Source organism: Adiantum capillus-veneris, chromosome 1 (assembly GCF_014529385.1).
Source record: "Adiantum capillus-veneris isolate H3 chromosome 1, ASM1452938v2, whole genome shotgun sequence".
NCBI classification, from domain to species: Eukaryota; Viridiplantae; Streptophyta; class Polypodiopsida; order Polypodiales; family Pteridaceae; genus Adiantum; species Adiantum capillus-veneris.
Genome location: NC_140931.1, coordinates 39,020,698 through 39,092,786, shown reverse-complemented (window position 1 = coordinate 39,092,786; position 72,089 = coordinate 39,020,698). Strand labels below are relative to the sequence as shown.

Below are 72,089 nucleotides of genomic sequence, written 5' to 3'. Positions count from 1 at the left end.
TAAGGTAACCTACTTAGGGCTCTCGTCCCCAGCAAGGGCGCCAAATGTTAAGGCGGTTACGCCGCTAGTGGAAGCTAAATAGCGAGAACTCAACCAACAACAGAATTTGTCAGACGAGGACGAAGCTTGACCCGCAGGCGCATGGAAACAACTAGGTGGGTGTCAAATCACCTACTCGACCTTCTAATGACAATCACTACTAAGGAAATCAAATCTAAGTTTTAAAATACGCAAGTGACTGAAATCCGTACTACGAACAAATGCTATACGAAACAGGATCTAGAATCATTGAATCGATCTCAAACTCAAGGGGAAGTCTATACACTAGGTAAGAACAACACCCTAAAGACTTGAACAGCAAAATCAACCTATAATCACTCCGCGCGGTAAACGCGTATGAAGACAGGCCGAAAAATACAGGTGACCGAAACTTGACCCCGATGGTACTAATGCGTAGCTCTACTCGTTGTGGTTCTATAGATATGCTGCACGCTCTATTCCGACACACGAGTTGGAAGAAAACTCACACCGAAGCTCGTAGGAACTTACCACACATAGAAGCCGATAGCGCGCACTCTTGGTATCAGTGCGTAGCTCTCGCCGTTGCTAACACAATGGCGGTGTCGCTTCTCCAATGGCGGCTCCGTAGCTCGAGTAGCAAGTAGATAAGACTCTCTCTCTCACTCTCTCTCAGACACAGTCACAACGCTCAAAAACTCACTTTTGATTAATAATCTGAATCCCTTAGGTTACAAAAACTTTGGCTTATATACCTCAGCCTTGGAGGTGAGAACATCTCTAACTAATTATATCAGCAAGTGAAATTACTTCGGAATTACAAGCTGAAAACTCAATTGAGTCCCGTTACTTAATGAATGGCTCAAATCAAAATTAATGTCGGAAAGACATTTATTACAATCAATGGTTACAAAATGATGAGTGTGAGCAAAAATGTGGGTGTGATCCTCTGCTGGCTCAACACTGCCCCCCTCCGCGTTCATGTCGTCCCTGACATGACCTTTATGCTTGGTCAATAAAGTCCTGTCGTCTTGAGCATCTGCAAATTTGATTCGTATCGCAGGTTGCCGATGGTCAAGGTTGGGCCGAATATTTTGCTTTCGTGGGTGAAAAGCCGGTGTAGAAAGCTTCTTCGAATGTTTGCATGTGGAAGCTACGCAAAAATATAATCCTCTGGTATAGGAGGTGCAACACTTTTGGAGAAGGCTACAATGAAAGATCATACATCATATCAGTCACTGTGTCGGCCGTCGATAGTAGACTCGAGGTCGTGGCTTTATCTGGCGCGAACACTTCAATGCAAGCTAAGAGAGTCCTGCAAATTTTCTTGAGCATCTGACACGAAAGGTCAGGAGAGTCAGTAAAGAGCTTGATGGTGCCCATTAGGGTTTTCACCATGTAGGCTTTACCTATTCTCTCTCCTGCCTTTGGTCCTGGCATCCTTGGGTAATTAAGCCAATTTGGCTTCTTTTCTGCAATCCTGCCATGCTCTTTCCAGCTTCTGACTCTTGGCACCGGGCAGAAGGTTGCATCCTCCCGAATCTCCTTTGGTGCCTCTACCAAGTAGATGAGGTAGGCTGGGTATTTGTTCAGCCAACCTTTCCTCCATCTAGGCTACGAATCTACAATCTTCTTTGATTGTTCCTCTTTTGTGATGTCTCCTTCGTAAAGAGCGTCATACTGCTTCTCCTCTATTCTCTTTTTTGTTTTTATCACTTCAAACTTCATCAAAGGGAAAGGCAAGCTGGGTTGCATCCACTCTTCATGGAGCACTTTTGTGTCTAATCCCTGAAGTCTAATGGAGATTAGGAGTCTCCTCTCCCATTCCATTTCCGCCTTGGCACTCTCCTCTGTTGACTTTTCTATTTGGTCATGGAGCCTTTGTTCTTCTTCTTCAAAGATTCCTGAAGTTGAGGCCACCTCTTGAACTGGGGCTGGATCTTCAATTGTGGTTGCCTCTCCCATTTCTGGTAGCTCTATGGCTGCTCCACTTGATCCTTCTTGTGGTGTCTCTGTCTCTCTTCTTTGTTGCTCTTGTAGATCTTGGAGCTGTTTGCGGAGGGTCTCATTCTCTGTTCTTAGTGTTTGATTTTCTAAAGTGAGCCTCTCCTTTGTTGCCAATGATCCCTCGGCAATGTGCAACCTTTGCACTTGCTCTAATCTTAGCTCTCTTTGTAAGCTTCGGACCTGGTCTTCCAGAGCTGGTACAAGAGCTCCCTCTTGTTCGGTTCCTGCTCTGCTAGCTCTAGGAGTTGTCCTGAGTCTAGTGATTGTTCTTTCTTGGAGCTCGACTCTTTCCCTCAGCTCAATGAGCTCATCTTTAGCCGCTCCCAAGTCGTCTTCCATCCGCTCCCTTGCTTCCTGTGCACTTGTTACTTCTCTTGAAGCCTCGGCTAGCTGGAGTATCAAGCCGTCTCTCTCGTTTTCCGCATTGTAGAGTGATGCTTTATGACTTTCAGATTCAGTCATAGCATCCTCTAATTTCCTCTGCAACTCAGCTTCCCTTTGTTTGGCTGTCCCAATCTCCACTTCCTTTGCCTTGGATCTTTCTTTGATCTTGTTGAGCAGTTCATGCACCATGTGCATGTCTTTTTCATCTTCATCTGTCAACTCTAAATCTTTTTCGGCCACCACCTCCACTGGCTTCGGCTCTTCTAGTACGTTCTGCTCGTCCAGTTTTTCATCACTTTCTTTTGTACTCTTTGTATTTTCCTCTGTCCCTCTCTGATCATCTCGTTTTTGTAGGGTGATCCCATAAACCGCCTCAAGGGCCTCTTCTTCAGTGTACCCTATCGCTACAAGATCCTCATAATCGTTTTTCTTTTGCTGAATTGGATCTATCTCCTTTTCCTTGGTCCCGGCCTCCGGCTTTTCCATACCAGCCGTGTCCATCTCTACTGTGGTCTCTTCCACAATTATTTCCGTCTTCTTCGGGCTGGGTACATCAGTAAAGGAGGGCTGATTGTCCTCAGTCATCTTGGCTTTCCCTTTGTTTGCTTTCCCGTCTTTCTCTTGAGGTTCAGTAGACTCATCTACTTTCTTCTTCCTCTTCATTGTATGGCTCGACAGGTTGTTGCTCCAGTATAGCCTCTGACTCCTCATAAGCTCTAATATATTGATCCTATTGATCAACATGTGGCCTGGCTGAGCTAGTTCCGACTTTAGTGGGGTCTGGCACCCACTTTTCTTCAAAGTCCCCCTTTAGAGCTCTTTCCGCTCTAAACTGCTCCACCAGTCTTTCCATTCTTGCCGCTTTCTGACTTTTGGTTTTCTTGGGAGCAACCTTCTTCTTTGCTTTCTTCATAATCGGCTCATCCACATTGTCTTCAGGTTCTGAAACTATTTCTAGTTTCCTGCGTGCTCTTGTGGACGCCCTCTTGGATACTTCAGGCTGCTCTTCCTCCTCATCGGCTTCTCTAAGCCACTCATTCTGGGAGGGAACCTTTGGCCATTGATCTCTGGCTCCAATAGCTTCATAAGCTATTCTTGTCAGAACTTCATCTCCTCCTATATACTTTGGCTTCTCGTTGTGCATGGCAATTACTTGCTCGTGGGTGTGTTGAGCGTAATTCACCTCTTTTGGCATATTGCTCTTCAATGCCCATGTGATGGTAGTTGCAATGGCATGGGGCGGTGTCGTATACTTTTGCGGTCTTTTACTGCAAATATGGAGAAATTGGTTGTACAGTCGGCAAAGGGTTGCTGCTCTTTGGTCTTCCATATCTCCATAAGTTGCATTCTGTTTCTTGGACCCATAAACCTCTATAGCCTCCCTTCTTTCTCTGACAGAGCTCCCTTTGTTGTTCAGCTTCAATGCATCTGCAATGAGCTGTGGAGTGATATGTACCTCTCCTTTCTCTCCATCTATTGCTGTCAATGTGGCTTTCCCATCCTTCTGAATGGAGGTTGCCAACTCATACACTCTTCTTGTATCCACACCTGATGGTCTTGAGGTGAAGAATCTGTGCAAGTCTGCCCTTTCCAGGTACCTGCTGATGTTCTCTGACCTGCTATAATCCACCAATTCTTGTGGGATCATCGGTATATCCACCGCTTGCCCTTGAGGATCTCTGAAAGTCCCCTGGTAGATCTTTATTCCCTCTTGTTCCAGTACTGCTTCCTCCACCCAAGTTTTGGTTGGCTTGAGGGTTTCTGCTGGAATGTCAAAGGGTTCCGCTTCTGCAAGAGCATCTTTGATTGTCGGTCTTTTTCTCTTCGTTGCCGATAACTTGGCGGAATCCATAGATCCTGTAACTCCAATTTCAAAAGTTAGCGTCTTTTTAGTACTGAAAGCCGAAATGAAGCTTTTAACTATTCAAATGACTTGAAAATTGAAACATGAGCTATTTAGGGCCTAAGGATGCAGGGTAGGTGAAAAAATATGCAAACTGGGCTCAGAATCATGCTGGAGACATCATACGCGTATGATGTATTTTGTGTAAAAATGACTTCATATTGGTTGTGCTTGTAGCTGATAGTGTATACATAAGTATCATATGCTTGGATTTGAGTTCGGATCCCATTTGGTCAAGTTTTGGCCAGTTTAGTCCAGTTCAGGCTCTTGGAAAAATTTTGAAAGGGAATTGGATTTTATGATCCAAATTGGATAAAACTTGGTGGTTCACCTTCAAATGGCATGTAGATCACTTCTGTTTGGTGGTTGAAGCCCTGAGGTGCCAAAATCACATAGTGAGACATCATACGCGTATGATGTCTTTTAGTGTATTTTTGGACCAAATTTCTCTATAAGCTTGGATATGGCTTTAGATAGGCTTATTCAGTGGATTTATGAATTTTGGATAGATTTTGGGCTAAAAATGGCTCTGGAGACATCATACGCGTATGATGTCTTTTTCATCAATTTTTCATGGGATTGATTCTGTGGACTCCCCATGTACTAGTGAAGGACTGTCTCTACTCAAATCTTGGTTTAGACTTGAGTATGTTGAATTTGGGCTAAAATAGGGTTTGGGTGAAGGATTTGCCCTCAATTGGGCTAATGGGGTGATCCACTTGACCAAATGGTTCCAAACTTCATATGTAGCATGTATTAGATATATATAATGGATGTATGATGACAAATGAGCAGTTTTGGCTCTGTAAGTGCAAATAGACATCATACGCGTATGATGTCTTTTGTGTCAAAATGGTGCTTTTTGGTTCCAGATATCTTGTAGATGTGTTAATCAACAATCCTACAAAGTTTCAATGAGTTTGGAGTTATTTTGACAAAATTAGGACCAAAAATCAATTTTATGGCCTACTTTGCGTCTTTTTGGTTTTCCTTGGGTTTTCTAACTCCAATTCTCATGATGCTTGGTTCATAGGATGTGATTAACATGTGGAATGAGGCTATGCACTCAAATGTTGAAATGGATGTGAAAATCATGCTGTGAGACATCATACGCGTATGATATCTTTTCTTGAAATGTTGGTCTTTTTGTGCAAAGAATGCTTTGTGCTAGTGCCCTAAGCCCTGCTAACTAGTTTTCAACTTAAAAAGTCATTAGTTTAGCTAAAAAGCCCCCTTATAGGCATTTCAGTCTCCGAAGTCGTCTTTTTGCCTTGGAGTTGAATTTCTTCAACTTTTCTTCTCGAGAGTTGCATTTCCAGCTCATTGGATATGTTGTGAAGCCACCTATTTGGTTGAACTTGACTTTGGCTCCCCGTTCTCCATCTTTCTCCATTTGGTTGCCCGAAAGCGTCTTTTTCACCATCGGTAAGTGAATCAGCTTTCTTTTGGGTTTTGCTTGCAAACATAAGTCATCCATGTATATTTGAAGCTGCTTGTGAAGTTTCATGTCATTTCGTCGTCAATTTTAGCCGTTATGCCAAAATGACGCTTTGAGTGTCCGCAGCCGAATCGGTTGTTCCGACCTACTTTTGGTGATCCAAACCCGGAGATACTCCATGGTTGCTTGTTTGTGGGTTTCTCTAACGATTCTCCTCTTTTGCGTCCTAGTTCGCTCTTAAACTAGGTGGTGCCCCTTGTGTAGTTGGGATTTGGCTGTGGGTTTGTTGTTTTGGTTTGTGTTGTGTTGTGCCCCAGCCCCATTGAGCAGCACGGGAGCCTTGAAGGGTGTCTAGAGGTTGCTCTTCTTGTTGCCCGCCCCGGACCGCCTCAATAGGTTTTCGGCCATGCCAATGGTATGATATGATATTCAAGTCAAGACCACTGGCGCACCCAAGTACGTGATTTTGCCTTCCTTCTTGGTGCCCATCAAGGTTGTCAAGACATACTACACGTGGTCCTCTGGTTGTCTTGTTGTCGACTTCAGAACTTAAGTGAATGTGGTGGCCATGGCATGATTTTTTGTAGTGTACCTTGGTGGACTTTTTGCCAAGAAATGAAAGTAATGGTGGTACAAACATGCTGGCTCTTCCACTTGTTTGTGAATGAGGTCTGTGAATGTAGCTGCGGATGTCTCTTTGGTAAATGTGCCTACAGTTTTCATGTCCCTTGCTTGCATGGGCATCCCTTCTGTGGGCAGTCTGAGTGCCTTTGCAACTATCTCTTTTGTGATCACTACTTCGACCTTGTTTCCTTGGGTGTCGGATATCTGTGCGGTTTCATCTTCTATGATTGTGGATAGAAGCTCATAAGCCTTCTGAAAATCCACTCCGCAAGGCTCTTGTTTGTAGAAATGCTTGAGCCCCATCCTACGGTTAGCTTCTTTGGTTTCTGGTTTGGCAACTACATCATAGACTTCTTTGGGCAAGAGTTGCAACTCCAGGTGATGTCCCTCTTCACTTTTGAACCTGCCAGTGAAAATTGTAGTGTGGTGCTCTTCCAGCTATTCTCTAGAGAGATAGGATGCTTTTGCTGCTTTGATTGACTCGGGGTCTAGTTGATACGCGGGTAGTTCTTGTAGTTTCTCTTTTTGGTTTAGCTTCTTTTTAGCCCTCTCCGTTGCTTGCATGGCTCCTGTTCAGTGAATAGGATGCAAAGCTAGCAGATTTGTCAGAATTTTCTCTCAAATGTCCCTTTAGACTAAAATGCTGACAATTTGGTCCACTTTGCTTCAAATCAATTTTTGAACAAGCAAAGATGCATAAAAACATCCAAGGAACAAAACTGTATGGTCATGAAGAAAGATTTGTCTGATGAAGTGTCAGTATCACTACCTTCCTCAATAATCGGTGCTAACAGATCTAACCTTGCCTGAGTTACACTCTCTTCGGTGGACACTAAGCTACCTTGGTCACCTTCCATCTTCTGGTCTCTAACAATGTATCTTCCTGATCTTAAATTCATCAAACTTATCAATGAAATTTAGCAAAATTCCAACCACTCACCTGGAAATGGGTCAGATTCTGCACAACTTCTTGCTTTGTTGCTGAATATTCCTGTACACAAGAGTTTTAATTTCGGCAATTGAATCAAATCATTTATCTGCTAGAGGTTATCTTAGTAATGATTGGTATAACTCGAGAGTTAATCTCAACCACGACTGTATTTTATACACTGTTGATGTTCCTGATTAGGTTGCTAATCTGAAACAATACTTTTCTCTGATATTGGCTAATTTACGCGAAAAAGTCTGAATTCAGTCTTTGCTTTGTCAAATGGGCAACCAAGGTCCAAATTCACTTCTAGAAGAAGTTCTGGAACCCTTAAGCCAAATGGAACCTCACTGTCTAGGCCAGGTCATATTTTCTCTGTAGTATGGCCCAATAGACATCCTACGTGTAGGATGTCTCCTGCTGTATTTTGCACTGTAGTTTCCCCTTGTTGTGTTGAGCTTACAACTGCTTTTACCTTTTGATTTGGACTTCTATAAAGTGGTCAATGAGTCAGAAATCTGTTCCAACTGCCTGTTGATTGTATTGATCAGTCTAATCAACTCCAAATTGGACCAAAATTGTCTAGAAGGCTTGCCTTAGGCTATATAACACCTTACACTGCTCAAAGTCAAATTTTGGCTTTATTTTCTTGCATTAGACATCCTACGCGTAGGATGTGTTTTTCATCAGAATGGCTTTAAACTCAAGACTTAAGCTCTCCTTGAGCTGCTGATCACCTTGGTATACTCAGATTTCAGTTTGGAGTCCCAAATCACTCAGAAGACATCCTACGCATAGGATGTGCTTTTGGCTTGTTTGACCCCAGATTGGTTCCACAGCTTCCCTTTGATGTCAGTATCCCAGTGGTATGCTTAGATTTTGATTTGGATGTCAAAGGTCCCAAAATTCATCTGTTAAAGTGCTAAAGTCCACTTTGAACCCAATTTTCTTACCTCAATGAGGCGAAACCCCTTTCAGTCACTCAATATATCATGCAAGACACACTCATGCAACCCTCTTATGGTTTTGGTTTCAAGTTAATGTTTTGGCACTAATTGGGTAGGATGTCTAGCAATTTCAATCTTTCTGGACTTATCCTGTAAAGAGATGGCCAAATTTCCACTTTCCAGTTAAAATTAGGGTAAACCCTACCTTCAGAACACACTGGTCAACTCAAAATCCCAAAATTCCTCCCAGATTGGCCGGTAGACATACTACGCGTAGGATGTCTCCTAGCTTAAAATTAAACAAATTTCTGACAGGAATGCTCCTGATGCTCTGTAGACCTATCAGAAACACTCACATTAACTTTTGGACTTCAATTAGGCTTTCAACCACACTTTTGCGTCTTTTACAAACTTGTAATGATTCTACCAAGAAAGTGTACTTACTCTACTCCTACCTATCATGAAAAAATGGTGATAATGGTGTTTTGGTTGCTTTTTGGCCTCTCCGGACTCTCAAGCTCTCCTCTCACCGCTTCTACCACTCCCACTCCTACTCTAGAACTCGACTACTACCTAAAACTACCTAAGTCTACCTCCTCTACCTAAGTCGAAGGATCTAAGCCAAACACACGCTTCCTAGACTCCCTTTAAGACCTAGAGAGTCCTCCACCCTATGATCCTATCTAAATGTAAAGCAAGACTCTTGGCAAGCCAAAAATCCCAATCCTCAAGGATTAGTCTCGGTCACCTACCTAAGTTTTTCGTCCTCGGCAGCGGCGCCAATGTTGGACGGGTACGACGCGACGGACGTCAGCACAGCGAGAACTCACCTAACAAGTAATGTCAGCTAAGGACGAAGCTCGACCCATAAGCGCGTGGAAGCAAGCATAAGGTGTCAACCTACACTCGACCGACTCCTAACTAATTCCTATAGAGGTCCCTACCACTTGTCTAAGTCACAGTCTTCAAAAGTGCAAAAGAGGATTTTTCCTACAACGCTTGCTAGATCCGAACACCCATCAAACACTTTCGAAACACCATAGAACTTGAAGGAGACCCTACCAATACCTATAGGCCGCTCTCCCTAAGGTCTATGAACCAAAATCACGACCCAAAACACCCATTGCAGAAACACGTAGGATGTCTCGCCAAAATCTGCAGGTCTTCGTTTCCAAAATATGAAGTGCCTAATGTGTAGCTCTACTCAATGTGAACGTGTGGATATGCTGCAATGCAAAATCAGATAGCATATGCTCACCCAAACAACCGATGAAACTCGTAGAAGGAGCTCCCAAAGCCGGACCGTACGCGCGCAATGTTGGTATCGGCTTGTAGCTCTAGTTGGGGGCAACACGCTGCACTTCTCCGCACTCGATTTGGACCACTGTAGCACACGTAGCGTCAAGACGAAGCTCACACTCTCTCTCACGTACACAGCACGCTCACTCAGTATAGTATGTATATTGGGGTATTATTAATTACCTCTTGAACGCATGTGATATAGGGGTCTTTTGATAAGTGACTGCCCCGGGCCAACACTGATCTGGAGAGAGGGAGAGAGATAGTCAAGAGGTCGAGAGAGAGAGAGATGGACAAGAGGGGAGAGAGGGAGGGAGAGTGTGAGGTTGTGTGTGTGTGTGTGTGGGAATAACGAGAGAGAGAGAGAGAGAGAGAGAGAGAGAGAGAGAGAGAGAGAGAGAGAGAGAGAGAGAGAGAGTTGTCCCATGCATGACGGACCCCTGTGGGTTGAGGAGCGAGAGGATTTTCCGCTTCATGTGATAATAATGAAGGAGGGAGAGGGGGATAATGGAGGAGAGGGGGAGGGTGGTTCCAAGGGAGAGGTGGCCCACTGTGGGGGCATGAGGATGGGTGGGGTGGCAACGTCATATGCAGCTGATTTTTTTTTTCTTTTTTTGCTATATTATTAAGCTCCCCTCTAAGTGGGTTTGTGTGAGTGCACGAGTGCGGTGCTTGTGCGGAAAGTGAGAAGGAGAGAGAGAGGGACAGAGAGCAGGACACAGGATGTGGGTGGAGGTCCCAAATCTCACTGTATGAGTACCTTGTGAGAATGTGAGTGAGAGCTCCTTATTGTTTGTATGTATAAAGAATAAGGAGATAAATGTGGGTAGTCGGACACTGGCCGATAGCCCACATGGGCAAAGCACGGTGAGGCACACCGCCTTTACCTAACATTCTCCCACTAAAGGCTGTGTGCCGATAAGTGGCGAGAAGACTAGCCTACAACTAGTATATACAAGAGGTGAGAGAAGACAACTCTCAACCTATGCCCACGGGGTCACTCCAAACATGCTCTAGTGTAGATGCAACATGCATATCGCTATGGCTAGAGCTATGATGACACTCCTCATGCAGGTATCGAGTGACGACCTGCATGGCTCCACAATGCACAATGCCAGTGAGAGTCATCGCACGACTGACAACTCCCACTGCAAATGCACCAACCGCATAAGCAAGATCAGGTCTCGAAACCAAAAGGTCAGACATGAGAGACCCGAAAGCCGACGAAACATGCACTATGAGTGCCAACCTATCCCTGTCAGCAACCTCAGTGCCACATGCATCCTCATCAGGAACCACCTGACTATGCATCACCATGTCAGCATCATCTGGCAAAGGCATGTCTGCTGAGAATGACTGCAAAACCAAAAAATCAACACCACTGCAATCACACACAGCTGTTTGAAGGACACTGTCACCCTCAAATGTATCAGATGCATCATAGAACAATGCATCGGTAGTCTCTGTCTCAATTGATGTCATCTCAACTGATGACTGGCAATGTTGTGAATCCCCAAAGATACCACTGTCTGCGTGAACATCACCACAAGATGAATGCACAACCTGCTCTCCATGCAGCACCTCCGCAAAAGAGACACTCCTCGTCTCTCGCTCCAAACATGGCTACAAATACACAGAAACTACACCGCCTCATGTGTCAAAAATATGCAAAGGGTATACCAGATCACTCCTAGCACCTCTGGCTATCACCAGTGATCCCCTATGCATCTGAAATGATCGCTCTCCAAGTAGTACACGATGTCCACTACTCGGCAACTGACGCAGTGAAATGAGACTCTGACTGAGTCTTGGTACATAACATACATCTCGTAGCATAAGCAATGCACCGCTAGGCAAGGACATACATACATCTCCAGCACCCTCTATGTCGTATGCTAAACCATCAGCAAACTGCACACAACCAAGTCTCCCACTAGAGAAAGAGCAAAACAAATCACGACGTGGCGTCACATGAAAAACTGCATGCTCGTCTAGTAGAAAACGCATAGACAATGTGCTATCCCAAGACACAAAGTAGTCTGAAGGCAAGCTAGACTCAAAAGTGACATGTCCGTCACATGCATACTCTCTAGCATCTGTCCTCATAGTAGCACCATGCATCTGCCTCTTCCACTGCCTCATACGCCTGAAGCAACGGCGCCTAATATGCCCATCATGGCCGCAGTGCCAACATGTGAGTCGCGATCGTGAACGAGAACAGCCTCTAACATGAAGCATCTCCATGCCAAAACTATGGCAGACAATGCTCGAGATCACACGACTCTCCCACCCGAGAGCAAACCACTGTCTCAAGCAAAGAAGGATACACAACTCCTCATTCTTGCGAGAGTGGATACAAAAACACAAAACTGTGTCCAAACTGACAAAACCTGTCAAAATGAGAGTAAACACTCAATCACAAACTATGGCGAGAATCTGGGAAAAATCCGACAGAGTTTCCCCTGAAAACTGAGCAAAAACTCAAGTACAATCTCTACCATAAACCATAACACTACTCAATGCCAATGAGTAGAAATGCCAAAATGGCTCCACATTTTCACATACAATGGCAATCCGCACTCAACGTACATCAACGGAGTGACCGCGCATAAGCAAGCGCCAAAAGAGTTGCAATCCGGAAACTTGATCAATGCGAAATCAATGCTCTCAAGAGAGCTCACCGGCACTTGAAAGTGCGCGCGAAAATGCATGTATAATGGGCATCAACCATGCGCCATAACCATATGAAAACCATCCGCAAAGACCATGAATCCAAGCACAAAATCACTGCCAAAGTATGCTGTGAAAACAAGTGAAAGAAGCTCCACCTGTGTACTCCAAAAAACTATGTCTCTCAAGAGACCGCTTCGATGGTGTGTAAACGCCTCCGTACTTTGTTGCCCAAGTCTACCAAAACCCTCAAACCACAAGCTTAACACAAGCTGCAATTGCATCTTCAGCTCACAATTTATGCACTCATCTTCAAGCATCTCTCGTGCTTCCAAAAGTGCATCAAAATCGCACACAATGCGACAACAGAAAATCTGGAATTTCTGTATACAGAAAGTATGAGCTGAATATCAGCAGAACGGTGAGGAATTTGCAAAAAGTTTCTTCGGCAAAGTTGTAGACCACGTCGAAACGGATGAACGGAGTGGATAGAACTCTCAGCTCTGCATTCTACAAGGAGAAAAATGAATCTGAAAATAGTGCTCCTGCACACACAGTTTTAGGGCAGCACCTTCACTTACACACAGTCTTCCACACTCCTTTCTGAGCTTCCACAAGAGCATACATCACTCTCAACTAAGCTCACAAGCTCCCATTGCATTCTCACAAAGCTTCCAAGATTTCTTAATCTCTCCACCGTTGAGAGCGAGCAAGCTATCGTCTCGAAGCTCTCAAAGCCGTCGTGCTCTCCGCGATCGCCCATAGCTCTGATACCAATTGTGAGTGCACGAATGCGGTGCGTGTGCGGAGAGTGAGAAGGAGAGAGAGAGGGACAAAGAGCAGGACACAGGATGTGGGTGGAGCTCCCAAATCTCACTGTATGATTACCATGTGAGAATGTGAGTGAGAGCTCCCTATTCTTTGTATGTATAAAGAATAAGGAGATAAATGTGGGCAGGCGGACACTGGCTGGTGGACATGGGCAAAGCACGGTGAGGCACACCGTCTTTACCTATCAGTTTGGTTCTTGCGACCGTCGCTTTGAAAGTCGGCCATCATTAGCCCTCCCCTGGCTAGTGGCATTCATGCCTCTAGCTCTACTTCTGATTCTCTAGGACCGGAATTTGAGGGTTCTCCATCCTCTGGAATATCTAACATGAACTCTAGATCAAATCTTAAGAAGTATCTTTTTAGCCTCCATCCATTGACTCTTGTCTTGTGAATTCGACCATCTGCTTCCATCAATCCGTAGCTGCCATTCGCTTATCGCTTTTTGACAATGAATGGACCTTCCCATCTTGGCTGAAACTTTTTAGCTTTCCTAGTGGAAAATATGTTGTTGTATCTCAACACTAACATGTCTTTCTCCGTACCCTTTTCCTTAAGCCCTTGATTGAATGTGATTCGGAGCTGTTCTGCTTGCGTTGCATAGTGGCTGATCGCATCTTCCCTATCTAGATGAAGCCTTTCTAGATCCAAGGTGTGGTTGCAACGATGGGTAATTGGGCGTTGTAACTGACTAGCCATGATTCGCAAGCTGGCTATCTGCACTTCAATGGGTAGAATGGCCTCCTTTCCATGTACTAAATGAAAAGGGGTGAAACCTAGTGATGTTCGAAATGTCGTGCGGTAGGCCCAAAGAGTGGCCATGAGATGCTTATCTCAATTTTGTGTGTGATTATTCACCTACTTTGTGATGATCTTACAGATCATGATGTTTATCTTTTCCACTAGACCACTGCACTGTGGATAGTATGGAGCGGAGTGTCGTCATTTAATGCCTAACTTTTTCATGAGTTCTCCCTAGCAAGTTAGCTCTGAAACCTAGCCCTCTATCATATATTATCTCTAATGGTGTGCCAAAGAGGCAACAAATGTGCTCAAATATGAACTTCGCCACTTCTTGGGTTGTAATGCATGTGGTGGATATTGCTTTTGCCCATCGAGTCATGTAGTCTACACCAACTAGAATGTACAGTTTACCTGACTCGGCCCTTGGTAAAGGACCAACTACATCTATTCCCCACTTCTCAAATGGGCCATATGAGATGATAGGAGTCTGTGGCTCATAGGTTAGTGTTCGATCACTACATACTTAACAAGCTCTTCATGTTTTATAAATTTACACCAAAGATGCACATCCCTGTGCATACTAGGCCAAGAGAATCCTACCTGTAGAATCTTCCTCCTGGTAATATCTAGAGCAAAGTGGCTACCGCAAACAACAACATGGAAACTTGAGATTACCTCCGTGATTTCACTAGAGATTGGCATAGCAGCTAGTGATATCAGGCATAGCATCGCTACCCTAAAAGAGGGACAACTTTATTTTGATTGCTCCTACGGGAACATCTTGTATTCTTTCCTTGGCTAGAGCATATGCTTCTTGATTTTCTACCCTAGGGACATGAAATAACTACACTGCTTCAAACTTCCTTAACGGATCCTTAGATTGGTGTAAATGTCCAAGAAAAACCTAATTTTTATGAATCCAAGTGCCATTAATTTTCTTTATCAAGAGCATGGCATCGCGAAACACATTTAGCTACGAAACCCCTTGCAAAACACATTGTTGTAAACCAAAAATTAGGGCCACGTACTTTGCTTTGTTGTTGGAGTGGGAGTGTAGAAACTTCCCATCAAAGTGTACGTTCTGTGTTGATCGTTAGTTTCTTCTCTACTTGCATAGTCTAATCAAACTCTTGTAATCTAACAAGCCACTTAGAGATTCTAGGTGAGACATCCATGTGTTGCATCGCATATGGAAAGACATCTTCCATTGTCAGAATTACAAAGGGTCTACGCAAAAGATAAGAGCCGAACTTTATAGTGGAAAACATCAATGCAAACACCATCTGCTCTACCATGGTGAATCCTTTTCTGATGAAGTCACGACACGACTAGAGAAGTAGATAGGACGCATGAAAGAGGTTTGGGGGTCCTTCTGAATTAGTATGGATCCAAGTGTATCACTTCCTACATAGGGGTTAACATGAAATGGCTCATCCCATCCAGGGGGTGCAATGGTGGGAAGTGTAGCCAAGATCTGTTTCACTTCACTAAATTGTTGCTCATTTTCTTCACTCCATAGGAAGACATCTCTATGGGTGACTTTTTGTAAAGGGAGAACCACCTGAGAGAGAAAGTGAATGAACTTTCTCAAATACCTTACCTTCTGAAGGAAAGAGACCAATTGCTTACCTATGGTGGGTGATGAAAAAGATACTAAAGCTAGAACCTTGCTAGGGTCAGCCTCAATTCCTTTTTCTAAAATTACATGGCCAAGAAGAGTGACCTTGCGTTCACCAATGTTACACTTATCTACATTAAGCTGGCCACCTAGGGTTTGCATACTAGTCAGGACATCATAGACCTTGCAAAAATTGAGGGAGCGAGAACTGTAGATACAGAAATCATCTATGAAAACTTGTATTGACTTACCAAAGTATGGTTGGAAGACAAAAGTTACATAGAATTGGAATGTGGCCTGAGCATTGGTGAGGCGAAAAGGCATAACCCTGTAAGCAAAACATCCCCATGGTGTTATGAAACTTGTCTTTTTTTTATCTTCTTCTATAATGCTAACCTGGAAGTTACCTGAGTAGCCATCACATACTATGTAGCACTCATGACTTGCTACCTCGTAGAGAATCTCAACTTGGAATGGGAGGTTAAAATGATCCCTCTTTGTTTCTGCGTTAAGCGATTTGTAGTCTACACAAACCCTCCACTTACCATCCTTCTTTGGTGTGACTAACACTAGAGAGACCCACTCAGAGTCTTTAATGAGGTAAATGAAACCTTCCTGTAGAAAATTCCTTACCTCTTTGAGCAATGCTTCTTGTTGAATTACCCCAAGCCTTCTGAGCTTTTGCACTATAGGCTTTCTTCCTGCCTTGAGTCTTATACGGTGTTTTACCATTGTGATGCCTATGATCTTGTCAGAACCATCAATAAACAGTGTGGTGAAGTTACCTAGCATAGAGATGTATTCTTCTCTCTCTTCACTAGCTAATTCATAGGAGAGCATCCGATGCCCGGGGCGGTCACTTTTTAGAATGTGTATGATATCACGTGAGTTAACCGAAGAGGATTATTAAAAGACCAAAATGTATACATACAAAGGGGGGTGGGGTTTTTTTAAATAGGCTCACAGTGTACCTATAGTATGTATATTGGGGTATTATTAATTACCTCTTGAACGCACGTGATATAGGTGTATTTTGATAGGTGACTTCCCCGGGATCCGATGTAACTTACTTGTATCCACCAAGGTTTGTGTACCTGATGGTACCTCTTCGTTCTCTGGTGGTGTTTCAGATTGTGTCAATCTCTTTGGGTTTCTAAGGATGACTCCCATCACTTTGATGATGCTATCACTCTCTCTAGTTGTTGTCGTCTCTTCTCTCGAGGTGGTCAAAGATTCACTGGTGAACTCATCTTCCGATGCCTCCAAAATCATGTTGCATTGCTTACCATTCTTCATGTCATAGAATATGGACTTTTACTTAGCATCCTTCATCTGGATCATTCCGGTACTCCAGTCTTGCTTTGCCTCCATAGCCATGAGCCATGGCCTTCCAAGAATGATAGGGTAGCCCTCCCCTTTGTGTGGCATGACAAAAATATCTACCTCCACTTTTGTGTTGAATGCATTTACCTTGACTGCATTCACAATGCCTAAGCACTTCACTTTTATGTTATTTGCCATTTTAGCTTGGCAGGGTGCCGGCCTACTTACCTCTAGGCCTAGATGGTGCATCATTTTCTCACTCATGATGCATATCTGTGCGTCACCATCTATGTAGATGTTTGAGATACGTTTCCCCTTGATGTGGGCATCCATGATAGGTAGGATGTCCTCAAGATTCCTCCCAGAGATAGCCCCAGCTATCCTTGGACTTGATTTTCTTGTACTCACCATCTTCGTCCATTGTCTCCTCATCCTTGGTGCAAGATGGAGTAATTGGGGCCAGGTTATCTTGGGACCTTGCATTAATACATCTTCAACTAGGTCATATGCTTTAGCATACTCACCCAGTGAAAAATCCACAATGTCCATCTTCCACCAAGGCTTAGATTCCTGCTTGCCAGACTCGCCTTTTCCTTTCATCTTCTCCTCCCTTTTAGTGGATTCTTTGTGCTTGGAATGATTCACTCCCATGTCATCCACCTCGTCTACTTTTCTTTTCCCTTTGTCCTTCTCTTTGACACACTCTTCTACCTTTTCCTTCCCTTTAGCTTCAAGGCTAATGACACGTACTGCTTGGTTTCCAGCAGGTGGTGGAGGTAGAGGTGGAATGAGAGGTTTCCGTGGTGGTGGTGGTTGTATGGGTGGTTGAAGGATTTGGACCGGTAGAATCAGCTCTAGTTGCTTGGGTAGTGGTGGTCTCGCCCGTGGTGGAGAGATCTGATTCTATCTTCCTCCTCTATTGAAGTTCGGCCTTCTAGGATGAGGACGGTAGTACATGCCATGGCCATCCTCTCCATAGTTGTAACAATGGTAGTCTTAATTTTTTCTTTGCTGCCCTCTTCCTTGCTCTAGATTTCTGGCAGGTGCTTGCCCTTGTTGCATCAGATGTACTAAAAGATTCTCTAGCTGATTGGTGATTTGATTTAGTAGGTCTTGTTGATCGGTTCATGTGGATGATTCCTCTGGATGGCTGCTTAGGTGCAGCTAGGTGTGGTCAGGACCTTCTCGATTCCTCTTCCTCGGTAGTTCTGGTTTGTAGATGCAACTTATTATCTTTAAGGCGGGCTACTTTAACTGATATCTCATATGTAGTAGGAAACCTTCCGTTCACCTTCTCTTTAACACTAGGTTGGTAACCTAACAGGACATAAAAGTGTCCTTTCAGGGTTTTGAAAAAAACCTCCAAAACCATAGTAGATCCACTCATTTTGTAAAATCCTTTCGTGAGGTTATAGTTCAAGGCCTACTACACATGTAAAAAATAAGAAACTTGTAAAATTTATCATCTTCTGGTCACACCAAGCCTCCAAATTTGATGGACCAGTACATTTTCATCAAAACAGTCATTTATTACGTTTTGTTGCATAAAAATAAGATTAAGGATTTTTGTAGGACTTGAGATAAATTCCCTAGTTAACTTCAATGGGTTGGTGATTAGAACTTATGATTGCTTCTCACTCACTATTTTTTGTTTTGCCAAAAGAAATAGGTACAAAAAATTTCAATTTTTACCATTCTGCAAACCTATAATCAAAGTTTCTATAGCCACGCTCAATACAAATAATATATGCATGTTTTCTTGGTTCCCTATTTTCGTTTAGGTTCATAAGTAGCCATGGAGCATGTCAAAAGAATAATACATCTCTTAGCTAGGGGAATCTTGGGGACAAAGATGAAGTGCTAAATATAGCAAACATGAAAAAACTGGGTTCAACATTACGAGTTGTAGAATCCCATAGAAACTATTCAATATTTAGCCAAATTTGATCTTTATGACTAGATATGGTTACTACCTACAAAATTCATGTAGTTGTCACAAAAAACTAACAATATTGAAAAAGCTATACTTGATATACTAGAATGTTTCGTTTTCTTCTATAATTGAAAAAATCAACCATTGTTGTCTACTATGCAAAATAGGGTATTAGGTGTCCCAAAACTCAAAGAATATTAGCTTTATGTTACAATATGCGACATAGAAAATAAAAACTGCATTTGGATATCATGAAAGCCACCAAAAAAATCATAGAAGAGCTGAAATTGGCTAAAAAACAGGATTTGACAATTTTTGTAATTTGGTCATAACTTACAAATTTAACATTTATTTCTCCCTAGAAGCATTAGGACGTGTGGAGGACTACTAAAGATAGTTCTCTAGCATTATAGACATCACAAACATGAATTCTAGAGTGGTATAGTTGCAAAAAGTTGAAAAAAGCCAAAAACAGGACCCGTTTTTTCACACAGTTTAGGTTGTGAAATGTTGTGCAAGGACATGGTTAAAGATGGAATTGATAGTCCAAAAAAATGTCAACTTTTTTTCAGCTCATGAGACAACTTTCTAGATAGATAGTGCCTCAAAATACATTTTGAAACTCTTGACATAATTCAAGGAAAATGGTCACTTAATAGGACATAAAAGTGTCCCATTACCAACCTAGTGTTAAGAATTGGCCACCATAAACCAGCCACAAACCGGTCTTTCTTCAAGAAATCGGGTGCCCTACTTCAATGATGCAACCCATCCTCCACATAGATCCACAAACTTTGATTTGTATGTTGCATACTCACCCATACTTCCTTGCTTCAACTCCATTATCAAACACCATAGCTTCTCGGATGTGGTGCCTTCTCCAAAATGCCTTAGGAATGCTTCTCCTAACAGATCCCAACTTTCCTTGGTGGATTTCACCAAGGCATTGTACCATGATCTTGCTTCCACTTTCATTAGCAGCGAAAAAATGCACAGACACGCAGCATCATCATGCCTCCGAGAGACAACACATACTATTTCAAGGTTATCCAGGAAATCTGAAGCATCTTCCCCCGCCTTACCCATGAAGGTTGGGAAAGAAAAATTTTCCATTGTTAAAAACAAGATATTTCTTAAAACCTTTTATTATTATTATTATTATTATAAACACAAATGACTTAGCAGCTTATAGCGGCCTTCTTACAGAGCTGGGTGGATAGATCAGAATAGGATGAAAATGGAAACATTGAAAGAGTGATGGTAATCCAACATGGGGAGGATAATAGGGCTTGGGGAGCTAAGGATCTCTCCTAGCACCCTAGCACCAAACAGATACACAATCTTTTGTTGGGAGAAGATTTTCCTATTATATATATTTACGTGCATGTATTGCAAAAACCTAAACAAAAAAGTGGTTGGTCCGTTATCCATGATGCACAGAGTGTAGAGCACTTACTTACACCCTTACCATGCAAGTGTGACAAATCGACACATCCACAAAAGGTCATCACCCTTCATAGGCTCCACCTTCCCTTCATTTCTCAGCATGTATGGAGTGATGGCGACGCGCTTGACCACTCCTAGCCTTTTAGCTAGCAATAGCTGCAAGTAGTTACCGTAGTCAGCTTGTTGCATGAACTCCACACCTTTTAACTGTAGCTCGTCTTTGGCCCACTGGGTTTCACTCGTGGTAGACAATTTCTTGAGGATGAGTTGTACGGGGAGAGGATGAAGACCCTCTACTCGCCCTCCAAAGCAACGAGGATAGTAACCAAACCACTCCTCTTTAGGGCATGGGAATCTCCTTGCCACCTCTACTTTGGGATTGGCAAAGTGGACTGCCAACACTCGATAGCCAATCTTCTACCACTTTGCTTGGGATGAACTTCTTCTTGGAAGACTAGGCACGATTTTGCTTCTTGAGCTTGAAGCACTTGTGTAGCTAGGTGTTTCTTCTTCCTTGGGGGTCACGTGATTCAGGATTGACCAAGCCCTTCCTTTCCTTTGGCACGAGCATCCCCTTTTGGCCACTTAGGAGCAGAGGCTATACCTTTACTTGTAGATTCCTTGGGGAAGAGAGGCCTCACCAACCTTTTTCCTTCCTTGATATGGATGACATCTTTGCGGTGGACGTCAATGGAGAGGATTTCCACTTCTTCTTTATCTCCATTGACGGCACTCATTGATAGAGTGCGGTGGGTGACGATAATGAGAGCAGCTTGCAGTCCCCCCTCAGGTGGCTTTTGATTTGCAGCTAGAGCGAGAGATGTGACATGGAGAACTTACCTCCTGGATGTTTAGGACAGTGCATTCCGATAGTAGCACTTCGATGAAGGCACCCACTACAAGATCTTGTGCGCATTTGTGACGCTGTTAGCGATGGAAATACATTGGGTTCTTATACTCACTGGCGTCGCTAAGACTGTCGCTAACAGTGCCTATATGGGAACATTGCTATGAGTGTTGATATGGGAACGTTGCTATAGTGACGCGTATGGCAATGTGTATAGAGACAACCATAGTGACGCTTACAGGCTACCTATAGTGACGTTCATAGCGATGCCCAAGAGTAAACAATTTTGGTGGCAGGGCATTGAGTGCACTGCCACACATCAACCATATTGAATGTTTCAATAATAGAGTAAACCTAAATGAATCCAAGATACGCCCAGATTCACCTTTGAAAGAAAGTGCAAAAAGCTTAGATATAGACCCAAAGTAGTCACCTACAAGACAATATAACCATTAAGTCCATCATCCATAGTATTGTTTGTAGAATAAATATACAAAATTGACAAAAGTAAATCAATGACAATTGTACACATCATAGGCAAAATCACTTGATTGTTAAACACTGCAAATATAATAGTTACAACACCATTGTCATTATTGAGAAAATATACATGGTTTTCCAATAGTTACAAAAAGATGTATACACGTCATCTCATGATACATATGCTATGACAAAAGGATACTCATGCTATCTAGCTACGGCTATACTGACGTCGTCTAATCAAACGTCTCATCGCATCCAAGCGGCATATCTGTCGAATTCTCCAAAATAAAATAAAATGATATCTTTCTGTAAGTATAAACATATAATTTACAAAACAATACAACAAATAGAAAAGAGTACATCCTAATATGAACCATGCCACCGCGAAAACTCAAAATGTCCATCAGGGCATATAAGCCCTTCCTGCTTGCGTACTCATGCTCATACGATGCAGGGTCACGTCCTATCATTGACCACTATCAAAACATACAAAGAATCCATTATGTTAGAATTTAGTCCCGACAGGGGTCTCTAGCGGCGTGTCAATGGGGGTACGGATGCCAGGTGTCGCCACTGGAGTCTGGGCCAATAAGCGAGGAGTGTCGACTAGGTTCACTCCCAGAGGAGTAGGTAGTGGTGTGTAGCTGCTAGGAACGGCCATCAATTGTGCAAAACCTGGCATAGATGGTGATTCCATGGTTGGGGTGGGGGTGGACAAAGAAGGGGAGGGTAAATAATCTTGTCTAACACGAGGTGGTGTCAAGGCATCGGCGGCGGCATCCCCACAACAACCGCCACCACCACCACTAGAGCGTCGGTGCATAGACAAGTGTGAAGACTGTCTCATCAACACTGAAGCTTGAGAGTGCACTGAATGCTGCAAAATAGAGGGAGACGCTAAAGGAGTAGGAACGTGTGATGGTGCTCCAGAGGGATGACGATCCTCGTACCACTACCTCTTCTGGGGTGACAAAGAAGAAAGAAACTCATCATCATCCAAACCTGCATTAAACACATGAATATTTAGTCTTAATATTGAATGAATGGAGAAGAAAACATGGACAAGTAGAGAGAGAGAGAGAGAGAGAGAGAGAGAGAGAGAGAGAGACAGAGAGAGAAAGAGAAGACTCATAAAGGGGGAGGGATTCCTGTGTAGAGATATTTCATTGAAGTTCTTGTGAATTTGTATAAGCACAAAGGTGATCCATCTCTACTCATAGATGTTGCTCATCCCACTGCTAGATCTAGTTGATCGGGTGACAGAGAGTCTAAGAAGTACTTTTTAGAGTCTCTTTCACCCGATCAACTAGATCTAGTGGTGGGACGAGCAGCATCTATACGTAGAGATAATCACTTCCTTCACGATTGCAGCTTAAGTCTCCATCGCACTCAGAGCGCAGTGCTCGTTGTCTCTGCTTGTGAGAACATACCTAGAGCATATGTACCTGGAGTGGATGCAAAGACCATTAAATACAATGATGCATATAGATAGGAATGGACAAAAAGCCTCGTGAATACAATATATATTATAAAATGAAGAAAAATTATTCAAATACAATATTTATGGCGTTAAGAGGTCTCTCTCTCATCCTTGCATAGCTCATCATGACTTCCTATATCTATATAGACCTCTCCGTTTAGATAGATGTCCTCCGTTTCATTTTTAAGATCCTCTATATGCACCCCATAGAGAGTAGCATCTTGATGCTCGTCTGGCACCACCTCAACGGCTTTTGACTGAGCATCTTCTCCGATCTCCTCCATTGATGCCACTGTGATTGGCACATGGTAGCCCTCATACGTCCGTGCACTATGAGGGGCTTCCTCTATGAAGTACCACTAGTTTGATGCAGACTTTGTAGGATGAAATATCACCTACTAGATCCGCATAGCTTACATGAGAGCTTCCAAGCACATAACTTCTAAAATTGGATGTTAACTATTTACATACTTACCTGTACAAAAGAGTCTCTTAGGTCAGTCCATTTCTTAGTTGAATCCACCTCAAGGAAACCAGACTCTCCTCTATGCATAGTAGCGTTGCAACCCTCCATAATTATCTTGAACCATTGCACGTCGAACAAGTTGACAAAAAATCCTCTATAATCGATCCTCAAAATCTCTTGTAGCATGCCGAAGTAAGTGAGTTCCACCACCACAGGATCTGCATCAAAGGACCGTCGTCGACTAGACTATTGTAGCTCTTCCAATCCACAATTTTTGTAGCTCTTTCAATAGTGGACAAAGATACACATCCATGTTCTTCACTTTATACCACCCTGGCACAATCAAGCTTAGCCATAGGTTCCCCTTCTTCATAGTCAACCACGGAGGAATGTTGTAGTTGACGATGATAATGGGCCATACACTGTAAGATGTTGATCTTTTACCAAATGGATTTATGCCATCTATAGCTAGGCCTAAGCGTAAACTGCGAGCTTCCTTGGCAAAATCCGACCATGTTTTTTGTATATGTTTCCAGGGTGCACAATCTGCAGGAATCCGTAACACACCATCCGAAGATTTATTCTCCTCATGTCATGATGCTAGGGAATCCTTGGACTTACGTTCAAAGAAATGCTTGATGTGAGGAAGCAAAGGAAAATGTCGCAAAACCTTTTGTGGAATTTTTGTTCCGTGGAGATCTAATCGATATCTCTCATAATCACATTTCAGACACTTCTTCATGTCTATGTATTACCCTCTGAAAAGAATGCAGTTGTTAGGAACAGGGGAGAATCAAATTGTAATCCATCGCCAAGTTTCACAAGATCTTTCTTGATTCCTCTTTGGAATCTGGCATCACATTATTAGCTGTCAGTATGTGCTCTTTGAGCAATCTACACAGCGAAAAAATGCAGTACAATGTGTAAGTAATCTATGAGATCATTATACATCTATAGTTTTTTATTAAAGTAAACACAGCGTAATAGATCAACAGAAAGTGTTGTGGCGCTAGTGTCACTCCATTCAAAGTTTGCCTGCATGTTGAGAAGAGCTTGGAGCACCTTCAATCTAGACACACGTGCTCCATCATACAATGGTGTATCGACTTCACTTTTCATATCATCATAGATAAGCCTTTCTAAATCTATGATCATCTCAATCATTTCATTGATCTTAGGCTCAAACATTGCCTTGTTGGGAATGTGGTCTGCATGATTATCCCCCGAGCTGTCAGAGGCTACATCTTGTGGCCTCACATATGCTGCTTGACCAAAGCGCCTGCGAACACGTCTATTGGGTTGCAAGATTGCTGCCTATCGGCCAGCATCAAAGTCCGACGGGTTATAATTGGCAACAACTCGATCTATAATAGATGGATCAAACTCGCTAAATTCGCGAACGTGCTGCAAACAAATGTGTCTTGTTCATTGCACAACATGCTTGCATTGATTACAAGGACATAAGATTCTTGTTGAGAGATAGGTGTTTCGGTTGGACTCCCCACATCCTCGTCACTACTCATAATGAGGTTAAAAACATTATAGCCTGGACATGAATTTAATCTTCTATTGACATCCTCCATCTTCTCTCTCTCTCTCTCTCTCTCTCTCTCTCTCTCTCTCTCTCTCTCTCTCTCTCTCTTTGTTCACACTGTAAACTACCTCACATTCTCTAGTCATGTCCAATCCCCGCACACCTTGGTCTAGAGGTACACGGAGATCAGAACAACCGTATTATAATCTCGTCTTTATCGGTCAATAACTATATTTGTGGGCACAAGAAATCTACACACCCACATCTACATGATAGTGCATGTAGTGAACAAAACCCCTTTCCCTCTTCTCTAGCTGTAGCATTTCACAACATCTTAACATCTTTTCACAGTAGATATTTGTTCGAGGGATTACTTATCACATTACATGTTGGCCTCCACTTTGAGTATCATGCTGTTGAAAGCTTTCCAACTTAAGGTCGCATCTGTAGAGAGGAAGAGAGGGATCACCGTTAGTCTAACTCTAATTCTTTTACCGTAATACCAAAGGTAGACTCTAATATAAAAACTCAATCCAGAATCTAATCTTAAATCTAACCTAATTGAACATGTGGTGATTCACGGCTAATTGAATATGGTTAGTATGTGAGTTAATAGTGAGGGCGAGCTTTTTGAAATGGGGCCTCTAAACCCAAACCAATGGGCCTACCCTCACAAAATTTTCGTAAAGAGGTACGCACACTACTTGGGGTACCACCTTCTTTTGGGAGTGGAGAAGGAAACCAATCAAAATAACACTTGCACTCACCCACTCAAGCAACACACTTTGAAAACCCCCTTACTCTATATACACTTTGGACACTTGAACACCATCAACGATTATGCAACCTAATGCAGTGCATCAAAATGAAATATGCAATTTGTGGAATAGCATTCACCTTCTCCCCATAAGAATACACATAGTACATCCAAACTCTTCCTCTCTCAAGCACTCATAAAAAAAAAATCATGCGCACAAGACTTGCCTCTCAAACACACAAGAGAATCACTTACATCAAACTAACACACTTTGCATAGAGAGCTCATCTCCATCTATGCAATGCCGTGAAACAAATAAAATCACCATGAGAGGTAGCCACATGCATATGTAATGAAGCAAAAGAGAGTTGGAGTGAGAAATTTCTTTAGACCAATTGAATAAGTGTGGAGAAACAAACTAATGGTAAATCACTACAAGAGGTTGTGTGCTCTTGTGACGCTGTTAGTGACGGAAATACACTGGGTTTTTATAACCCCCGGCGTCGCTAAAACCGTTGCTATGAGCGTTGCTACGAGAGCGTCGCTATATGCGTCGCTATATAGCGACGCTCATAGCGACGTTTACACAGAAGACTATAGCGATGCTCATAGCGATGCTACAGAGCCATAAATAGCGACGCTTATAGCGACGCCCGAGAGAATTTTTTTTTTGGTGGTAGGGCATTGAATGCCCTGCCACCCATCAACCATATTGTACTTGATTCACTTTTTAAAAAAAGTGCAAGGGTAGATAATAGACCCAAAATAGTCACCCACAAGACGCATTGTTTGCAAAGTTGACAATTGTACACATCATAGGCAAAATGAATTGATTGGCAAATGTAATAATGACAATTGTACAACATCATAGGCATAAAGAATTGATTGGCAAAAGGAACTGCGGTGACAAATGTAATAATATACATGGTTCAAAAAGACGTATAAAATCCGTCTCATGATACATAAGCTATGAGAAACCCTAAACTAATGCTATCTAGCTACGGCTAAACTGACGTCGTCTAGTCAAACGTCTCATCGCGTCCAAGCGGCGTATCTGTCGGCTTCTGCAAAAAAAGACAATAAGACAGCTTTCAGTAAGTATAAACATATAACGACATTTATAAAACAATACAAAAAATAAAAAAGAGTAAACCCTAATACTAACCATGCCGCCGCGAGAACTGAGAATGTCCATCAGGGCGTTTAAGCCCTTCCTGCCTGCGTACTCGCGCTCGTACGGTGTGGGATCACGTCCTGTCATCGACCACTGTCAAAACATACAAAGATTTCATTATGTTAGAATTAAAAAACTCATAAACCCTAAACTATCGAACATAAAGAGCAATGTGAAAACACTTACAAAATCGGCCTCAAATGATGCCCATCCACCGCTCTCCAAGTGGTGCGAGCTCCCTGCCTCTACTCGCGCTCTGGCTGCATCCTTTTGTTGCTTCCACTTGTCGGGATTCTCGTGCGCTGCTTTCTTCGCATTCTTCCAATCTTCTTTGGCCAACCAATCTGGCCTGTTCCACCCATTCTTGATTGCTTTTTGCACTTCGGAACGCTTGTGTTTGCAGTATTCGTGCATTCGAATCTTCATCAGGTCTTCATTGAAGCGCTGATCCCGTGTTGGAATGGGAAACTCATCATGAAGTATGCTGATGACTCTGTTTTTTAAATCACTTGGTACTTCACTCCATTTGTTTAGTATGTAGTGTCTAAACAGCTGAGAGCAAAGACCACGCATGCGCGAGATCACCTTCTTACCGTCATCATCCATGATGATGCCACCGCTGATGTCGACGGAGTAAGGCAAGCCCTCTGGCTGGTGACGCGTGAACCTGGGTGTCCCGGCAGGGGTCTCTAGCGGCGTGTCGATGGGGGTACGGACGTCAGGTGTCTCCACCGGCGTCTGGGCCCCGAAGCGAGGAGTGTCAAGTGGGGTGGCTCCTGGCGGAGTAGGTAGAGGTGTGTAGCTTCTAGGAACAGTCAACCGTGCAAAACCTGGCGTAGATGGCGTTGCTGTGGATGGTGTGGGGGCGGGCAAAGACGGGGAGGGTAAAGAGCCTCGTCGAACACGAGGCGGTGTGGAGGCATCGGTGGCGGAATCCCCACAACAACCGCCACCGCCACCACTAGAGCGCCGGTGTCTAGACGAGTGTGAAGCTCGTCTCGTCGACGCCAAAGCTTCGGAGCGCGCTGAATGCTCTGAAAGAGAGGGAGATGGGAATGGAGTAGGAACGCGCGATGATGCGCCAGAGCGATGACGCTCCACGTACCACTGTCTCTGCTGTGGTGACAAAGACTCCTCTACGCACAGTAGCGTTGCGACCCTCCATGATTATCTTGAACCATTGCACGTCGAACAAGTCGACAAAAAATCCTCTGTAATCGATCCTCAAAATCTCTTGCAGCGTGCCGAAGTAAGTGAGTTTCGCCACCACAGGATCTGCATCAGAGGAACGTCGTCGACTAGACTATTCAAATTTTGCCATGATTCCACAATCTTGAGTAAAACGCTTTTTGTCGATTCGTTCCACCCTAAAATGTCGACCTTTACACCATGCTGCTTTGTATGACTTATACTACAACGAACAAAGATTATGAGTGGCCGTTCAAACGTTTATAAATAAAGTCACTTGCTAGTCGTACATTGCAAACTTACCTTGGTCGCGCAACCCCGAGAGTACTCCCACTCTTCTTCGGTCACTTCGTCACTGCATTGTTGTGCGCTTTTCAATTGGTTGTGCAACCATCTTAAGCTCATGAAGGTTGGTAGGCTCTCCAGAACCGCTCGATAGTGCATCGGTGGTCGTCTTCCCCGTCTCCACTCGATTCGTGCCCTTTGTCGCTCTTGCTTTGCATCCTCATATTGTGAAATCCACTTTTGCATCAGTGGATTGTGAAGCATGCAAAATCGGTTGATTTTAGCCTCTAGATATTTCGTCATCTTCTTCTCAACACCGAGATTGCACATGACAATCCCAGATATGCGCTCATCATCTATGGTTCGCCATAGCGTGTCCCGAGAATTATCAAATCCGTCTAGCCACTCTCCAATGTACACTAGGGACTCTGATACCAACCAACCTTCTGCCATGCTACCCTCCAGACGTGCCTTTTGACGCACATATCCCTTAAGCGTTTTCATGAAACGCTCTAAGAAGAACATCCATCTAGAATGAACTGTGGCAGCTATTTCCACCTCATCAACTATGTGAACAAGAAGATGCACCTGAATGGTTAGCATTATAGTAGGAAAATGTTTCTCAAACATGCACACAAGCTCCGCAGCATTTAGTTTGGCGAATGGTATGGAGTCTACGTTGATCTCCTTTTGTGAGATCCATTGCACCAGCTTTGCAAGTTTGTAAATTGTGTTACGGATGTAGAGAGACAAACATCCCTCAATGGCAACCGGTAAAATAAACTGTAAAGTATGTGCAGCAATGATATTAAAGTCCACTATGAACGTACCTGACACATTTTATGCCAATCGTGTGACTTCAAACCGGTAAGCTTTCCTTCTTTAGTAAAACACGTTCGGAGCGAGTGCATTACGCCAGTGGGGGTCCGCAAAGATCAAATGGTCTCTTTTACTTTGCGTTCTTGGGCTCCTGTGAAAATCCATGGTGCTTTAGGGAGTTTTATCGATCCATCAGACGCTGTTTGCGGCCAATATTTCTCCATACGATCCACATTTCTAAGGTCAGCTCTGGCTCCCAAAGCATCTTTCTTGCCGGTCAGATGGTCCCATAGTAGATTACCCACATTCTTGAATATGTGCATTGGATCGAGCAAGTGATTGATCATGAGTCGGGGCCAGTATGGTAACTTGTACATAGAGATAGTCTCTTCATCCCTGGAGGCAATCCGTCATCGCACATCTCCTTCTGCTCTAACCATGCTTGTGCAGACATCCTTGGTGGCTCTCTTCCCAAAAAGCCGTTGCGTAACACATGATTCTCTGGAAGATACGCTTGATGACCTTCGTAGATTTGCTTCTTCAGTGAGGGTGCCCTACGTGCATTCAGTCTAGGTCCACATGTGACACATGCTCTGTATCCGCTTGTTTGAAGCCCTGCATGTATACACATGATAATAGATCAACTATGGGAAAAAACAAGATTTACAGTGTCTGAGTGAGGAGTGTCAATAGATCACCTGAGCATTCTGTTAGCCCGGGATAGTCATGCATGGTCCACATTAGAATGCCTCTGATCAAAAGATTCCGTCGTCCTGTGTGTCGGCTCATATCCACCACCTCTATGCCAATCCACAATTGTTGTAGCTCTTCCAATAGTGGACGAAGATACACATCCATATTCCCCACTTTATATCGCCCTGGTACAATCAAGCTTAGCCATAGGTGCCCCTTCTTCGTAGTCAACCACGGGGGAATGTTGTAGTTGACGATGACAACGGGCCATACACTGTAAGATGTTGATCTTTGACCAAATGGATTTACGCCATCCATAGCCAGGCCTAAGCGCAAATTTCGAGCTTCCCTGGCAAAATCCGACCATGTTCCATCTATATGTTTCCACGCTACGCAATCTGCAGGAATTCGTAGCACACCATCCGAAGATTTATTCTCCTCATGCCATGATGCTAGGGCGGCCATGGACTTACATTCGAAGAAATGCTTGATGCGAGGAAGCAGAGGGAAATGTCGCAAAACCTTTTGTGGAATTTTTGTCCCATGGAGATCTACTCGATATCTTTCGGAATCACATTTTGGACACTTCTCCATGTCTATGTATTCCCCTCTGAAAAGAATGCAGTCATTAGGACAAGCGTGGATAGAATTGTAATCCATCCCCAAGTTTCGCAAAATCTTTCTTGCTTCATCTCGGGAATCTGGCATCACATTGTCAGCTGGTAGTATGTGCTCTTTCAGCAATCTACACAACATAAAAATATGATACAGTCGTGTAAAAATATATCAGATCATTATACATTTAGAGTTTTATTAAAGTAAACTAATTGTAATAGATCACCTGAAAAGCGCTGTGACGCTAGTGTCACTCCATCCAAACTTTTCCTGCATGTTGAGAAGAACCAGGAGTGCTTTCAATCTAGACATACGTGCTCCATTATACAATGGCGTATCGGCTTCACTTTTCATATCATCATAGATAAGCCTTTCTGAATCCATGATCGTCTCGATCATTTCATCAATCTCGGGCTCAAACATTGCCTCGTTGGGAATGTGCTCTGCATGATCATCCCCTGAGCTGTCAGAGGCTACATCTTGTGGCCTCACATATGCTGCTTGACCAAAGCGCCTGTGAACACGTCTATTGGGTTGCAAGATTGCTGCTTGTTGGCCAGCGTCAGAGTCCGACGAGTTATAATTGGCAACAACTCGATCTGTAATAGATGGATCGAACTCGCCAAATTCGCGAACGTGCTGCAAAGAAACATGTCTTGTCCGTCGCACAGCATGCTTGCATTGATTACAAGGACATAAGACCCTCGTTGAGAGATAGGTGTTTCGGTTGGACGGTCCCACATCCTCGTCGCTACTCATAATGAGGATAAAAAACTTATAACCTGGACAACAAATTTAATATTCTATTGGCATTCTTCGTCTTATCTCTCTCTCTCTCTCTCTCTCTCTCTCTCTCTCTCTCTCTCTCTCTCTCTCTCTCTCTCTCTCTCTCTCTCTCTCTCTCTCTCTCTCTCTCTCTCTCTCTCTCTCTCTCTTTACCTCACATTCTCTAGTCATGTCCAATCCCCGCACACCTCGGTCTAGAGGTGCACGGAGATCAGAACCACCGGGTTATAATCTCGTCTTTATTGGTCAATACCTATATTTGTGGGTACAAGAAATCTACACACCCACGTCTACATGATACTGCATGTAGTGGACAAAACCCCTTTGCCTCTTCTCTAGCTGTAGCACTTCACAGCATCTTAACATCTTTTCACAGTAGATCTTTTCACTGTTCGTCTAACTCTAAACCCTAAACCGTAAGTAATTCTTGCATGGACTCGATCTAACGTAAATAAGCGTAAATCTAAATAAATGTAAATCTAACTAAAAATAAACCTAAATCTAATTTAACGTAAGTCGACATCTAACCTAATCTTTAACGTCTTTTGGGATAGTTTCCTATGACGTTAAAACTCTCTTCTTCTTGTGTGTGTGTGTGTGTGTGTGGGTAAACCTAAATAAACCTAAGTCTAATCTAATATAACATAAATCTAAATCTAACGTAAATTATGTTATATTAAAAACAAAGAACTAAACTAACAGGGATTATAAGAACCTTAAAACTGATTTAACACATAATTTTTCACATAACTCGGCAAGAGTTGGCATTCTCATCACTAAAGATGTGAGAGTTAACTTCCGGCGGTGACGCTGCCTCATCTCCATCCACATCTGATGACAATAATTGGCCCTTTAGACCGTTCTTGCTCTTGTTACTAACTTTGAAGTTGCTGTTGAATGACTAGAGGTTGTCTAGATGGTCATTGTGTCAGGGATGTAGTGACTCTTGCTGCCCTGAAGATCCACCTTCTTCCCTATCTTCTGAAGACATTTCACCAGTACTTTTGGATCGACGGAGCCCACCATGAGTGAAGGCAGCAATACCCTATATTCCATTGAGGGCTTTCTTCACCCGCTTCATGTAGGCATCGCATATGGAGACCTAAATCTAATCTAATATAACGTAAATCTAAATCTAGCGTAAATAAACGTAAATCTAGTTAAAAATAAACCTAAATCTAATTTAATGTAAGTCTACATATAACCTAATCTTTAACGTCTTTTAAGATAGTTTCCTACGACGTTATAACTCTCTTCTTGTTGTGTGTGTGCGCGTGTGTGGATGTGTGTGCCAATAAAAAGAGATAAATGGTATAACCTTTCTATCACCCATGCCAAGTATGATAGATTGATTATGCCATTTCCCTCTTGAATAATAGGTCTTGAGTTCAACTCCTCGTCAGCTAGATCTTTAGGTCTTTTAATTTTAATTAGTTTCCTACGACGTTAAATTAGTTTCTCTCTCTTACTCTCTCAATGTGTGTGCGTTTTTTTGGATCGTATGCATGTTTTCTCTCTCTTTTCCTCTCTCAATGTGTGCGTTTTTTGTTTATGCATATTCTCTCTCTCTTTTCCTCTCTCAATGCGTGCGTTTTTTGTTTATGCATGCTCTCTCTCTCTTTTTCTCTCTCAATGTGTGTGTGCATTCTTTGTTTATGTATGTGTGTGTGTGTTTTTGTTTTTGTTTGTACTCTCTCTCTCTCTCTCTCTCTCTCTCTCTCTCTCTCTCTCAAAAACACTATGTGTGTGTGTGTGTATGTGTGTGTGTGTGAGAGAGAGAGAGGGAGAGAGAAAGAGGGGAAGGGAACATGAGAATGAGGAGAGCGAAGGAGCATACCTGGCTCTCCTTCCTCTCCTCGTGTGTGTGTGTGTGTGTGTGTGTGGAGAAGAAAAAGAGAGAGAGAGAGAGAGAGAGAGAGAGAGAGAGTGAGGGAGAGCATTACCTGCTCCTTGCTTGAGGGCGCCGAAAAACTCAGATCTGAGATCTGAGTTTTTGGGCGCGCTCGGTTATTTTTTTAGCCCAGCCGGCGTCGCTATGAGCGTCGCAAATTTCTTTGTAAATTTGCGACGCTCATAGCGACGCCGGGATTTTTTTTTTTTGAGCATCGCTATGTGAGCGTCGCTAATATGAATAGCCTCTTGTAGTGAATTGAGAATAGAACACTTACTTGATTTCTCGCACACCCTTTAAGGGGAGGACAGACGTTGGCTAACCATCGCGAATTGCGACACTTGAAGTTTTGAAGATGATTTCATGATCATTAACATAACCATGAGAGAGATCATGATGTATTTACAAGTTATTGAGGTGCTACAAATGATTTATTGGGTTGATGGAGTAAGAGATGGTAGAATGGAAAGAGTGGAGAATAGAGTTACACTTCCTCCAAAGAGGAGGGTTAGGAGGGAGGATGTGAAAGAGGGAGGGTTGGGGTTTTCTCTACTATTGATCAAGAAAAAACATGAAGTTGAAAATATAGGTGTGTCCTTGAGTCTCTCCAAGGGGGGCTATTTATAGTTGTGTAGGAGTGGGATTATGCTACACTTAATTAGAGTAAGTGATTAGACCTAATTAAGTGTCCTTTGACCACTCATTGAATATTGGACATAAAAGGGACTATTTATTGACCAAAAATATCATTTTAGACCGTGAAGGCTCCATAGGGGTGCATAATGTAGGTGGGCCCCACCATGAGGCCCTATGGGTGGCTCCTGCGGGGTATCTCAACTTCTCGGTCTTGGCATTTAGAAAGCATATTTAGGTTGGTCCCATCACATGCAAGTGACCTTAAACACTCATTGCTTTTCTAGAAGATGAGTAGGGGAAAAATAAGATCTCACCCTCTTGATTTACTTGATTTACAGTTCCCTTTTGCTGCGAATCTGACAGATTTACACTATTTTGACCATAACTTTTTACCTGTAGCTCGGAATTACATGCTTCAAAAGGCAAAATTGACCTTCTCAACATGTTTGATATGCATTTGGACTATTCTTCACGCCCATGCACCAAGGAATTCGGTTTGGGAGGTCCACACTAGGCTAGGGAACCTTTTGCTTCCAAGTCTTCTTGTATGGGCCCTTTGCTTGTATGCATCCAAGGGGAGTCATACTTTTTCAAAAGGCTATGATGCTTAAACAAATAGAGGAGGGCCCAATATTATTTTCTTGTGAAAAGAATATACAATTGGAGTCTTTTTGAAAGGAGAGAAACTATATGTATATTCTTAAGAGATATTGGGCCACCTATGTAGGGGGCATAGAAGACTTGTAGAGAGGGACCATAATCTTTGGTAAAGACAAGTGGAGAGTTGATTTCCATGGGAATTTATCTATATGGGATGGAAGATGGATGTATTATTTTTCTACTACTAATTCACAAGAGGTAAGAAAGTTTGGGGGTATATAGTTGGTTATTGTATGCTTATTCTATTTACAAAGCAAAAAAGAAAAGGGTGGTAATATAAATATATGACTACGGTGACATTTTTTGGGAAGAGTATAATGTATGTGTCGCCACAAAGGTTAAACGAAGAGGGGGAATTTACTCTAGATAACTTAATAGCGTAGAAAAATATATACACATATGAGGAAGAGGACGTTGAGTAGGCTGACAAATGTTGCAAAAAGGTGGTTACCATTTTATGCCACTCAATAGGTGTCAGATTTTGATGGGAATATACATAATTTTTGGTAACTAGTGTTTGCTCTTTGGGCAAAGCGTGCCTTCATTGAAATTCACTAAAATTAAACCTAAATCTAAAAAAAGCTAGTCCATCGAACATAAATCTAGATCTAATCTTAAACTCAAAATAAACCTAAATCTAACAAAAGCTAGTCCATCGAACATAAATCTAATCTAATCTTAAACTCAAAATAAACCTAAATCTAATCTAATCTTAAATATAACCTAAACCTAAATGTAATCTAACTTAAGTCTAAATTTAATCTAGTTAATTTTAAATCTTGTCTTAATCTTAAATCTAAATCTAATTTAATATTAAACTAAACATAAACCTAAATCTAATCCAATCTTAAATCCTAAACGTAAATGTAATCTAACTTAAATCTAACATAGCTAGCTAATCTTTAATACTTTCCTAATTTTAAATCTAACCTAATCTTAAACTCAGCATAAACATAAATCTAATTGTAATCTAACTTAATCTAATTGAAATCTTAACCTAATCTCTCTCTCTCTTTGTTTTATCCCTCTCTCTCTCTCTCTCTCTCTCTCTCTCTCTCTCTCTTTCTCTCTCTCTCTCTCTCTTTTCCTCTCTCAATGTGTGTGTATGCATTCTTTGTTTATGAATGTGTGTGTATGCATTTTTTGTTTATGCATGTGCTCTCTCTCTCTCTCTCTCTCTCTCTCTCTCTCTCTCTCTCTCTCTCTCTCTCTCTCTCTCTTGGTGAAAGAATGAATAGGTGGAAAGCTATATATGTAATATAATTAAATAGAATAACATGACATTGGGGGTGTGGTCACTGGTGCCATATTTCCGACGTCTAAATTTATATTCGAAAAAATGTTATAAAACTTCAGTCTTCACACACCCACTTTGTTTCATGAGTAGTTGGCAGTTTCAAACACCGTGCATCTCCCCCCCGACCCCCCCCCCCCCCCCCCCCCCTCTCTCTCTCTCTCTCGCATGCTCAAGGTCTACTGTGCTTAGAGCTTCTACTGTGCAAGCTTAGCTGCTTCAAGGACAATTGCAGTAACCGCCCTCTTCTCTTCGAGGTATGTCTCTCCCATTGAACATGTACACTATCTACTACTTGAGCACGCGCGCCCCACCTGGGATCATTTAGCTACATTAAGCTGCATTTGGAGCTACATGAGTGCCACACCTTGCTCATTTGCAACAAGAGGCGAGCAAAACCTAATGCTGCTGCTCCTGGCTGCATGAGAGGACATGGACTCCCGAGGTAATTTGCTAGTCCACAATCTGCATGCAATCTTGGGGAAAATCCCATAGCACATCACCTTGAATGCACTGCTTACAAGACTAGGCCCATGAAGTTCTTGTTTCTTTTTGGCAAGGATGATAAGTGAGGGCACACCACGTCTCATGAGTTCATTGGATGATGTGCAGGTATATCACTTGAGACTGCATCATGGCACCTTCCTCAAAGCATCCGATTCAAGCAAGCAGCAGTCTAGTTAGGAACATCGAACCACCTCTGCATACGAAGTTTTGTCGTCTTGCCGAGGAATTTCATAGGGAGTGTGGATTGCCATTGGAGGGAGTTTATCCACGTAGCTTGACAGGAAACAATAACATCTCTGAGGAGGACTGGGAAGCTGTCTTTATATGCCCAAAGCTTGTTCCGGGCATACCATGCTCGGTCGCAGTTCTTACAAAAGCTTTTGTGGAGACACTGGGATGTCTACCAGGAGGGTCCCTTCATGTATGAAGTAGGGACTCAATTTGCAAAGGCCTTTGCATTGGAAAACTGCAGTGAATCTGGGAAACATCAAATTTCTTGGGCTATCTTTCCAGAGAGGGCAATGAGAGCCTCAGAATAAAGACACAACTTGCAAAACAAGATCAAGAGTTGGGAAGAGCAAATGAGTGGTAGAGGGAGAGGTTCCAAAACCACTGCTGCCTCTACCAGATCATCATTGAAAACAGAAGGTACGTATGTACCATTGTCAAGTGTGCTTACAGGAGGATGCCTGGTACAATTGGCAAAGGAGGATAGCAGGGCACTTGCAGAAATGAAGAATATTGCAGAGGGCAGACTGCAAGACTATAAGTCAAGTCTTGAGGGTGTAAAGAAGTAGGTAGAGGATCAAGTCAGAGAATTGCATAGGGCTGATGGTGCTCAAAGCTCAAACAATTTGGCCATAAAGTTGCAAACGGAGATTGATTGCGTGCAAGACCCTGTAGCTCGACAATGCCTGATTGATTTGATTGGACAATTCTCGAGTACTACTAGAGTGAACGTTGCTGAATTGGAAGCCAATGTGGCTAAAGCAAAGGTGCATACCCTCCTACATGTGCTTCACTTTGTTTTGGAGTATGTGGTTCACTTCCATGTGGTTATGTGGTTAGAGTGCTATGGATTGTATGGTTATATACTGTATGAGCATATTCTATTTCTGCTATGTGCTATATGGTCACAACATAGCCATCATCTTCATGGAGTGGGTGGTTATATGCTATGTGCTATATGGTCACAACATAGCCATCATCTTCATGGAGTGGGTGGTTATATGCTATGTGTGGTTATGTGCTATGTGCTTTATAGTTCAATCTAGGTGCAGCATGTTCACAATAGTACCCTCATCTATTTGGAATGTGTGTGATTCTATGCTATGTGCTCTGTGTGGATATGTGCTATGTGATACATAGCACAATGGACATGTGTAATATGTGCTATATAGCATACCTGTATGCTATATGCTTACAATATAGCCTTGAAGTGTGTGTTAAATATTGATATGTGTGACATAACACAATCTTTTTATGTGCTATGTGCTAAATAGCATATTTTGTGTGTTATATGTTCACAATATAGCCCTGGAGTGTGTGGAATAGTGAATTGTGCTATATAGCACAATCTCTATTTTTGCTATGTGCTACATAACACAATATTTGTGCTATATGCTATATGCTATGTGCTATGTCTCATATAGCCCACTACATATCATATACCCAACAAGCTTGTGCTATATAGCATATAGAGAAAATGTTTGGGCTATATCTGGTATTTTAAAAAGTTCTCTGCTATGATCTACAGTGCATACTCTATGTAGAACTTATAGCACATTATACTTGGACCGTGCTATGTGCTATATAGCACAGTGCATATCATTTACCACATCAAGCTTGTGTTTATAGCATATAGAGTAAGTGCTTGTCTTTAATGTGGTATTGCAAATCAAGGGATAAGATTCACGCTGCATATTCTTTTCAACAATCTGCTTATGTTGGGTTATTGAGACTTAAATTAGATGTGTTGTCTTCTTTGTTTCATACGCACTACTTGCAGAAGTAGAGACCAACATAGCACAGGAATCAGAGCACTTTAAATTTTGTGTTACCATGGAGAGGACTTCACATAACGTGGGAGCCAGTTTGATGAAGCCTTTTCCTCCTGTGGATTTTAAGCAGAGCATTAGCGAAGTGGCACTTAATGGGCTCTACCATTGTGTAGGATGTGGATTCCCGTTCGATGCCAGAATCTTGGATGTATTCTCCCTGCCTTGCACCCATGTGTACCATATGCTATGATTTGCGCATGTATGTAGGGACTATGGCTATTGCACTAGATTGCACCATGTCTATTCCCCCTAGAGCTAAGCATATGATTGGTCTGAAGGTGAAGAGTGAGATGAAAGAATCAAGTGCAAGTAGTCACTGTGTCAATTATTTACTACTACTATATTGCAGGCCCACTTTCCATTGGTTGTTTAAACTCTTGCATTTAATGAAACCATTTGCAGCTACAGACATCGCAGCAGAGACCTGTATACAAGAATCATTGAGGACAAAAACAGAGAGAGTCTCTACACAGGCCACTGGTAGGTACCAAAATCAGTATTTATGTGTGTATTTTGGGATACTCCAAGTGAGACTTTGTAAATAGCTTGCATTGTAGAACAATCATCGCATGATTGCTCCAACAAGACGATGTTCCACAAGGAAGAATGGCCTGATTACCTCAGGGATGCAGTCAGGCCTTGAAGCGGAGTCTACCTGAGGGATGCAGCTAGCCCTTGAAGCGGAGTCTGCCGTAGGGGATGCAGTACGTGGAGTAGTTGAAGACATCTTGATGGAAAAGTCTTCTACAGTCAAATCACCTAGGCAACAACTAGCTTCAAGAAGGCTGTTGCGTTCTCTGTTGAGTGCCAAAGCATCACCAAGTGTGGACACTAGAGATGAAGCATCAGATGAGCCAGTTACAGATGCGGTGAAAGCAACACCCCCTCCAACGGGGAAGAAGCCAACACCAAATCGCAAGAAATAGACTCCCAAGAACTTAGGTGGAAGTCCCACAATGGATATACCTCTTGATTCATTTAGGAAGAGAAAGAAACCAAATGCAAAGAGCTGAGTGTGTTTTTGTTTTAACTTCATGCAATTAGAAGATGTCTTTAGAAGGCATGTGCAATCTATTGCACCCCTATTGTATCCATGCTCATTGATGAATCAAGTGTTGGAATTTTTTAGTGACATGTCTCTTAATTCTTTGCATCGAGTAGTTGCAAACTATTTGATTTATTTTATGTACATGTTTAGTAATATGTTTCTACTTTCCCTTGTCGTAGATAATCAAGAAGCTGAAAAAAGAGGAACTTGCATAAGACGCACCAGCTCTTCAGGGTTTCTAGATGAGGGGTCTGTATGTTCACTGGCTCAGTCTTATCTTGTGAAGAATCCAAGAAGGGGTGCTCTTGCTTCCAGGGGGGTTACAGGCAAAAAAAAAAGTGTCTTTTGATACGGTTGAGGGGTCTGTAGGTTCACTGGCTCAGTCTTATTCTGTGAAGAATCCAAGAGGGGGTGCTACAGCTTCCAGGGGGGTTATAGGAAAAAAAAAAGAGTCTTTTGATACAGTTGATCCCTACACACCTACTAGTACTGCTGGATTTGTTCCAAATGTGCCTAATGCAGTTGATGTGCAGGTTGTGCATGATGATGTGCATACATATGTTGATCGTGCTAAACTTGAAAAGGGTACATTACCCACCCCCACCACAGTTGAATCTGGCACAGATGCCATTGATGATGCCATGGTAGTTGATGCTTGCATAGATGCCATTGCTGATGCTACGCTAGTTGATGCCTGCAAAAATGACATTGTGGATGCTATGGAAGTTGATGCTCGCACAGATTCTGTTGCTATGGCAATGTTAATGGTGGTAGAATAGAAAGTATTCTTCATGCTATCATAGATGCCTTTCTTGATGCAGTTTTGGCTATGGATATAGATGCCCCTGTTGAATCTGACACAGATTCCATTGATGATGCTACCACAGCTGATGCCTGCACAGATGCCATTGTTGATGCTACGGTAGTTGATGCCTGCACAAATGACATTGTGGATGTTATGGAAGTTGATGCTAGCACATATGCTGCTGCTGATGGAAATGTTCATGATGGTGGAACTGAAATTATTGTTCATGCTATCATAGATGCCCTTCTTGATGCATTTGTGGATATGGGTACAGATGCCACTATTGAATCTGGCATAGATGCCATTGATGATGCTACCATAGTTGATGCCTGCATAGATGCCATTGTTAATGCTACAGTAGTTGATGCCTGCACAAATGACATTGTGGATGCTATGGAAGTTGATGCTAGCACAGATGTTGTTGTTGATGGCAATGTTAATGATGGTGGAACAAAAATTATTGTTCATGCTGTCATGGATGCCCTTCTTGATGTAGTTGTGCCTATGGGTACAGATGTCACTATTGAGGATACCAGAGGCATGGGTGAGGAGGTCCTCATTGAGAGAGAAGCTGGAACACGTGAGGTAGTGGGTGCAAGTGATGTCACAGCCCAAGCCGAGGTGGTCTGCCCAAGTGATGCAGCTGATGACATTGTTGATGCAGAGGAGGCAAAGGGTACAGATGCTGCTGTTGAAGATATGGGAGGCTTGGGTGAGGAGGACCTCACTAAGAGAGTACCTGGAATAGGCTCAGCAGTGGGTAACGGTGGTGTCGCAGCTTCTGCCGACACAGCTGAGGCATACGACAGAGCAGTTCAATCGGGAGAGGCAATGGGAGAAGTTCTCGTGGCTGCTACGGACATGAAAGAGGCAAATACACATAATACAATTGAGGCATGTATAGAGAAAAACCATGAGGCAGGGAAAGGCACAGAGGTGCCCACTGACAGAGTAGCTCAATGGGGAGAGGCAATGGTAGAACATTTCATGGCTGCTGTGGACACGAAAGAGGTAGTTGCACATGATACAACTGAGTCTTGTATAAATCCCACTATTGGGAATACCAAAGGTAAAAGTCTAGAGCTCCCTATGAGTTGAGCGGCTGCTACAGATACAAATGAGGCAGGTACAAAGAATGCTGATAAAGAGGCAAAAAATGGACATGAATATGAGAAGCAAGAGAGGCAGTGTCTTGTGGTAATGCCAGTACAGATTGTTGCACTACCTCCTGCATATTCTGAGGACAAGAAGAGAAGGGAAAATTTATGCATCATACTGGATGTGAATGGGCTTCTCATAAGGAGGTATAAGGTCTCCTTCTACAAAGGAATAGCGAGAAGCAGTATTCTTGATTGGGCAAGATCAAGGTATCAGGTAGTCACTGGGCCAAATGCTATAGGAAAGATGCAATTTGAATATGTGGTCAGGCCCAATGCATCAATCTTTTTGCATGCACTACTGCAAAGAGCACAAGTTGCACTATGGAGCTGTATGACCTAGGACAATCAAGCACTTGCTTTGAGTGCATGCTTTCCTAGGATGAACAAACAACATTTCGTCGATATTATCGGTCAAGAGGGGTGTAGAGAGGCGAGCTTCAATCTAAATGAAGTTCCTGGGATCCCTCCATGTAGAGATAACGCAAAGCCCATATATTTTCAAGTGTTTGAAAGACTTTTGGAAGCACCATCCTAAGTTCAGCTCTGATAATACACTGGTGGTGGATGACACACTCTACAAGTGTTTGCTCAACCCTCCCGGGACTTGGCTCTGTCCTCATTCATTTGAACCAACGGATATTTGTCAGTCCCCAATTTACCTGGTTAGCACATTGTTCCCTTGGTTAGTCAAGTGGACAGTCTCACCCAGCCCTAATGCTTATGCAAAGATGAACGAGTTTGAAAATCCTTCATACATAGTGTATGCTCGTGTCATCATCCACTATAGAAGTCAACGAGAAGTATGTAGGGAAGGTTGATTGTGGTTATGGAATCATGTATACTACATTTTGCGCACTGAATGTACTTGCGATTACTATACAAAAAACTAACCTGTTGAAAGTTCTCTAAACTTAATGATTGAATGATGTTCTCGTAAAAAATGCAACCACGTCTGCAGCTTGCCTAAGAACAACTCCATTACTCTTGAGTTGTTCATGTGTAAGGGCTCTCTTTATCACAACACCAGCGCCATCATGCTCCCCCTTGCCATGGCCAGAGCAAAAAAAATTCCATGTCATCTTTGTACCTGTTAGTTGGTAATATCTAGCAATAAAGTAAAATGGCCTTGCAGCCTTGAATTGCGAGGCTGCACCATCTGACCACACCCAATGCTTCTTGAAATTCAGCCCCTGGTCTTTAAGCCACTGATCACAAAGAAGAAAACAATGATGGACAAAAAGCGTATCATGTTGCCTATCATCGGAGATGTAGAAACGCATATGCTTGATAATACTGTCATCTTCGTTGTCACGCATGTACATTATGTGAACAAGGATGGTGCATTGATCTGTATGCCAATGCATGGATTGTACTTCATTTTGCTCTTTGAAAGAGTAATTTTCAGAAAAGTCTACTACAGATATAATGGTATCTGAAGGAAACACCTTCAAACATTCTCTGTATTGATGTGCCTGCCATCTTTAAGGGAAAAAGGGAAATTGTGCTTGATGAAGATTCTGATGTCGTCTTTTATCCTCCCTGTCAGCTCACTTAAAGCCACCTATTTGAGTGACACCATCTTTCTCTTACTTAGACCATGCTTAGTTTGAACTTTAATGTCCTTGAAGACTTGCAGTGGAACTGTCTTTGTCATCTCTACAAGTTCTCGTGGACAAAGGCTGAGCTTTTCCACACCACAATTTTTTCATTGGTCCATCAAGAAGGTGTGTTTATGGAACCCCCTGAGCCTTTGTACATACGCATGATTCCCACAACTTCATGATCCCTGAAAACGAGTGCTCAACAACAAGACATTCTGCATTCACCCCATCTGATTTGCAAACATTGCATTTACATGTACATGACCTCCCATGAAAACCAAAAGTAGATGAGCGCATAAAATTAAATGCATCTTTGAGATACATCAGTTTGATATGATAAACACAACAGCAAGTATTTTGATCTTTCAACTTTTGCACGAACCAAGGCTTCAGCTTCTCAAAGGACCTTTGCCCAATTGTCACATGTGGGTGGCTATCTTTAAACTTCAAGAAATACTCTGTCTGCTTGAAAAAAAAATGCATTAGAATTACATTTTGCTATATATCACACATAATAGCATAGCTACAGATGCATTGGTATAAATACATATAGCTATGCTATATAGCACACATAATAGCATAGACAGATAACTCAGCTTTCATTACATGCTCAATTTTGTTATATAACACATAATAGCATAGATAGGGATTTTTAGCTGTTATTACACACACATCACACACGTCTTCTATATAGCACACATAGTGCTCTCATATTATAACACAGTTCTTCTACATAACAAACAAAAGAGCATAGACAGAGATATTGTGCTATTATTACACATATCACACTCTGCATTGAACACATAATAGAATAGACATGGATACCGTGCTACTATTACACTAACATTTGCTATGTAGCACACATAGTGCTCTCATAATATTATAAAATCTGATAGCACACATAATACCATAGATAGTTATATTGTGCTATTATACACACATGTCTGCTATATAGCAGACATGAAGTTGTCATACTTTGATAGAGTCCTGCTACATGGCACACATAACAGCATAGACAGGACCATCGGGCTATTATTACACATAGTTATGCTATATAGCACTCATACTGCAAGAAATACTATGACATAATAGCATAGATAGGGACATTGGCCTCTTATTACATACACTAACTCTATATGGCACACATAGTGCTATCAATATGTAAGATAGATCTTTTACATACCACACATCATATCATAGACAAGAACATTGTGCTATTCTTACACACACTTTTACTGTATAGCAGACATGTTGCTATCTTACTACAATAGAGTCCTTTTACATGGCACACTTATAGCATAGACAGGGACATTGGGCTACACTTGTGCAATATAGCACACATAATAGCGTAGGTAGAGACAATGGACTATCTTGACACATTACTTGGCTACATATCACATATAGTAGGATGTACACAATTCCATAACACCCAATGGGTAGCTATTCATAAGAGTGAGATGTTTCACTTGAGAGTTATTCATTGTAAGAATGAGACATGTTTACCTGAGATTCATCAAGTAAGTGTATGGGATGCTCTTTATAATGTTTTCTGCCCAATCGTTTCGACAAATATCTTTCTTGTTTGGAGACACCCTATTGTGCTCTATCCAAAATGTAATAATTGTCTGCTTCAATTCCTTCGATAAGGACCCAGCATTTCCAGACTTCCTTTTGCATAAGTCGAACCTCAGTGTACTTGACATAGGATCGCTGTCAAGTCTACCCAAAGCTGAATATAAATTCCTTGGATGAACATTTAATAGCTTTGCCAGTTTATGAAGAGTAACACCTCTACCTTGGCTTCCATTATCATGTAGTAATCCATTCACCAGCATGCTCAATGTGCTTCGTTTTAAAAACTTCTCGTCAGCTGATTTTGGAATATTTAATTCCTGTAAGGAGACCTTGAGTGCAGAAATAAGGCCATTTGCAGGAAGATACAAATATTCACAGAATGGCAAGATTCTATCATCATCGAAAACACCTTGAAGAATTGCATTCTTATCTTCTTTCCCGTAACTATGCAACTGTCTCACAATGTGCTGAACAATATTTTGAATAGTATGTTGCTTCTTGTCTTCCTTTGTGTGTACATCGACGTCCTCCCTATGACAATCTTCCGCTCCAATGTTGACGCTTGGTTGTACTTGCTTTCTTGCACGACATCGCTTTCTGTACTCACGTTTAGCATGTGCTTCATACTTCCTCACTGCAATAATTTCATCCTCATTTAGACAAGCCTTTCTCTTGGAGTGCACCTGCGTATGAATGGTGTCTATTCCATGTGCCTCATCATAAAATCCGTCGTACACCATCCTGGAACAGTCTACAGTAGTTTGAAATGAATGAAGTCGTACAAAACCTCCTGATTGTAATATAGAACTGAAATCCATTTGTGCTGCATTGTTGAGTTCAAGAAGCTCCATTGCTGCTTGTGAGGAGGTATGAGCTGGAACCATAGCGAGAGGAAGGGATTCTCCATCATCCATATTCTGAACAAGAGAGTAGGAGAGAGAGAGAGAGAGAGAGAGAGAGAGAGAGAGAGAGAGAGAGAAAGAGAGAGAGAGAGAGAGAGAGAGAGAAATAGACAGAGAGGGAGAGGTCCACGCGTGCGAGGAATCCCAATCCTCGAGCGAGTACTTCCAAGTGGACAAGAAACCGAGCGAGCATAAGCAATGAAAAATATTAGGTCAAGATCTCAGTAGTTACTCTATAGAGTATAGTGTAGTAAAATAACCATGTTGCATCTCAAATATTCTCAAACAAAAGAGCCATACTTTTCCTTGAATGTGTTCACACACATTAAAATAGTCTCAAACAAAAGAGCCATACTCTTCCTTTAATGTGTTCACAAACACATTGATACACAGTCATATACTTGCTTCTGAACCATCTTCCAGAGCGTATTCCAAAACCATTTTGTGCAAACTTATTCTCCATGGTAAATTCACATGTTGCAATTGTCATAATTTCTTGCACAAATAGATTAAAAGATGGTAACTCAAATTCCACATGTCCATCATAATGCATAGGTATCTCTTGAACCTGAATGATATCCTTTTCTTGCTTGAGTTCCATGTGTAGGCTGCTTTGTGAAGGCATTGCATGTAGTATACCACATTACTCTGGAGGGACCATCAGACTATTACTAGTGTGGCCACATTGTCATCCATAAATGGTTATGTGCCTAGCCATGTTTGGTTGCAGGATGAGGAATTCCAAACCCCAAGCAAACCTTTCGATCTGAGCAATCATAAAAGAGAGGAAAATCCCACAAGATACATAGAACTTAAATCATAACAGAAAAAATTAGCATCAAATTACATATTACAATCTATCCATGATTGGCTCTAAACGCCTAGAGTATTCTGAATAAAGACTTTATTCATCCACCCTTATATTAACTCCTTGATTATCCAAGGTTATGCTCCCTCCTCCAATCACGGCTTGTGGTTATTAATATTCAAACCATGGTAGATGCTTGGACAAGTAAGTGTGTGTGTGTGTGCGCGCGTGCGTGCATGCGTGAAATGTTGTGGAGGGGGAGGAGGTTTTCTCAATACATGATATTATGGCAAGTGCTTATAGGGAATTTATAGAAGTAGATTTGGTAGATCCTATTGGTAGGTTGGAGCCAATATGAACAACTTGTATTTGCAATCTTTGGTGCTAGATTGTACCTTATTGAAATTGGGGAGAAATGTTTTTGGGTGAGTGACTCCATTTTGTCTAGATCGCAAAAAAGATCTTCAACGTATAATCATGACACTTGAGAAACGAAGAGGAGAAGGAAAATATCATTCACATCACATATTTGAAAAAAATAGTTTTCATGGACTACGGAGTGTTTTTGAGTTTTCACCGGTGAGTTGCAAAAGAGGAGGCCCCAATCACGAGAGCTTTGTGACCAAGGGTGGGAGAGCTAAAGAAGATCATAAGGTATTGTCGACATGAACTATAATCACCACTTGCATGCAACAGCTTGGCATTAATCACCTCTTATGCAATGCCTTCACAATCACCTCGACCCATCTTTCGAAGAGAACAAAGATGAAGAGTTTGGGTGTGTCTGTAATTCATGAGCCTTCTTCCTCTCCTGACTTATGCACTAACTAGACACCTCTCTCTTTTCTAGCAGCAGGAACATTGGTATGCTGATCGTGGTTCTCCATATCCTTCTTGCGTCTAAACCTATGTGGTGCCTCTCGAACATACTCTTCTTGTTGTGCGGGATCTCACATGGAAAACTTGAGAGTGAATGGTGCATGAAGCACAGTACTACATTTTTGCATAAACCTTGGGAAGTGTGTACCCATCATAAACGCAAGCATCCTGCACATCTTGCACAACAACTTATTCAACAATGTTCCCTACACCAAACCGCTTGAAAACCTTGTCCTTGGGCACACGTTGCCCACAATTGGAGCACATGATGGGGTTGGTGTTACCTCTTCCGTGCTTGTTACATCCACCATTGCGGAACTTACCGTCATGATTGCTTATGCCGCAACTGCTTCTGTTTCCTCTTCCTCGTGGAGATCTCTCTCTCTCTCTCTCTCTCTCTCTCTCTCTCTCTCTTCTTTTTATTTTAATAAAGGGAAATTTGGCTACATTCAATCATAGCTAATACATCAAAACCCATCTCTGAAAGTCCTCATACAAAAATCATTTATTGAGAAGAAAAAAAAGCCTCGTCATCTGCCTACACGTTAATAGAAGGGAAGATCTGACCTCAAGCAGTGAGAAGGACGGCACCACAAACTCTTTGACCTTCTTCTCTACAAGCTTAGAGAAGAACTTGGCTTTAACGACCAGAGGAGTGGGGGAGCATCGCCCTTAATTACCTAGCACCTTGAAGTACCTGAACTGTGTGACTTCCAGCAAGGGCCCCTTTCCTTCCAGAGCAGAAGATCCATATTCACATTAATGGGACAGTGGCACTTGTTCATTGTCTTGTGGAAGTAGATCGAAGTACCCAGGGTGATATTTGTCAAACAGAATGCGATGGTGGTGCATACCTCCTGCATTACCATGACCTCCGGCATGCTTTTTGTGTAGCTTGCCAATTCTTCAATGGCCTGCACTGACATGACCCCTCTTCTTCCTGTTCTTCTTCAACCAAGTCATCATGGCGGCCTCCGGCCTAGTCTTGAACCAAGAACTCTCTCTCTCTCTCTCTCTCTCTCTCTCTCTCTCTCTCTCTCTCTCTCTCTCTCTCACAGCCGTTTTTTGACCTAGTAGGCAGCAGTTCACTCTTTTGACCATAACTTGCTCATCCGAACTCCGATTTAGGTGATCTATAGCCTCAATCGAAGAGCACGAAGCCCTCTACGCATTGATGTAAAGACATAATTTTTCTGTGTAATGGAAGGCTTTGCTGTAACAGCATCTCAGAACTGAAAAAACTGTCAAAACTTTGCGTTTTTGTTGCCGACTTGAAGGCAATGTCAGACAAAACTCGCAAGGGTGGAAAAGCCACACTCGCCATGGAGAATGATGCAAAATCTCCAAGGAATTTGGATGCTAATCCAACCACATCGTCTACAACAACGGAAGCAATGATCATGGCTTACTTGATCTCGTTACAAGAAACCGTCAACAAGCAAGGTGAAGAGTTGCGCGCACTTGCAATGGAGAATGGTACTTTAAGAGTTCTCGTTGTGGAGAATGAGCACCTCAAGAAGGTTCTTGAAATGCAAACAACACGCTTGATGCATCTTGAGAATGAAGTTCAAGAATGTAAACGCTCTCTTGTGGACATGAATGTAGTGAAAGAGCGCTTGAGCAAAGTTGAGAGTGATCATGTATTGAAAGAGGAAACGATAGATACAATACGACATGATGTATGTGAGATGAGAAATGCATCCAAATCATGGGCTGATATATGTAAGGATAATGTGGTTTCTACATCTCCTATCACGCAAGCCGTTGTCCAAGCAAAGAATGTAGAGAATGTGGACACTCAAGAATTGCAAGAACGACAAAAACGCTCAAAGAACATCGTCATTCGTGGAATCAAGGAGGAAAGCATGGAAACACCCCAATCTCTTGCGGTTGCTATTGAAGAGTTTTTTGCTACACACTTTGGCATGTCAGGAATCATGGCTTATGGTGCACATCGAGTTGGAAAACAAGGAGTCCCTCGCTCGGGAGAAAGACCTATTGTATGTACCATGGCTGATGAGGTAAAGAGAAAGATCATCCTTGACAATGGTTGGATCTACCTCAAAGGAACGGGTTGTAATGTATATGAGGATCGCACTCTTATGCAACAAAATGTACGTCGCAAAGCATACGAGGAAAGAAGCAAGAAGGTTAAGGTATCATCTCAAGAAGAAAAGTCACTTGAGGAGGATGCAAGTCCACCCAAAAAATAGGGACACATGATCTATGAGACCAACTCACGCTTGCGAATAAGCTTTTGGAATTGTAACGGGTATCCATGGAATGCGGGAATTGGCATTGATGAGCTTACCAATGACTCCGATGTGATACTTCTTGTCGAAACATGGGAGCATGATGCGCAACGAATTCTTGGATTTGACAAATACGATGTACATTCTTTGATGTGGGCCAAAAATGCAAAGCAACGAAGAGGCCAAGGAGGCGTAGCATGTATGACCAAAAAGGGTTTGAAAGATGTTTCCATTGTCAAAGAAGATAAGTATAAACGCTACTTATGGCTGAAAATCAACCCACCAAATGGTCAAGTCATGTTTGTGGCCGGCTGCAACATTCCTCACTATGACTCCAACTTTTATGCTCGCTTGAATATGGATAGAGATCAGCCCTTTGTTGAACTAGAGGAAGACATTGCTCATTACAAAGATCAAGGTGAAGTCATTGTTTTTGGAGACATGAATGCTCGCACAAATATGTTACAACACGACACACAACAAGTCGACATGCCGCATGTATCAAGAAGAGTGGATGACTCATACATGTATAATCGAAGTTCTAATGATGCAAAAGAAGTGGATCACTATGGAAAGTCACTTCTACATATGTGCAATAGTACCGGAATGCTCATTGCAAATGGTGTATCTCTATGGCAAGGCACCAATGACTTTACATGTAGAAAGCACAATGGTGCTAGCGTGATTGACTATATGTTGTTCTCAGAAGCCACTCTAGAATGTATACAAAGCTTTACACTTGGTGAATGGAATCCGGAATCGGATCATAGGATGTTATGTATTGACCTCAAGTGTGGTAAACGGCCCGAGCATGTAGCCTCCAATCATGATGTGAATCATTTGTACCTACGTCTAGACTTCAAACGAGCACTTATATATGCTGATATGGTGGACCAAATGTTAAGCATGATAGAGCATCAAGGGAGCCCAACATTAGAATGCAAGTGGAAAGTTTTCAAAGAAGTAATTTTCTCTTGTGCGAAGGAATGCTTTTCGGTGAAACACATGTCTTGCAAAAGGTCTAAGAAGGGTAGCACCAAGAAGAAATGGTTTGACATGGAATGTAGTCAAGCCCGAAAACACTTGCTAAGATTGGATGCAATCAAAGACAAGGAAGTTTACTTGGAATGTTCACACACATACAAAGCACTTGTTCAAAAGAAGAGGAGAAGGTGGGAAGTCGAAAAACAACTTCTTTTAGCACAAGAGAAAGCACATGCATGTGGCAAGTTTTGGCAAAATCTAAAAGGCAAGCGCGTTGAGAGCTTTGGTGACTTGACTCTTGAGGATATGTATATGCATTGTAAGAACCTCTATGAGCAACCCAATGTTGATAAGATGGAGGGTTGTAGCTCCCTTCCATTTATGTCTCCCTTCTTTACCATTGAAGATGTATGCCGCGCGCTTGAGAAACTTGCTACTCGCAAGGCAGGTGACCTTCAAGGTGTCAAGGCTGAAATGATTAAATGGACAAGCAAGAAAACACGATATTGGATATGCGATATGTTTAACCTTGCACTTCAGTATGGCATGCCTCATGATTGGAGTGCAAATTGGATCAAACCTTTGCACAAAGGAGGAGATGTAAACAATGTGAACAACTATCGCACTATAATGGTTGGTTCTTTGATGGCAAAGTTATTTGGATGTATCATGGAGATGAAGATAAGTGAATGGGCTGAAAAGAATGGCAAACGTGCGCTTGGCCAAGCAGGTTTTCGAAAGCATCATAGCACTATTGATCACCTTGTCACTCTTCGAGTTCTTATGGAAGCGTCTCGATTGAAAGGAAAAAAGTTGTATTGTTGCTTTGTGGATTTCAAGAAAGCTTTTGACATGGTACCGCGAGGAAATCTTTGGAGACGTATGCAAAGCCTTCAAGTGCCAAGAGAATTTATGCATGCAGTCTTTCGCATCTACCAAAAAGTGATATGTCGATTACGTATGGGAGACGGAATTTCAGAATTTTTTGCAAGCACTATTGGTGTCAAACAAGGATGCCCACTTTCCCCAACCCTCTTTGGGCTACTCATTGATGAATTGGAATACATGGTTCTTGATTTTATGCAGCAAGAAGGCATAGAAGAGGTTAAGATTGGAAATGCGGTGATCATGCTTTTGCTTTATGCCGATGATGTAGTGCTCTTGGCACATACCTTAGAAGATGCACAAAAGCTTATGAGTGTCTTGGAACGCTTTTGCCTACATAGCGGGCTGATCGTGAATGGATCCAAAACCAAGGTTATGCTTGTAAAGACCCTCAATGACGAAAATCCATGCATTGTATACAACAATGAGAAACTTGAAGTGGTAGATCACTTCAAGTACCTTGGCCTTGAGGTTCCATCCAATCATAAATGGAAGGATTGTGCAATGCGTCGCTTGGAAGCCGGAAAGAGGGCTTATTATGCATTTGAGAACATGTGCAATGCAGGAGAGATCAAGTGTTGGGCTCTCAAAAAGTACCTCTTTGACACATTGGTGACACCGGTGCTTCTTTATGGAGTGGAGGTGTGGGGTGGAAGCATCGGGAAGTCTACTTGGAAAGAGTTTGAGAATGTCCAAAAGCGTTTTCTCACCAACTTTCTCCAAGTCAAGACACAAACACCCTACATGCTCTTACTTCTTGAGTCCGGATCGCTTCCCATTGAGGTCTTGGGCATGGAAAGGGTTGTGGAGTACATGCGTAAGACACAACGTAGCCCTTTGCATCGACTTCCTAGAATCGCATATGAAGCAAGTCAAAAGGTTCAAAAGACATGCAAGAGCAAAATACTAAGTTCGGGGTGGATGCTTGATATCAAGAAATGGTTTGGAAGATGGGATGCATGTCACTTGGTCAAGGATGCGTCGATCGACTCCCAAGTTAATGAGGCCTTCTTACAACGCCAATGTATCATGGCTTGGGAGAAATCCGGAGGTTCTCACTTCAGCCATTACACCACACACGTTGCCCCAAACTACAAATCTCTCTTCTTCTCGGAACGAGGTAACCGAACCCATTCCTACATCCTTGAGCCCATCCCGTTGAGTGCGATCCGCACCATTGCCTCCATTCGTCTTAGCTCCCATTCTCTACGCTGCGAGACAGGACGTTGGGGCACTGGCGAGGAGTGTCATCGACTTTGCACCTTATGCCCTTGTCAAGTGCGAGAGAGTGAGTACCACACACTACTTGAGTGCTCAGCTTTTGACCACATTAGGTCCTCTTTTCCCCATATATTCAGCCATGAGCTCTCCCTACATACCTTCCTCTCCCAACCACGATGTGGACTCTCTATTGCGACGCTCATTTCAGCCATTTTTGAGCATCGAGAGTCACTTATGAACTCCACTCACACCACGTGACATGTTCATTTGGTCCCATAGGTCATATTTGACCTCCCAGGACGATAATAGAACTATCTATCTATCTATCTATCTCTCTCTCTCTCTCTCTCTCTCTCTTTTTGACTAGATGAAACAACTTTTCCATTAAGACCATTTGTGTCAAACAAATAGAATCATCCAGGACATCCTCAAAGATGCTATTTTTCCTGAATCAAGTAGCGTGCAAAATGCGTACTTCTACAAAAAGATCATTTGGCTCGAAAGCCATGCGCTGGTTTCCAGCACTTAATCTGTCCATCAACATGAGTCCATTCATTTCCCTAAAAAACGTGTTGAGAGCACTCAGAAGCTCACATGCATGCATCTCGGAGTACAAGGGCATGGTACCATTCGGTGTGAGAGACAATGTGTTCAAGAAAAAAGCTCATCTGCCATACAAAAAAAGATAAACCAGACATAGTAGAGCCTGCGGGCAATTACATAGCTTGTTGAGTAGAAGGAAGTGGCTACCTAAGGTCATTTGCGCTTCTTCGAAGGGTTGTTGTTGGTGTCGGTGTTCTCTTCCTCTTCGGAGACAGCTTCTCTCTCTCTCTCTCTCTCTCTCTCTCTCTCTCTCTCTCTCTCTCTCTCTCTCTCTCTCTCTCTCTCTCTCTCTCTCTCTCTCTCTAAAAACTCAACTGCTGCAAAGAGCCGGCGCCGACGCCTACTCTTTGCAGCATTTGAGTTTTTAGAGAGAGAGAGAGAGAGAGATGAGTGAGTGACGGCCGCCGTTGTCAAAAGCGGCGACATCGGCAGTGGCATTATGGAGACGCGAGGCGGTCCATACAGAGGCGCTTCAACTCCACCCGCTTCTCGGAGAGAAGAGACCGATCGTGCGGAGTAGAGAGCATGCTATTTTCCGCGCCCTGCTCCATGCTGGCGCTAACCGCCATCACCGCTGCTAGCCTCGTCCACTGTCCTCCTCCTCCTCCCTCTCTCTCTCTCTCTCTCTCTCTCTCTCTCTCTCTAAAAACTCAACTGTTGAAAAGAGCGCGCGTCGGCATGCGCTCTTTGAGAAAGTTGTGTTTTGAGAGAGAGAGAGAGAGAGAGAGAGAGAGAGAGAGAGAGAGAGAGAGAGAGAGAGAGAGAGAGAGAGAGAGAGAGAGAGAGAGAGAGAGAGAGAGAGAGACGAGTGAGTGACGACCGTCCTTGTTAAGGTCATCTGATGCCTCTGGCTACCAGCTCAACCTACGTAGCCGACCTCTACCTATTGCTCACACGTGCTCCAACCCTTTGCTTAGTTCCGCCATAATAGTGCTCGGATAAGTTTGCTCCAACCCTCTGCTTAGTCTCGCCATAATATAGTGTGTGTGTGTGTGTGTGTGTGAGTGTGAGAGAGAGAGAGGAGAGACACATAATAGTGTTTGTGAAACACACTCCATTTCAAATGAGTAATCTTTTGCAGCATCTATGTTGGATATTGGAGAAGGAGGCAAGTCTCCAGAATTCAGATCAGTGGGGCTGAAGTAATTTTCATCTTGTTCATTTGCAGGCAAATTTGCATCAGGAACGGAGCAGTGCCTACAGGTATTCATTCCATCTGAATTAGCTACAGCAATTTGGGCTTGGTCAAGCATGAGACATTGCCAAGAGAGGGCCATTGGAGAGGGTAAAAATGCGACATCTGATCCAGCATTTATAGATTTGGATGGAAATTCAGCCTCGTCCATATCCTTATCGACGTCCATCAATGACCTGGCTATGACCAAATTTGTGACATGCATTGATTCGGCAGACAAGTTCGGCATCACGTCCATGGGTGTGCTTGTCGGTATGGTAAGAGGGGGCCAACCGCTCTTCGTCCGAAGCATAAAATATTTCGAGCATGGCAAGGATTCTACCAGGAGAATGATGCGCAGTGGTTGCAGGTGGGCATCCGGCCCAGGCCGCTTGAGAATTAAGCCAAAATGAGCTACATTACAGGATTGCTCATGGACAGGCTTTGTAGCACCGTAGAGGGCATGGCTAGAGGATGTAACGTCATTGCCATGAGAGGGAAATAATTGTAGGGCTCTCTCATTGCATGCAGACTGTAGGTGCAGCATTTTGATTGTTGAAGCCTTAGAAGCCTTGTGCATGGTGCCATGCAGGGTATCTTCAACAGACGTAGGTTGCAGGTCCCGAACCCGTACTTGGAGATTGATACCATGTGGGAGTGAAAGGCCAGGCGGCCTCCAACTATCAGAGGCATAGAGACTGTGCATTATATGAGAGATTCCATTAGTGTGTGTGTGTGTGTGTGTGTGTTTTACACAGAGAAGAAGAAGAGATAAGGTAGAGAGAGAGAGAGAGACAATGCACGCAGATAGGTGGTTAGGCATGATTGGATTTCCATGCTATGTGTGGACACATAGGATAGTTAAATAGGACGATGATGAGTGATTTGAACAGATGCTCGTATCCTTGGGGTTCTCGAGGCATGATAGCTGGCATATTTTTATTTTATTCCAAGAGTATCTAACACCAAACGAGGGTCCAATCCTCTTGTCTTGATCCTCGAGAGTCAACATGCAAACCACCCTCTTCACGTATTATGAGCGCCACTATTCTGGAAAAATGTGTCAGCTTAACATGGTGTCATTTTCCATTTCAAAATTGTCAATTGGGAAAAGGGAAAAATCCTCTCAAAAATAGAAAAAATAGTATAAAAAATCGAATAAATAACCCATTTTTTTCAAATCTCCTCTTACCTGTGTTGAGCTATATATAATATCTCTATATATAGGTCAATATTAGCAAATTCAAGGAAAGGTATTTTGTATGTTTGAGAAAATGATTTTTCCCTATCATTGATGAGCGTGTTCGCACACAAGCCATGACAATCTATTGACGACGAGAGAGTTTTTTGGCTGCTTCTATGAAATGAAGCTCTTGCCGGTGTTTGCAAAAAACATTTTTAGCAACCAATGGGAAAAGGAAGAGCATTGAGCATTGGCAATCTCCCAGTTAGTGATGGTTTAGTGCTTTTACCAGTTTTTACACCAAAATCCTAGTCAATTTCCATCAAGTTGATCCTCCTGCCTAGCCATCAGTTTTCAGCTTTTGTCCTTTAAAACAACATTAAAGGTCAATTTTATGTGAACGTTAGCTCTTGCAAGCTAACTCACTAAACAACAGAGCTAGTTGGAGGAAGGCTTCGTTTAGCGAGAAAACGTCAATATTTTCCCTTGCTCAGTTTATTCAAGGGCAAGGAAACAATGCAGCTCACGTCTACTTTACCCCAGCCAGTCATGCATGTGAATCTCCTCTGTGTTGAATCTAAAATATCCCACATTAGTGCAGTAATGTATAGAGCACTGAACGAGGTGTGTTCGATCCACTTCTCCCATCAATCATCGTTTTTAATAGGACAACACAAAATAAGGATGCATTTAAATACCATGCTTATAATATGTATTCTATGCAACCACGCCATTCCAAGCACTTGTAAGAGGGCCCGCATCTAGCTTGGAAAGGTCGTAAGGCTCATTCTTGAAGAGAGACCATATCCCTTTGAAAATTTTGATTTAGCCTTCCTAATTATATATTTTAGGGTAAGTTAGAATGGAGACTTGTAGATTTTATTTATCTAGAGCTTCTTTTCAAAGGCTAACATTTTGTCTTACTATTCTATTTTTTCTTTGTAGTGCAATGATGCAATATTGTTCTTCATTCACTGGTATGGAGAACCACCATTGCTTTACATCACTAAAAGTACACCATTTTTTTCTGCACATGTCATTTTCTATGTTTACGTTTTGACACACGCACATACACACACATGGGTTTCGCTCGGTTTTTTGATTTGCTCGGTAAAGTTCGCTCAGTGTATGGTAAGACTCCGTGCGTGCTAACCACTCCATGTCTTTCAATCCGAGTAGTGGAGTCGTGAAGGCAGTTATCTTACCTATATTCTTTTAAAAATTATTGACTTAAAAGCCTACCTATGGTGCCATCCATAGTATCATACTTGGTGTCCATGGACACCAAGTATTTAGACACCATTCTATGCTTTCACCCCTCTCTCTCTCTCTATATATATATATGTATATCTCTTTCTTTCTCTCAAAGACACAATGTGTGTGTGTGTGTGTGAAAGAGAGAGAGAGAGAGAGAGAGAGAGAGAGGGAGAGAGAGAGAAAAAGGGGAAGGAACATGAGAGAGAGGAGAGGGAAGGAGCATACCTGGATCTCCTTCCTCTCCTCGCATATGTGTGTGTGTGTGTGTGTGTGGGGGGGGGGGGGGGGGGGGGGGGGGGAGAGAGAGAAAGGGAGAGTGTGGGTTACCTCTTTGCTTGAGCACCAAAAACTCAGATCTGAGATCTGAGTTTTCGAGCAATCTCGGTTTATTTTTTTCCAATATCCGTGTTGTTATAAGCGTCGATATGGGCGTCGCTATGTAACAAATAAAATAGCGACCCTCATAGCGATCCCGTGGGTTTTCACTTTTGAGCGTCGCACTGCAAGCGTTGCTAATGTGAAGTACCTCTTGTAGTGGCGATCAGTGCTTCTTCAATCTCCTCCTCCTCCATTCTCCAATTGGAGGATTCTTGTAGCCATTCGTTCATGGTTGATGATGCGCATTGTTTCAGTGTTGCAAATTGAAGTTTTTTGAGATCCTCCATTGGGGAACCAAATGACAAGTGCAAAGCACAAAACGGACCCTGACGACCTCAACGCCAGAACCATGACGCCGAACTCGTCACAGGAAGTGAACATGGGGCACCACCTGGCTTTGAGCGGCTAGGATGCGGAGGCGGACAACAGTGATTAAGGTAACACTAATACTGTACACTGGAGGGGAGAGAGAGAGAGAGAGAGAGAGAGAGAGAGAGAGAGAGAGAGAGAGAGAGAGAGAGAGAGAGAGAGAGAGAGAGAGAGAGAGACATAGACATAGATGATGAAAACCCTTCAAGATGTGAGGAAAAACTTGATTGAAAGTGGTATTTACAAAAACCTTGGCTTTGGCGAGATGGCGATCGTGGTGGCAGAGAGAGGGAGACAGAGAGAGATAGAGCAAGAGAGAGAGCCTATAGTGCTTTCTCTAGGGAGAATTCCATATGTACGAAGACCCTACTCTTGTGTGTGGCGACCCTTGGAGTTAGTGTGTGGGCATGGCTTCCTTCTCAAGTGATAATTCTCAAGTTCTCCACCAACTGTTGTCAGTGTTGCAAGTCCCTAGTCCCCCCTTGATAATGACCTCTCAATGTTCTTTTATAGGTGCAGGATGCATTAGTTTAGGATAATCTGATTAGGTTAGGTCCCTAATCAGGAGAGACACAGAAAGGAGCCCCCGGTCCCAGATGGTTGACACTTGCTTTATTTTATAAGAACTTTTAAATGATATCTCCTATGTGGGCCTTTGTGACCATCACCTAGAGAGAGGTGGCAATATACAACTAGTTTTTATACAACGTTTTGGATTGAAAATAGGAAAATAGGTTACCCTATGGATGTTTAGTGTGGAGATGTGCCGTGGACAAGATGCCGATGAATGGCGGGCTTCACTGGTGCGTCGATGTAGCACGTTCGTCACTTTCGAGACCGGTTGGGGCATGCCTTCAGCGTCTTTGTTTGAACTGTGGTCACGATGCGTGATCTTGTCGTTCTTGTTCTGTTTTTTTAGGCGGCGATGTTGAGTTTTTTTTATTTTTTCTTCTTGTACTTTTCTATGGCGTGCGTGTGCTTGTTTGTGTATGTGCATGTGCTCGTTGGGTGTGTGTGACTGTGTAAGTATGTGCATTTTTATGCATGTAACTGTTTTTGTGTGTGCGCAAAGTGTTTGGGTGTGTGTGTTTAAAGTATATGCATGAGAGAGAGACTGAGGGAGTGTGTGTGGGTATGTACATGGGGTTGTGTGTGTGTGTGGTTGAGTGTGTCAGCAAATGAGTGTCTAGGAACGGAAGCATAAGAGACTTTTTTGTTTTTTCTTAATGGTTGGCTTTTCTACACAGAGAATGAGAGAGGGAGAGAGAGCGTGAGTGAGAGCTGGAGTGAGGGGGTCTGTGTGTGTGTGTGTGTGTAGAGGTAAGTGTGTGAACGAGAGAGAGAGAGAGAGAGAGAGAGAGAGAGAGAGAGAGAGAGAGAGAGAGAGAGAGAGAGAGAGAGAGAGAGAGAGAGAGAGATGGATGTTCTATGCCCTACGGGCTAGTCCTCGCTAAGGACAAGAGAGGGAGGGAGCAATAGGGGGAGAGAGGGAGGGAGAGGGTGAGGGAATTGGGGATAGAGAGTTGAGAAGACCTTAGAACCATGTAGTCTATCCAGCAATTCATTAATTTGTGGGATAGGTTAGTTGTTCTTAATTGTTACCTGGTTTAGTCCTCTGTAATCAATGTAGATTCGTAAAGTCCCATCTTTCTTCTTTTGAAAGAGTACTGGTGCTCCCCAACATGATTCGCTCGGTCTAATAAATCCCTGTTCTATAAGTTGACCGAAGCTGTTCTTTCAATTCGATGGCCTCTGGTAGTGCCATTTTATACGGTCTCTTTGACACTGAATCACTTCGTGGAAAAATCTCTATCTCATGATCAATCTCTCGATTTAGAGGAAGAGATGTGAGATCTTCAGGGAAGACATCTGAATATTCATGAAGCCGAGAGGGTTTTGTAACGCTTGATTTTGAATCCATTTTATTCAGCTTGACCACAAATATTTGTTGTCCGGCCTTCATACCTTTGAGTAGACGGTTGGCTTTAACTAATTGAATCTTTGGAATCCCACTCTTTCCGTGTACTTCGACTTGCTTTGCTTGACTATCTCTAAAGCTCATACTCCTTAGGCCATAGTGAATGCTAGAGTGATTCTTAGATAACCAATCTATCCCCATGATACATCCCAACTGGTAAGGTTCTAAAGAAAGCTGAAGTAGCATGTCCTCCTAGTTCAAAGTCAAGGGTTCCCACAGAATATCGTGATACCATGGTTTTCCCATTAGCCAATTCTACTGTCATGGGTTTAGCTTGTTTGTTATTTAGGTTCAACTTCCGCAAGCATTTCAGGGATAGAAAAGAATGAGTACTGCCACAATCGATGAGGAGGTTAAAAGGTTTACCTTGATGGGTTGCGAGTGTTTGAATAACAAAAAATTGTCTTTGGGCTCTAGGGTTGTCAATAGCTACATAAATTCTTGCTCTCTCTTCTTCTACACCAACGGTAGGCTCTCCTATGACTGCATGTACATGTGCATTCCTACCTTGACCTCTTCCAAAGGCTCTGGCTGCTCTTCCTCGTTATCTGCCTTGTCCACCACCTCGTCCATTGTTATGTCCAAAAAGATGGTATCTTTGTTCTACTTCAGTTGTTGCTGCTGCTCTATTAGTCATGCATGGACATCTGTTCTGATAATGTACCAACTCTCCACATTCAAAGCATCAAACATCGAAGTGAGAAGGATTTTGAGCATTAGTAGCATAAGATCTTTGTGGTTGTCCATTATTATTGGGAAGCCTTTTTGGACGTCTGGCACCGTTAAAACTATGATTTTGTTCACCTCTCCTTCTAATCCCTTGCTCCTTCATTAAGGGCTTAGCTCGTAGTAAAGCATCTTGCACAATAGTAGGTTTCATGGCTTCTAATTGTGAGTTGATTGGTTCTCTTTAAACCTTGACAAAAATGGGATACCTACTGCTCTATGGTCATTGGCGGAGCGTGACGACGAAGCCTTACAAACTTTGAGTAGTGCTCTTCCAAGGTTAAACTGTATTGCTTCAAGCTAAAGAACTCATTCATCTTCAATGCTTCATGTACAGGAGGTAAGTATCTTTCCTTCACATCTTGTTAAATTTCTCTCCAACTCTTGGAGTTCCCCTATACTCCCATGTCACGACAATGTTGTTTCCACCATAATTTTTCTTTACCAAAGAGGCGAAACATCCCTAGCATCGCTTGATTTGCAGGTGCAGTCTTTGCAGCCAAGAAGTAATCATCCATAGCTTCAATCCATACTTCTGCACCCTTCTCAATGTCAGCACCCTCTCCTTTAAAAGAAGGTGGCTGCATTTGTTTCAACAATAATATCTTCTCTTGAATCTTCGTATAGATAGCATCGTTCTGAGGGTTTTCCATAATAGGAGTGATTTGAGGATTCTCCTGAGTATACGCTGTGAGCAGAATGAAAACACACACAGCGCCTCTATAATGATCTGACACACACTCTTGGAATGATACACACACACACACTATGGGGCACCACTCGGCTTACACAACACACCTGGCTGAGACATGGAACACACCTCTGGAGTGAGAGGAGAGAGACTATCCACTTACCCACTCCACACAAACACACACACACACACACCCAAAAAACTCAGCTCAAAAGAGGAGAATTTATGATGTTTAGATACAAATGAGCTTGGGCCAACACCAATGGGGCAAATAGCTCACACAATATGGGTAAAATAAGCCAGATACAATCACAAACTGGAGCAGAAGCTTCGCTCATAGGAGAAACTTACACAGCAAAAACAGAAAAAAAATAGTGAGGAATTTGGCAAAATGGACAGCACCATCGCGTGCGGAACGCCATAAAACTTCAGTCTATAATGTCAAAGTGCTCAAATCGGACCTCGGATGAGCAATTTACGGCCAAAACAGGCTCCAAAAACCCCAAAAACATAGTTGCGGCTGTTCCTCCTCTCTTCTCCAAGTTTTTTCTGGTCTTCTCTCTTTTTTTTCAGTTCCCACACTTAGCTTTATTAGTTGGGCACCCTTGGCCTTTTAGATGACCTCAAACAGACCCCGAATAGGCCAAAAACTGACCTCACAGTGCATAGTTGTCACCTTTTTGCATCATCCGCACACCTGACACTCATTTATTTTCAATAATGCGTCTCGCAACCACGTGAAGTGGCCCCAGAAAGTGGTCCTAATGATGAAATTTTTGCATAACTCTCACAAGAAAACACCACTTTGTGTCCGTATTCTTCCAGGTGCAAATATTGACCCCGTTCGGCCTCCTGATGCCACTCGATGCCATCTGACGCACCTGCTTACCTCATGTCGTCCGCCTGCGGATAGATTCCTCGAGAATTTTCACTTGCTACCAACTCCTCCTTATTGTAGAAAAAACACACTAGTACTGATAATAGTGAAAATCGTTGCACTATGTACACCCTGTCCTACGTGTACACACGTGGGCCCCACGTAACCACCTGGCTATGGAAAATGGGCAATCCTTTATTCGATGCACCATGCATGTGTATGTACATATGTGCAATCCATTGCTCCAAAAAACTCCTGACATAATTTGCCCATCCCCTAGCCTGCTAGATCATTTATGATCAGTAGCAGCAAAGAGAGATATGAGACTCACCGCATCACAGGTCTCCTCATCCTTCACCAATATTGCTTGCTCCATAGACAACTCATCTTGCTCCACCATCATTAACCTAGCATGATATAATTTAAGATGCAATCCATTTACCCTTGACTTATGTAGAATCCCATCCAGGTTAGCCAACTGATATGTACCATTTGGAAAACACTCCACTACCTTGAAAGGCCCTTCCCACTTAATCTGAAACTTCTTTTGGAAGGTGTTGTCCAGCTTATTGTTGTAACGCAAAACTAAGTCATGCTTCTTGATACCCTTACTTTTGACCTTTTCATTTATCTTTGCCAAATCCTTATCCTGCATCTGCCCATAATGCTCCAATGCGCTCATCCTATCCAACTGAACCTCTTGTAACTGCAAGAGCCTCTCTTTGAATGCATCACTAGGCGGCCCAAGCAACTTCTCTAACATCTTGACTGCAGGAAACTCTACCTCCACAGGCAATAGTGCTTCCTTTCCATACACCAAATGAAATGGAGTAAACCCTGTACCTGTCTTCACCGAAGTACGGTAAGCCCATAATGCACTAGGCAATTCCAAATCCCAATTCTTTCCTTGGTGCTCTGTCACTTTCGAAAGAATATGTACCAACTCACCATTGAATCTTTCATTTAAGCCATTACACTGCGGGTAATAAGGAGTGGTATGCTGGTGCCTAATCTTCATCTTTGCGCATAAGAAGTCTAGCAGTTTAGCTCTAAATCCTGGCCTCTTATCTGAAAGTAGCTCTAATGGCACCCCAAACTTGCAACATATTTCATCATACACAAATTTTGCCACATCCTTTGCAGTGATCTGTTTTACTGCTATAGCCTCTGCCCATCTAGAAAGATAGTCCACTGCCGTCAAGATATAGCTTTTGCCCCTGCTTGTGATAGGTAACGGGCCTATTGCATCAATCCCCCACTTTTCAAACACATCAAACGCCATAATGGTTTTTTGTAGCTCTGGCTTCAACACTCTCTTCCCAAATGCTTGAAACCTATTGCAAGACCTACACCAATGGTGAACATCCTTGTGAAAACTAGGCCATACATACCCCTCTTGCAAAATCTTATGCAAGGTGATCTTTAGAGCAAAATGGCCACCACATGCGCCTTCATGATTCTCTTCCAACACTCTATAAAGCTCCTCTCTCCAAGGTACACGTCTCAACACGAGATCAGCCCCTTTCATGTATAAGACATCACCAATCAATTTGTACCTGTATGCTCTACACACAAAACCATACTTCTTAGACTTCTGAATCTCCTTTGGAATGATTCCTGTTAGCAAAACCTCCTCTTCTTGAGCCAAACTTTCCCGGCCATGATAAAGAGGTAAAGTGGTCCTCAACACAAATAGCTCCCCAATCATGCCTTGAGCTGCTTCATGTGCCTCTCCATTTAGAGCACGTTCAATGTGTCTGATGCTCCATGCTTCAAACTTTTTTAACAGGCCTTTAATTCTAAAGCACATTTCCTTCAATGAGGTGTTCTTGCTCTTCCACACACCAAGCACTTGCTTCACCACTAACAAGGCATCACCTTTTATGCTCAACCTTCGAACCCCATGCTTCAAACAGATGTGTAATCCGGCTTCCAGAGTAGCATATTCAACCTCATTGTTACTATGAGCATCCAATTTGAACCCTCTCTTTCATACTAGCTTCCCCTCTGGATCATAAAGTGCTATACCCCCTGAAGCTGCATCATGGCTCTTTCTGTATGAACCATCAAAGAACAACACATGTGCATTGCTGATATGTGGCACTTCTTCAACTACCTTTCTCACCACCTCTTCCTTAACAATAAGGGGATTCTCCTTGTAGGTCAACAAATCAGCTAGGGTAGCCCTTGTACTGTCTTCCACTAGAAAAGAGAACTCAAACTCTTGCAGCTCAATTACCCATTTCTTCACCACATTTGAGATGTTAGTGCTATTAATTAACTATGGCAAAAACGCATAACTCGTCAAGAAAACAAAAGGTCGTGGTAGCAAGTAATGACGAAATCGTCGACAAGCAAATATTACACTAGCCATCACTAGCTCTACTTCCGAGAACTTTCTCTCCGCTACCAACTTCACTCGGCTTGCACAATACACTGGCCTCATATAATGGCTGCCCTTCCCCTTTTGCAATAGCATGGCTCCAATGGCATCATCCCCTACTGAGGGATTTACATAAAAAACTTTCTCCCAATCAGGAGCCTGCATGGCTGACAACCCCCCTAACACCTCTTGAAACACTTCTTCACACTTGTCATCCCATTGTAATGGATCATGCTTTACTACTTGTTGTAATGGATAAAGAAGCTGCGAAGACAATGGAATAAACCGTGCCATGTACTTCACTTTGTGTATAAAGGTTGCCAATTTCTTTGTACTCGTAGGTGATGGAAGAAGAATAATAGACTTAACCTTATCTGGATCAGCCTCAATGCCATTTTCTGACACCATATGGCCCAATAACTTGACCCTTGGCTGTGCTAGATGAAATTTCTTTGGATTTAGTTGTCCTCCAAATTCATCATATCGAGCCAATACCATCTGCAGCTTCTCATGGTGTTCAGCCCTACTGCTATGAACACAGAAGTCATCCATAAAAGCTTTAACACAACTACCAATGAATGGTTCCAACACCCAATTTGCTCTCTCTTGATAGAAGGAAGGTCCATTTTACAACCCAAATGGCAATATTGTGTAGCAATAGCAGCCCCATGGCGTAATAAAAGTTGTCTTTCTGCGGTCTTTAAGAGCAATCTTCAATTGAAAATAGCCTGAAAAACCATCACACACACTGTACCTCTCATAAACTGCCACTGAATCCAAGATTTGATTAATGAATGGAAGAGGATATGGGTTCTTCTTAGTGGCTTTGTTTAAGGGTTTAAAATCTACACAAATTCTCCACTTCCCATCCTTCTTTGGACTGACTACAACTGGACTCACCCATTCTATGGTCTCCACAGGGACTATGAACCCTGCCTTCAATAACTTGTCCACCTCTTCTCGCAAGGCTTCCATTTGCTCTTGACCCATCCTTCTTAGCCTTTGCCGCACAGGCTTAGCACCTTCTTTCAGCTCTATATGCATCTCTTCACCCTTGAACCCTCTGATCTCTTCATATGAAGTAATGAACAAATCAGGAAAACTAGCCAGCATATTCAAATATATATCCTTCTCCATACCTGAGAGGTCTCCACTGATCATTTGTGTCATCAATTCCTGCTTCTTTGACAACTCAACCTTGGTTTGCATCAGCCCTTCAATCACTTTATAAGGCCCTTCACTTTCATCTTCAACCTCATTCGCAAATGCAACTAAACCAAACTCTTGTATTTCTTTGTCCATCAAAAGAAATGCAACATCAGCATCCTCATCACTGCTGGTAGTGCTATCACTGGCCTCATCTGTCACCGTGGAAGAGTCTGCATCACTAGACTCATCCTCATCTTCATAAAGCTCCTCTAATCAATTCCTTGTGTCCATATTATAAATCTTCTTGGTACCTGTCTTTCCATAGAGGCTAATCGTACCATGTCGCCAATCTTGAACAGCTCCCAGTGCACGTAACCATGGTCTGCTCAGTATAATAGGATATGCTCCCAACCCTGCTGGCATCACATGAAAATCAACCACTGCCTTTGCATCATATGCCTCCACTTCTAAGCTCTTTATAACACCCAAGCATTTTACTTTCTGATGGTTTGCCAATATGATCCGGAAACCTGACACCCCAGCCACTGTGAGACCCATCTTCTCAACGCATGAGTGTGTTATGACGCATATTTGGGCTCCGCCATCCACATAACCTTGTCCAAAATTTTTCCTTTTATGCCACACATCTACTATTGGACAAATTTCTGGTAGCTCATCCATTGCCAACACCTTTATTGAACCTCTCTCTGGCTCTTTCTCCATTGGGTTAACCATCCTCTTCCACTGTCGCTTTAGCTTAGGCACCATATCTATAAGCTGCCCAAAAGTAACATTTGCCTTCCTACTCGTCAGATCCTCCTTCAATTCATAGCTTAATTGCCCATCCCCTATTGGAAAATCTGAAACATGAAACTTTCGACGAGCTCTCCTTTTCCTCTTGGCCTTGACATCCTCGCCTTCATGGCTCTTTCCTTTCTTCTTACTAGGACCTGGGGCACTTCTTTCTTCTTTATCCTCTGTGGTCCTCTTCCCAATAGGCATCACTAACATATCCTCTAGCTTTGATGCCTTCTTCAAGGTGACTACACTTAGCACTTTTGTCTTTTCCTTTTCCTCCTGGGTCAGTCCACTGGTTCCTTCGTCTCCCTTAATTTCGATGCCATAATCATTTGACCTAGTTAGCACCTGTCTTGGCAATGGATACATGTCTCCCCCCATCCTTGGTGGCTTATCACATTGCGGGCTGATGTGACCCAACTCTCCACAATTGTAACATGTGGGCGTCTGCCTCCAGTACCTACCATTGCTTTGTCCAACACCATTCCTAGGCCTTTCTTCACCTCCTGGCTAATTCGCAAACCTCCCTCGACCTCGATTATTTCCCACCTGACCTAGCATGTTTAGGCTGAGATTCTTCATTAAATCTACCACTTGCCTCATGTCTTAACTTAGCCCATCATCTTGCACTGCTGTAGTGACCACTGCTGGCATAACCTGAGGAGTAACAGAAACCACTGGTTCATGATGAACCCCTTGCATGCGACCTTGTAAAGAGTCCATAGGCTGAAATTCAGACCTCATGGGCAAAGACTCCACCCCTAATTGGCTCATTTTCCTCAACTTCCACTCTTTGTTCCTTGCTACCTCCAATGCATCTTCATATGTCGTAGGCTTCTTTAGCTCCACTCTCCAACGTATATTCTCCCAAAGACCAGCCAAGAACCTGTCCTTCTTCATCATGTCAGGCGGGGGTACCTGTGGTGCTAAGTCCTTGCACATCCGCTCCCATGCCAATGAGAACTTACGTATGTACGCATCTACTGGCTCACCTTCCTTTTGCACCAAAGCCTGTACTTCTTGCCACACTTTGTCAGGATCTTCTATCTTGACAAACTCCACTTCCAACCCATGTCGTAGATTGTCCCAACTCAATCTTACAGGTGGATCTGCTACACGCAACTCCTCTTCAAATGCTTTGGACCAAACTCGTGCATCACTCTTCAAACAAATTTGGAGAAGACGTAACATCTGCGCAGGGTCATGAATCTGGTTGCTAATGTAGGCAACCTCCATCTTTTCCAAAAAATCTTCCACATCTTGATCACTTCTTCCATGAAACTCCGGATAAGAGAAAGCCATGGCTACCAAAGTTACAATGCTTTGAGAACCCCTTTGAACACACGTGCAAGAACCCAAAACTTTTGACTACCCAATCCCCATAAACTTCAATGGAGCTCAACTTTAGATAAGGACAAACACATGCACATCAAATGCGTTTTCATAGTTGATCATCGGAATTACAATAGGGAAAGGACATTCCAAGATCTCTCGTAATCTTCTTGGCCCGAACATAAAGACTATGCGCTGCTGGAAAAAAATCTTCCTGGACACATGAACATTTATCTGGATTCTTTGAGTTAAATGAAAAGGAGTGAATTGAGGTCCATTTTGATCATCCATTAAAGCCAACCATGAAGCTCCCAAGAAGGCACACCTGTCTTATCCTCTGATTTTGCCAAAATTTCAGCAGCATAACAGCATAAATGGCTCAAAAGACCAAGAAACCAGCCATCATAACTTGGAAAAATTTTGACAGAGTTCCCCCAGAAGTAGAGCAGTAGGAACCCAAAATATAGACTGTATATATATGCACAAACTGTCAACAATAGAACCCGAGCATCAAATAGGACTCACTAGTACATAGCCTATGGCGAGGTCATGAAAAGGGTGCTCCAGCTACCTGTATCACCGAAAGGATCTCCACATTTGAGAATCCCCTAGCTCAATAAAAACCTCACGCTATCGACCCTCACACGAAGGCTAATGCAAATAGCGCATAGTCAAGTCTCAAAAATGACTATCTTCTAGACCAAGTCTCAGAAATGGCTGGGACTGCCAAATACAACCAAGTATGGCTCCACAAATGCGTACAATGGCAGTTTCCACAAGTAACGTACAATCCAACAGACAATGCGCTCAAACAGGCGCCAAGTGATGCATACCCGCAACAACTGCAAGTGACATCACTGCTAGTATATCACTGTACTCCAGCTACCTGTACCTGTGTGAATCACCTATACCTGTACCTGTCCCTGTAACCTGTAACCTGTAACCTGTAACCTGTAACCTGTAACTTGTAATCTACAACCTGTAATCCCGAATCTCGAATCTCGTAGCTCGAAGCTCGAAGCAGAAGGTACTCGAAGAAGATCCTCCGTGGGGGCACCAACAGAATGTGAGCGGAATGAAAACACACACAGCGCCTCTATAAAGATCCAACACACACTCTTGGAATGATACACATGCACACTATGGGGCACCACTCGGCTTACACAACACACCTGGCCGAGACAGGGAACACACCTCTAGAGTGAGAGGAGAGAGACTATCCACTTGCCCACTCCACACAAACACACACACACACACACACACACACACACCCAAAAAAATCAGCTCAAAAGAGGATAATTTATGATGTTTAGATACAAATGAGCTTGGGCCAACACCAATGGGGCAAATAGCTCACACAATATGGGTAAAATAAGCCAGATACAATCACAAACTGGAGCAGAAGCTTCGCTCACAGGAGAAACTTACACAGCAAAAACAGCAAAAAAATAGTGAGGAATTTGGCAAAATGGACAGCACCATCGCATCCAAAACGGCCCAAAACTTCAGTCTATAATGTCAAAGTGCTCAAATCCGACCTCGGATGAGCAGTTTACGGCCAAAACAGGCTCCAAAAACCCCAAAAACACAGTTGCGGCTATTCCTCCTCTCTTCTCCACGTTTTTTCTGATCTTCTCTCTGTTTTTTCAGTTCCCACACTTAGCTTTATTAGTTGGGCACCCTTGGCCTTTTAGATGACCTCAAACGGACCCCGAATAGGACTAAAACTGACCTCGCAGTGCATAGTTGTCACCTTTTTGCATCATCCGCACACCTGGCACTCATTTCTTTTCAATAATGCGTCTTGCAACCACGTGAAGTGGCCCCAAAAAGTGTTCCTAACGATGACCTTTTTGCATGACTGTCACAAGAAAACACCACTTTGTGTCCGTATTCTTCCACGTGCAAATATTGACCCCGTTTGGCCTCGTGACGCCGCTCGATGCCATCTGACACACCTGCTTACCTCATGTCGTCGGCCCGCGGATAGCTTCCTCGAGAATTTTTACGTGCTACCAACTCATCCTTATTGTAGAAAAAACACACTGGTATTGATAATAGTGAAAATCGCTGCACTATGTACACTCTGTCCTACCTGTACACACGTGGGCCCCACGTTACCACCTGGCTATGGAAAATGGGCAATCCTTTATCGATGCACCATGCATGTGTATGTACATATGCAAACTCCCTTGCTCCAAAAAACCCCTGACAACACATATGTTAACGTTAATATTCGTAACAACCCAAAGCATTAGGGTATTTTCTAAACTTAGACTTATCCAGCCCACTAAAGGTTCGACCACATAACTTTACCAATTTTGACTTACCCAGTCTATTAAAACTTAGCCATACGACAACCAATTTTGACTTATTCAGTCCATCAAAACTCAGTCACGTGACTTAACCAGTCATGACTTATCCAGCCCATCAGAACTCAGTCACATGACTTAACCAGTCACACGACTCTTGTCAATCACACAACTTAACCAATTATACAATTTCTTTGAAGAAAACAACTTAATCAAATGACTTAATCAGTCAACAATCTTTCTTTGAAGCAAAAAATTACTATCCATAAACTCATCAAAAAGCCATATAGGGGTCTACAAAAGATCTCTCCATGAGAATATATAATAGAGGTTTCAATCATAGTTGTAATACACATCAGATGACATGTCGTAAAAGATTGGCGGTTGGTAATGTGGATGTAAGAATCAAAACACAAGAGGAAGCTCGGGATAGCCAATGAAAACTTTTTCCTTGAAGGTCGGTAGAGTGTGATTGTCAATAACAACTCAATTGGCACGGATAACTTATGTCACTTTGTCATAAACCCATCGATTACAATTTGTGACTCAATCAAGGGCCATGACAGTCTATGGTGCTTCGTAAAATTGAAAGTATGGAACCAACTTCAATTCTTTAGCCCACTTGATTCGATGTAGGTCATCTCCAAGTGTTCAATGTGACGTGCTTGGATAGCAAAGGTTGTTCCTTGAACCCAATGACTTGTGTATAACAATGTATTTGGTGGATCAAAATTGATGTGAGGTGCAAAAACCTTGTCAAGGATGCGGAACACATTCTCATGAAATTCAAATATTGGTGATTGGCAAGCAGTGTGATATATTTGCCTTAAAGATAGTTAAACAGTCGGTGTCCATAAACTTGTGCTACAAAACAGATAAGGTAACAATGTCAAGCAAGAATTCATGCAAACAAGTCCAAGAGTAGTACAAACGGTTTGAAAAAAACCAAACCTTAAGCCTAAGGCTCTGATACAAATTGTGAGGTCCCCAACCCCGAGAAGATTGGGACGACTTGATACATGGTCTTCCTTTATTCTCCTTTTCCGTTGAGGGCACCCTACTCCGTTTCCACAAAGTAGAGATATGAGCAACAGAAGAGAGGAAGTCCTCTATCCATCATTTATGTGGTTATAAGGGTCATACACCACAAGCCAGGTCGATAAATCTAGGATTATAATGAAGTTGTTCTCTAACATAAGGATGAAATTCCATTGACATATTTAGAATCGAGAAACAACGCCTTTTTCCCCACGTTTAAGAGGCACGTCCTCCATCCATAAACCATAAATATGATATGAGACTTAGTCTAAACTAAATAATAATTGTAGATTTGGGCCATCTCGACTCTTGGCACAATGAGTCTCTAATTTCACTTCTCTTAATAAGAGGGAGTGGAGAGTTTCTCGACTAATCGAGACCACCCATCCTTGACTGGCAACCTGAGCCAGCCCCTACTTTCCACCCCACACTCACACTTTTTTGCTTGTTTACTAATTACTACCACACTGTTTTACATATACAAACAATGTTCTTTAATTAATTCCAGACACAAATTCTTTCATCCAGCCCTTCAAACATCCCAAAATATTTCTTTCTCAAACATGGTCTAATGAAGACAATCCTATAATTCAACAAAAATGAATCTTTCAATTATTCTTAAGAGTTGCCGCTGAGGCGGTCCGGGGCGGGCAACAAGAAGAGTGGCCTCTAGACACCCTTCAAGGCTCCCGTGCTGCTCAATGGGGCTGGGGCACAACACAACACAAACCAAAACAACAAACCCACTGCCAAATCCCAACTACACAAGGGGCACCACCTAGTTTAAGAGCGAACTAGGACGCAAAAGAGGAGAATCGTTAGAGCAACCCACAAACAAGCAAGGAATTACACTAACCCTAACACCTATGGAATACTCTCACACACTAAAACACGAGAGAGAGAGATAGAGAGAGAGAGAGAGAGATAGTGCTCGGGCTGCTTTGAAACGTATCGGCGATGATCGAGCAAACACAACTATATATTTAAGAAAGAGAGAGAAAGGGGGAGGGGGTGCTTGTTGCATTAATACCTTCTTACAAATCTGTCATTACAAATCAAAGTGAGATTAGTACTTGTTCAACATAGCTTGCGTAAATTTCACCACAACACATCACTAGAAAAGCCACCCCAATCACTGTCAGGGGAGTCCTCTCCACCCTGTCGCCCTCTTACAGTATGTGGGATTTATGGCTAGATTGATGACAACACCAGAGACAAGCTATCAAGAACTTAAAAAAAAACCAAGACACTTACGCATCATTGTTGTCCATTACTTCACGTTGGAAAGGGAGACAAAATATCCAAGATTAGTCCAAATCCACCCTCCTTGATTTAGCGAATGTTGGGCTTACACTAGTAGGAGAAATGATAGATTTCCTACTCTCAATTGAATGATCACTCTCTCTCTTACAATGGCATAGATTTCCCTTGCTAAT

At 42.7% G+C, this 72,089-nt stretch overlaps 1 protein-coding gene across 1 annotated transcript; it reads right to left on the bottom strand.

The window, feature by feature from the left end:
* Positions 1–26,696: 26,696 nt before the first annotated feature.
* Positions 26,697–54,432, bottom strand: LOC147464578 (uncharacterized). The gene is made up of 4 exons (XM_086511116.1): positions 54,062–54,432; positions 27,038–27,344; positions 26,843–26,944; positions 26,697–26,741 (listed from the first exon to the last, which is right to left on the bottom strand). Exons 1-4 carry the CDS (start codon positions 54,430–54,432, stop codon positions 26,697–26,699), a joined length of 825 nt encoding a protein of 274 aa, XP_086367242.1.
* Between the last annotated feature and the right edge of the window lie 17,657 nt (positions 54,433–72,089).

What these genes read in the sequence shown, in the direction of transcription:
- LOC147464578 (XM_086511116.1), bottom strand. Translation starts at nt 54,432, where the DNA reads ATGCCGAACTTGTCTGCCGAATCAATGCATGTCACAAATTTGGTCATA. An exon ending in GATTACTCATTTGAAATGGA is followed by an intron (nt 27,345 to 54,061) that starts GTGTGTTTCACA and finishes TTTAAAAAACAG; the next exon opens with AGTCATCAGCATACTTCATG. An exon ending in TCAGTTCTCGCGGCGGCATG is followed by an intron (nt 26,742 to 26,842) that starts GTTAGTATTAGG and finishes CTTTTTTTGCAG; the next exon opens with AAGCCGACAGATACGCCGCT.